The 72089-nt window shown below is 41.9% G+C and overlaps 1 protein-coding gene across 1 annotated transcript; it reads right to left on the reverse strand.

Annotated features, from left to right (window-relative positions):
• Nucleotides 1-19224: 19224 nt before the first annotated feature.
• PAXIP1 (PAX interacting protein 1) lies at nt 19225-54543 on the reverse strand (the record flags this gene model as incomplete). The annotated part of the gene is made up of 20 exons (XM_082479031.1): nt 19225-19355; nt 19894-19969; nt 20053-20187; nt 21389-21489; nt 23700-23868; nt 26166-26268; nt 26667-26734; nt 29310-29353; nt 29488-29672; nt 30240-30361; nt 32850-32987; nt 33321-33416; nt 34384-34478; nt 35298-36021; nt 38866-39510; nt 43183-43296; nt 44320-44383; nt 48594-48637; nt 50568-50702; nt 54457-54543. 20 exons carry the CDS (start codon nt 54541-54543, stop codon nt 19225-19227), a joined length of 3276 nt encoding a protein of 1091 aa, XP_082335157.1.
• Nucleotides 54544-72089: the final 17546 nt, after the last annotated feature.

The raw sequence follows: 72089 nt of genomic DNA on the forward strand, positions 1-72089 counted from the left end.
ACGTGAGGACAGCAGAAGTGACTCAGCCTGCCATTGCTGTCTGCACTTTGTAATTATAATATATAGCACTTTCCTCAAGGAGCTGCACACACATTAATGAAGCGAGTCTCACACCAGCCCTCCGTGGGAAGCCTTGGGAGCCCTGTGTGACCGTGGGGAAAACTCGCAGAGAGACACAGGCAGGCAAGAAGTCTCAGCTGAGGTCTGAGCAGGGGTTGTACAGCGGCGATGGGGACAGGCTCGGATCCCCCGGCTCCCGCTCCACAGCGCATCGTCAAAGGCAGCGGCTGTGCCAGCAGCTCTCAGAAGGTAGTTCAGCCTTCTCAACTGAAGGCTCAGCAGTTCAGCAGGGACCCTCTTCCAAAACACAGCTATTTCTCTGAGTGCAGCCCGGGCAAAATCGTAACTGGAAACAGCATCAGTTGGTGGAGGCATCAGCAGGAGTTGTTTGGGGTTTTTATTCAGCCTTAGAAGCGGCCTCTGCGTTCGTATTTCCTGATGAAGAAACGCCTCACGCTGTCCAAGTTCCCTTGGGGCTAGCAAAGTTAGGGCGAGGTGCCCTTTCTTACAGGATAGAGAGGCAGAGGTGGTCACTCCTGCAGGCAGGTGGCAGTACCACCTCTCAGCCCTCCCTCGGAAATGAAGTCCCTGGAAATAAACCCCTGGAAGCTGTGGCGGCTGGGATAGCATTGGAATAATAATTTTCCTCATTCTTATCAGAGGAAAAAAAGGGGGGAGTGGGGGGGCCGAGCCCCGAGCGCTGAGCGGCGCCAGGGCCGGGCGGCGGAGGGAGCGGACGGCAGGTGGCAGCAGAGGCCAAGCCGAGCGGCCGCCCGCGCCTCCCGCAGCGCTCCCGGCCCCGCCGCGCTCCCCTTGCCCGCCGCGCTTTTCCCGCTGAGGCGTTTCTGGCCTAGTAGGAGATGTTCCCCAGGGCAGGCACCAGGTGCAGCGGTCAGCAAACAGCTGGAGAGGACCTTGTCACTGGGGCTTGGGTTTGTTTGGTTTGGGTTTTTTTTTCCTTTTTCTAAACCCAGTCGTTATTTCTGGGATCTCACAGAGGTTTAGGGGATGCACGCCCAGAGCTCAGTGCTGCTCTCCTGCAGCCCATCTAGAAGGGGCAAAGACACAGGCTGTGAGAGCTGGGAGCAAGGAGGAGGGACATAGATCACTGCAAGTTCCTCCTGCAATATATGCCAGTTTAAATCTCCCCAGCAGTGAAATACATTCTGTGCTTTCACCTCTTTCTGCATTAAACAGTGTTACGCAGTGAAAGCTCCTTGCTGCAGTGTCCCCTGGCACCTTCACAGAGAAGGCCATTGGCCTTAGTTCAGCAGGCATCCATAAAGTCACTGCCCTTTCCAGCCCAGGCCCATAATAATTTTGAGACTCTGTAGGTCACCCTTGGTGAGGTCCAGGGATCTGGATCCAGGTACCGTCTCTGTGTGCTGTGATTTTCCACCCTTACTGCACAGCATTGTCTTTTGGGGACCTGAGGTCCAAACAAATTCCAGCTCTTCCTATTTCTGTGGCTCTTACAATTTCCTGTCATAAAAAAAAATAAATAAAACCCCCATCCCAGTCAAGGTAGGGGGGGAGAGAAGAGATGTTTTGCTGATATTTGTGATCTAAGCTTCAAATGCAGGGGCTGCTAAGCAGAAATCCAGGTATCTCCTCTAGTGGCATTTTCACAGAGGTGACCACAGACCTTAGTGACCGATGCAATGAAAAACAGTTGTCTTTATTATTTCTGTTACTGTTACCTTTCTTCCTGAGAAGCAGGTTTTAATTACATATTGAAGACACTGTTTAACCCAGCTCCATTTGCCTCATCGGTGCCAATTTTGGAGCACATTCCTTCCTCTTGTGGGCAAGCACCTCTAGCAGCCACTGTGCACATCTTGGTTCATCTGAGAGAGCGGCCCCATCTGTACTGCCTGCAGGGCTGCTGTGCTGTCGGTATTACAGAGTATACTTTGAGTACTAAAATACCGATGACTCCAGTTAACAAAACCAATTCTGGGTGACGCTGAAAACTGAAGAGTCTCCCTCCCTCTACAAACAGGAGGATTAATAAGGGGCAAGATGTTTGGCAGACAAGATTTTTCATTTTCCTTCTTAGGTTGAACAAGTACAATGAGCTTTTTAATTTATTTACACAGAAAGAAGCCAGCTGGGCCTGGATTTAGATTACCAGAAGTTTTGAGGAACCAAAACTGACTCTGAAACACAAATCAAAGCAAACGACTGCAGTGATTCAGATGCTGCTGTGCCTCAGAGGTACAGGGTGGGGTCTCACTTAGAGACTCCAGATGCGAAGCGATGCTCTGCAAAGATGTGCATAGACAGGATGAATCCACAACCTTCTGAAGACACAAGCGGCAGCCCTTCCCACCCCACTGGAAAGGTTCCCTTGTTGTCACTTCAAAGATGCTCATGCTTGTGAAAGTTGATCATCTTCTTGTCAGACTAAGCCTTATTTATGGCATAAGCTATAAATTGCAACTCCCTTTATTTCTGTTTTTTTTTCTGTCTTGTTTTCGTTTCATGGTTGAGTTTCGTTAGGTGACTCTGTCCTTGTGGCTCTCAACATCCTTACAGTCAGAAAACTGCTTCCGGAAGCAGAACTGGTTAAAGTTATGAAAACATCGCTCCAGAAAACCTTAACGTGACCTGCAGAATACAAGGCAACATCTTCATAAAAGACAGAGCAATCTGTCAAGCACCGCAGCAGTACATTTGTACGGGTAAAATTACATATGATTTTAATGTTTTTATCATAGCTGCATCACACTGGCAAATTGTAGGGTACAAACTGTGTGACAAGACATAATTAGGAGAACTATTTATTTTAATTAAGGTGTATTAATAGATGTAGTATTCCAGATCCCCAGAGGTTCAGCAGTAATTCTCTAAAGGAATGTATGCAAAACATCCTCTCATCGTATGGGAAATCTACTTCACGTGCTGTATCTCCTGTGCAAACGTACTCGCAGAGGAAAACAACTACCTCGTGTAAGTGCTTAGGAAATATTGCTGTGCTGGTGAACATGAGAAACAGAGTTTCAAGGGAAAATATTGCTGTAACTCAAGAGATTGGATACGTGGCAGAAGAGTCTCGCAGCTCCTGACCTAATCCATATTGATGGTGAACACGTTTTGCTGCTTGGTGGCCTGGGGACATCCCTTGCTGGCCACGGATGGTCTTACCTCGGGGCTGGCATGAGGCTGTGGTGAAGGGGCAATGCAGGGAAAGGTGAGCCCTGCCCAGTGGCATCAGCTCTGCCCACGCAAGGGACACGTGGACCTGGTCTAGAAGGGGAACGCTCCAGGGCAAAGCCACTCATGGCTCATCTGGCCACTGGGACATCTGTGTTTTGTCCTGTTGAATGCACGTTCCCTATAAATGAGTTTTCTAGTGTTTCTTTTCCAGGCTCAGAGAACACAGTTGTATCTGCACATCTTTCACCGGTGTCAAACACAACTTCTGCCTAATATGGGCTGAGCTCAGGGCCATCGCCTGAAGGGGGGAGACACCGCAAATGGTGCTTTTACTGTCTTCTGATGTCCCCAGCTGAACAGAAAAACAGATAAAGGAAAAATCTCGCACTCCAAAATCTGCCCAGCCACCTACATCTGGCTTTCCGCCTGCTGAGCCTACCCTGGACACTGCTCCCTGCGTCCTTGTCTGGATTGCAGCAGACATCCCTGGGGTTGGCAACTGCAGCCCTGCCCATGCCGTGGCCCCAGGTTGCCTCCCAGTGCCCAGGCTGCCCTCTGCAGCTCCTGGGACAGGAGCAGCCAAACCACCCAGCACAAGGCATCTCCTCAGGTAATACCGCTTTTGTATAAAATGATACTGCAAGACCAGCTTAGATAAAATGTCATTTATGGGGAGAGGCAGTAGCTAAAAATGGAGCAGTCGCACCAAAGTCTGAACTTGGACAATCTTTCACCCCACAACTCAGATGGCTAAATCCATGGCCAGAAACCCTAAGCCCAGAGAGCTCTAAAGCAGGGATCGGGAGAGCCTGGTGTTACGGCAAACAGGCTGAAAGACCCTGGGATGGAGCACCCTCCTTTCTGCTGTTTCTACAGAGGAGATGGATCTCACCATCCCGATTTATGCCCACAATCGGTAGCCTTGGAGATACCACACTAGGATGGTGAGATTTCTCCTGGAATGCCCTAGGACTTGAGGGTATTTTTAACAGTATTTCATAAGTTAGTCATTGTAAACCACTTCAGGAAACTTACAATACTTAATCACTACCATTTCCATGAGTGGCAAAAAATGACAAGAAGGTTCTCCAGAGAAAATCTTCATCCCTGAAGACCAGGAAAACTGATTCCTGTCTCTTTGCAAGCAAGATCAGAAGAAAGAACTCTGAATTTTAATACGTGCTTCTGCATGTGATTAAGCCAATGTGAGAAGATGGCAGTAGTGCTGCTTCCTTTCTGGAGAACCTAAGATTCACACTGGCAGGGGAAGGAGAGGACAGACAAAGGTCACAGCAGGATCTGGGGGTGTCCTTTACAGTATCTCCTTTGCTCTCAGCACACGTGGAAGCAGCAGGGACTGAGCTCCACTCTGGGTTATTGCAAGGACACACGGTGTCACGGTTTAGGCCAAATCAGCTACTGGGGACATGGGGGACCCCAGATGGGACCGGCAGATGCTCCCCTCTACCCCTCTTCAAAGAGAGAGGCAGAGGAGGAAAAAGAGACTTAGGAGTTTAGAAGGAACTAAACTACTTTAATGAAATATTAATAACAAAATAAAAGGAAATAATGAAATATATACAAAACCGTATCAAGCTCCCAGGACGACAATCACGACACCGCTGGCACTGGGGCAGTCCCAGGCTGGACTCAGTGACAGACGGGAACTGGATTCCAGATCTGCATTCAGGATCAGGATCAGAGGCAGATGAACAGACAGAGTCCTCCTCAGACATCGGCCATTGAAGGAAGAGCACTGACCCTTTGGTCCCTCAGTTTTTATACCGAGCATGAGGCAGATGGGATGGAATACCCCGTTGTTCAGTTTTGGGTCACCTGTCCTGTCCGCTCCTCCCTGCAGGTGGGACCCCACTGTGCTTTTCTGCTTCCGACCCTCCAACAGGGCCAATAACAAAGTCGGCTGCCCTTGGGGCTTACAGCAATGAGTATAAGCAGGAGCCTCTCCCCATCCCATGCCTGGGCATCAGCTATAAACACGGGTCTGATCACTCTGAGAGAGAACACTGTCTGCACAATATGCTGTTAATTTCAGTAGTTAGAAGAGGCCCAGCTAAGAAGCAAAGTTACTGAACAAAATTGGTCCTGTTTCACCTCAAACCAGGACACACAGCCAGTGCAATCCCACCCCAGCACCGCTGCACCAGCCCATTTGACATGGTCTTTGGTGTGAATTTATGAGTGGGGAAGAAGGAGCTGCCAAAAGCTGCCAGTGAGTTGTCATCTTTGTTGTGCTTTCATGTCTATAGTTATTGTTTTCTTGCAAAAATGGATCCTGAGGGGTCAGGCTAACCAGCCTAGCGTGAAGTCTCCCCACACCAGACACGTGATCTCATATTACCTCAACTCCCTCACCTTTAAAAGCTGATCTGATTAATTGGACTCAAAAACCACAGGTGCCTACCAGGTAGGTGCCAGTGTCTGGGAGGGAGCCTCGGCTGGATGCAGGTCGAGGCAAGGTGATCTTCGGAGTCATCCTCCAGTAAAATAAACAGCAAAAGAGAGCAGATGAGCTGTTCTCCAGGAGTGCAGCAGTAGCCCAGCTTGGGCAGCTTTTGATTGCGCGAGAGGTTGCAAAGGGTCAGCAACAAAGACTGTCAGGGCACAAGCAGATGGGAGCAGGGACTTGCCCCTGCGACCATCTGAAGGTGGGAATTAAAGCCAAAGAAAAGTGATCTGGTAAACAGGAATTATTTTTCCATGTTACGCTGCTGCCACATTTACCTGCAACTTTCAGCTCATCCCACCTTTATTAATGCTAAAACAGGAGTGAAAATGCTGAAGTGGCTTTGTTAAACTGCTGCCAAGAATATTACGAGCAGAGATGTAAAGCGTGAGTATCTGTCCCTGCTTTTCCCAGGAGGGTTTTTTAGGGCAAGGGGAGTCCCACAGGTGCCGTGAGAGGAGGCTGCTCCTCAGCTCCCCGACTCCCTGCACCTCTGTGAGCACACGGCGTTCCCCGTCTCCATCTCCTCCTCTAACGGAGGGACTAAAATCAAACGTATTGAAAAAAGCAAGCCAAATTAACCCAGTCCATATTAATGCTTATTAAACGGAGAGGAAAGCCTTTTCACAGCAACCTACGCAGACGCACACATCCGCAATTATCTTTTTAAATTCTAAATCAAAGCAAATTAGCAGTCTACCGCCAAGCAGTAAACATGATTTGATTAGGCATTTCATACCCGGGATACAACAGGATTTTTTTGAAGAACTCAATTACGATGGTGAATCCGGCTTTCTCTGCGTTATGAAGAGCTCACCACCAGCAATGACAGCTCAGCACACAGTGTCACATTTTCAAAGCTTTCCTTTCGGTCTGGCACACTGAGTAGATACTAAGATTGTAAGAGCTGGCATCTCCACAGCTCACTGTGCCTTGGGTGGCACTTTTATTGTCAACTAAAGCTCCAGCTCCTGGAGTTGCCAAGTGCAGGATCCTGCACCTGGATGGGGGCAATCCCCAGTATCTATACAGGCTTGGGGATAAAGGGACTGAGAGCAGTCCTGCAGAGGAGGACTGGGGGACATTGGTGGCTGAAAAGTTAGTTGATGATAAGCCAGCATGTGTGCTCACAACCCAGAAAGACAACCGTACCCTGGGCTGCATCAGAAGCATGGTCAGCAGGTCAAGGGAGGTGATTCTGTCCCTCTGCTCCACTCTGGTGAGACCCCACCTGGAGTACTGCATCCAGCTCTGGGGCCCTCAGCACAGGAATGACACGGACCTGTTGGATCGGGTCCAGAGGAGGGCTACAAAAATGTTCAGAGGGCTGGAGCATCTCTGCTGTGAAGAGGTGAAGAAATTTTTTACACTGAGGGTGGTGAGACACTGGAACAGGTTGCCGGGCAAAGTTGTAGATCCCCTATCCCTGGAAGCATTCAAGGCCAGGCTGGATGGGGCTTTGAGCAACCTGGTCTAGTGGGAGGTGTCCCTGCCTACGGCAGAGTGGGTGGAACTAGCTGGTCTTTAACGGTCCCTGCCAACCCAAACCATTCTATGATTCTAAGAATAACAAACTCCTTAGTTACCTAATCCCCTATTTTAAAAGCATGTTTCCAACAATGGGGCTAATGAGAAAAGCTTGAAGATATGCTTAAATATGTTTTAAATGTCATAAATCTCCAACCAGCCTCCGGATCCTAAGCCCTCTGGGGTGGCAATACTGACTGTTGGCGTTTATATCACTCAAGAGAACTACATAACGTCAGGCAGTCCTTGCACAGACAACCCCCTCTGCACGATGCTGCAAGACCAACAGAGAGAACAAGAGGCTCCACAGGAACTTTACAATGACTTTGCCCATCACTAAGGTCATGGCTTTGTGCTCAAGAGCTATATGGCAGATGAACTCAAACATGAGAGATAAGGATGTGTTTTTGGGAGACTCAGCATACAAATGTCTCAGCAGACCATTAGAGTTAAATATACAGCATTAAATAAAGGTTTAATGCTCACTAGCATTAGATATAGATAAATATATTCTTACAGGAGGGACATTTGTGTTCAGCAAACATCACACATTTAAAGTTGTTGTGATGGTGGATAAATAAACAATACATCTCAGTTAATAAACCTGTCTGTAAATGGCTCGTTTCTCACTAGCTTTTGATGTACTCTAAAGGCGAAGCAGGAAGCGAACATCAGGAACAGAGTGTTCTGCCAGGCTGCAGAGCCCAAGAAAATCAACAAACAAAATAAATCGGCGTTAACAGGCTCGTTACAGCTGCGCCAGAGCAACGCTCCACTACTCAATCTGGTCCTTCCAAGCAGTTTTTTCCACACTGTCCTAAAGAAAAACTCTCTTGTGTTCAACGCCACCTTTAAAGCTGAGGGTTTGTCCCTGCTTCTGCACAGGAGCACCAAGCCAAACATGAAGAGCACAGCTGGGAGGAGACATGGGGGCAGATTGCAGGCAGACATGCTGCAATCCCCTTCTCCCTTCCAGAAGGGAGCATCCCTGCCCTTGCAGTGACTGTGGAACCCAAAGGATCCTCTTTATCCTGTTAGAAGTCACAGGACCCTGAAACTACAGTCAGTTTTGCTGAGAAAGCAGCACACTGGTGTGCCTGTAACATGTACCCTGTGACACTGTCTTGCCTCTGTCTATTGTCACCTCCTGCCTGTTTCTAAAGGGGCCTGGCAGTGCCTATTTGTGTAGGAGGAGAAGCATGTTGAGGAGCTGCAAGTAATAATTATGATGGAAACCTCTGCTGCATGTGTTAACTGGTAATTTGTCACTCAAAGCAGCTGGAGTTGTGGGTGACAGATGACAGTGAAGAACTTTCCAGACACCAGAAATGTGTCTTGACCTATGGTCCAGAAGAGGACAGGCAGCAAACACTCAACCAGGACTGAAAGAACAGCACACGGCAACAGATCACACTGTAAAGACTATGAGAATCTTCCTCTATGCAGACACAATAACTAGCACTGTCACACAGATTCACTGTTGTATCAAAGCATGTCGCATGTTCAGTGCATTTTACGGGCAGAAGAAGCGAGACAGAGATTATTAATCTTTTTTAATGCTGCTGAGTTATTATTACAAGTTTTCACCCGTGTTGGAATTGGGAGTCACTGCAAACCGGCAGAGGACAGAATTGCAAGAGACAAGTCAGCAACACGACCGGAGGTCTGGCTCTGCGCGTTTGCAGCCACAAACAGCACCTTTTGGACAAAAACTGCCACGATGGGTAACGCTCATGGGGAGGACCGAGCAGCGTTAATGCAGGAGGGTGGGACCAGATGCCTGTGGTTCTGTCCGCGTTGCTCGTTGGTAGGCTGTCCACCTGGTACTTGGTTACCCTCAGCCTCACTGCTTTCGGTGTAGGTTTAAATTTGGCGATATTTGCGAAAGAGGTCAGTACAGCTACTTCCACACTTCATGTTAAACACGTTTTTTCGTTCCCCAGGGGCTGAAGTTACCTAGACTTTCTTCACTGGATTCAGCAGCTAAAGGGGAAAACCCAGGGAGAGCAATTCAGTCTTTGCTGACATATTAAATTCTCCTCTGATGACACAAAGGGGTATATTGCTTTGCTAAAAATCCAGGGAGCTCTATTCACCACAGCAAAGCAAAACAGACCATCTGCAGAAAGAAGCAAAGCAAAACCGCACTGAGCACAACAGCTCCTTCGACCTCCTTTGCCATTTCTGATTTGATAAGCAGAGAAGCCCAGTGCAAGTTGGGCTTTGGTAAAAGTATTTTTCAGAGAGGAAGAAATGGAATAAATTCTTTATAGGTAAAAAGACAGCTCAGTTTCTGCCTTCATATTTCCCACGCTGTGCTTTTTAGGATAGGATGGTGCTATCAAAGCTGTAATTTTCCTGACAGTCCTTTGAAGGACACACCTTTCCTTACTCTTCTGCCCTTCTTTTTTCTTAGCGCAGTCACGCAGAGGATGCTTAAGATGGAAACTTCACCTTCACTCGGTAGGGGCTACCACAGCTGTTTGCAGCTTTTACGTGGAGAGTGGGTGACGAATTTCTGGAGGTCTGTGTGAATGAAGGTTAAACAATTAATAACATCAGTTAGATCACCGAAATAAATGACAGAACTAGCCTGAAGTGCTGCATGATGTTGTGTGAGCAATTTCGTTAGAGGTGCTACAAAAAGTAGCTGGTAAGAATGGAGATATGCCCAGTGCGGTGCTTGAGGAAAAAATAAACTTGAAAAGTTTCTCTCTTTATGTGTTCAGTTTGGATAAACCGCAAACCTTCTGCAGCACTTCAGCAGTTATCAAGCAATGCTGCTGCAAAACTGGAAATGTGAATTCCCACTACATTTTCCCTGCAGTGAGCACATTTGATTACAGTGGTATAAAATGTTTTGTTTCTGCTTTGTTTTCTCAGTTAGTTTTACTCCAATTACTTTATTAGTTGATACTTTAATAATTCATTTTGCCGTCCTAGTCAAAAAGTCCCAAACCGGTTTAATCGAAATTGACAGTTTCTTGCACTAAACTTCAATTTAAACAGAGTAATTTACTAATTTGTCAGCTCCTAGAGGCTCCTAGACTCACAAAGTTACACACACACACCTTTTTTGGGAGGACGGTACATTTTCTTTCATTGCTTGTAGGCACTAGCATGCAGTTTTCACTCTTGCTCGGTATTACCACTACACCTCTTTCAAAGCAAGCACAGTAGTACTATGCACCCGAGAGTGCTGAGGGAGCTGGCAGAGGTCATTGCTTGGCCACTCTCCACCATCTTTGAAAGGTCCTGGAGAACAGGTGAGGTGCCTGAGGACTGGAGGAAAGCCAGTGTCACTCCGGTCTTCAAAAAGGGCAAGAAGGAGGACCTGGGAAACTACAGGCCGGTCAGCCTCACCTCCATCCCTGGAAAGATGATGGAACAGCTTGTTCTGGGTGTCATCTCAAGGCACGTGGAGGAAGAGAAGGCTATCAGAAGTACTCAGCATGGATTCACCAAGGGGAAATCATGCCTGACTAATCTGATAGCCTTCTATGATGGTGTGACTGGATGGATAGTGAGGGAAGGGCGGTAGATGTGGTCTACCTTGACTTCAGCAAGGCGTTCGACGGTCTCCCACAGCATCCTCATAGGGAAGCTTAGGAAGAGTGGGTTAGATGAATGGACAGTAAGGTGGATAGAAAACTGGTTGCAAGACAGAGCTCAGAGGGTTGTGGTTAGGGGCGCAGAGTCAAGTTGGAGGTCAGTGACGAGTGGTGTTCCCCAGGGATCAGTACTGGGTCCAGTCCTGTTCAATATATTCATCAACGACTTGGATGAGGGGATAGAGTGCACCCTCAGCAACTTTGCTGATGATACAAAGCTGGGAGGGGTGGCTGACACACCAGAAGGCTGTGCTGCCATACAGAGAGACCTGGACAGGCTGGAGAGTTGGGCGGAGAGGAATCTTATGAAATTCAATAAGAGCAAGTGTAGGGTGCTGCACCTGGGGAGGAATAACCCCATGCAGCAGTACAGGTTGGGGGCTGACTTGCTGGAGAGCAGCTCTGTAGAAAGAGACGTAGAAAGAGACCTGGGAGTCCTGGTGGACAACAGGATGACCATGAGCCAGCAATGTGCCCTTGTGGCCAAGAAGGCCAGTGGCATCCTGGGGTGCATCAAGAAGAGTGTGGCTAGCAGGTCAAGGGAGGTCATCCTTCCCCTCTACTCTGCCTTGCTGAGGCCGCACCTGGAGTACTCTGTCCAGTTCTGGGCTCCCCAGCTCAAGAAGGACAAGGAACTGCTGGAGAGGGTGCAGCATAGGGCTACCAAGATGATTAGGGGACTGGAACACCTCTCTTATGAAGAAAGACTGAGGGAATCGGGTCTCTTTAGTCTGGAAAAAAGACGGTTGAGGGGGGACCTGATCCATGCTTATAAATACTTAAAGGGTGGGTACCAGGAGGATGGGGCCAGGCTCTTTTTGGTGGTGCCCAGTGACAGGACAAGAGGTAACGGGCACAAACTTGAGTATAGGAAGTTCCACCTAAACATGAGGAGGAACTTCTTTACCTTGAGGGTGGCAGAGCACTGGAACCGGCTGCCCAGGGAGGTGGTTGAGTCTCTGTCTCTGACATTCAAAACCCGCCTGGACACGTTCCTGTGCAACCTGCTCTAAGGTGTCCCTGCTCTGGCAGGGGGGTTGGACTAGATGATCTCCAGAGGTCCCTTCCAACCCTATGATTCTATGCCTTCACAGGACGCTCAGCTGTTCCATCTTCAGGCTGACGACCAGCAACTCAGTTCTTTGGAGCCATCCCAGCACGTACCGTCACGTGTGTTGCATTCCCGCATTGTCCTCATTGACCCAACTATTGAGCTCAATATTTCATTTAGCCCTTAGACCTATCTTGGTTCATAGAAAGTCCCTGCATCTCACATCCATGCGAAAATAGGTTTTATAATGGCTCTGTAAACAGTTTATCATTTGAAATGATCTGCAGAGAGAAGCACCACATCTCCAGCCTGTGGGCAGGTTTTGTTCCCTTTCTGTCATAGTGCTCACGAGAGACTGATACTCCCAGGGGTTGACATAGCCCGGCTGACTGATGTAAGGGAGCAAGTGTGTTGGGAGGGATGATGTCTTTCACGTAATCAGATGATAGCACCAGATAAAATACAGGAGTTTTCAATCACAAAATTCTTTCTCCAGGCGCACACATGATGCAGAGCTTGGCCAGTTTGGTCATCCATATCAGCTACCCTCAGAAGAGATACTTGCTCTCCTTGTAAAGCTCTTCCTGGTATTTCTGGGTCATCACAGCTGTAACAGTGCTTCCACGGGTTTGTTAATATTGGCATTTCACCACAAATGTAAACGAATGGATATTTGATGGAGCTTGCATTTGATCAATGTGCATTTCTCTACCTTAACAGGAAAACACACCAGAGCAGTTTACAAATGTTGTTTTCTTCTACCTAACTTCTGTCTCCAAGATCCAGAGAGATACTTCTTTTAATAACTAGACTTTATTATATTGTCAGTTCCACGGAAGTAGAAATGCAGTTCACAATAAAAAACGTCTTGGCATGGTAGGAAAGGAAATGAAGCCATATCAGTCACTGCTGACGAAGAGGGAAGGGCTCTGTAAAACAGACAGGTTGGGACATTCATTGCAAAGAAACTCTGGGGAACTTGCTAGTGAGCAAACTGCATGATTTCCTCTCCGGAGCCAGGCTATGACCCCACGTTCATGTGAGGAACAGACAAGCCGAAGAGCACAGGCAGAAATGAGAGCTGCAGACACCATCCTGGAGGGTTTAGAGCCTGATCAGAGGCTGAGGACACAAAATATATTACTTTTAATGCCATTAGAAGCATTTTTAATATCCTGGATAGTTTATACACTGCACTAGGCGCTCTATCAGAAAGATGGTGGCATTTGCAAGGCCGGGTAAAGCAGTCTTCAACCGAAAAGAGCTAGCGAGTCTGGAAAATTAAATACACAGCTGTTGCAGTTTTCTCGGGACAGAGAGGGAAAAGAAGGAGCCATTGAGAATAGCATAATGAAATGGGAAGGTAAGAAGCACTGGACTAACCAACACACTGCACAAGAAGCAAAGATGCTGGTATTGCCAGGGAGATGGGAGTCTTTGATGTAGCTGCTTCATTTAAAGGTGTTTTAGTTGACATACTAGTAAAATTTGACCTCTGGAGCTTGAATTAGGGTTGTGTTTGTTTTGTTTTTTTTTCCCTTTTCTGCATACGTTTCTATGAGGAAACGTTCTAGGCAGGCCCACTCAAAGCTGTGTCCGGTGCCCCCTGACACCATGCTTTCTCCCTGGCAGACACAGCCTGGTCTCCTTCTGACAAAACACTGCTTGAGGATCAGAGATGCACCACATTGATAAGGGTGGGAATATTTTTCCAAGCATCACTTACTCTTCACAATTGTCTGCATATGTACTCTGTAGGTTAAAATTCCCTTGGCAGAGCTCCAAGCAGCTCCCAAGGGCTCAGACAGTTGCTCTCCATTTGGCTTCCTCTAGGGAAAGCTCCTATATCCCACCGAGAAAGCTTCTCAAGCATGCCTTTCCCTCGAGAGAGGGGCCTGTTGTATTTCAAAGACACTGAATTGCTTTTTTAAGAAAAAGAAGGCACTTTCCTAATCCACTTAGGTGCTGACGTAACCTCCTCTTCACTGAACTGCCAGTACGCAGATCATACCTCCTCTTCCAAAGAGCTTGGGTGGGCAGCAAGCTCCTGATGTTGACGCTTGAAAATATCATCATTAGCATCAGAATAAAATGGGCTGGCTGGGTACTGCTTGTGTCAGAACTGCTGGTCCGTGGTCTGTACGGGCCACAGCACTAACCAGGCTCAGAGACTTTGGGGAACTGTAACAGCTAGAAAGTACTTTTTCTTAAATACTAGCACAGACTCTGAATATTTAGAAAGCAACAAGAAGGAGGCACCTCTAGCCTACAGTGCTTCCTGCAGAATTTGCAGAATGAAAAAGGAATAATTTTGGAGACAGCCTCTCTCAATCTCACAGCCCTGCAGGTAAAGTGAAACACATCTGAAACTTCCTTACAAACATTTTGTTCTATTCATTACTGCTATTCCATAGAAATTCTAGGAAAACTTACCCCTATTAAACCCTGGAGTCATTTGTAAAAGTTTGTTCTCTGGAGGGGTCAGCCTGTCTCTACTTGTTTCATTGGTGTGTGCTCTCTTTTTTCTGTTGCTGTTCCTTGGCTCTGCTGCTTTGGTATTTCTTTATTCTGGCTGCGAGCAGCATAGGACCAGCAGAAGAAAGGGGAAAGGGAGCAGGCTTTGACTGGCTGTCAAGATGTTAACTTTGAATTTAGCTAACCTGAGTTTTATTCCCTGCTTCACATTCCCAGTGCAAATTTCTCTCCAAATCATAATTTCTGTCCATAAAAAAGATAACTCCTACCTAACATGTATTTGTCTATGTAATCTCCTAGCACCTTTTAAGGCATCACACTATTTAGATGTAAAATATGCAAACACCAACAGAGCTGTCTTCTCGTCTACCCTTTTGCCTTGAGGTAGGACAAACTAACTAAACTGCGCTTAGAAAATGTTTGATGAATTTTTAATTGTAGAGCTGCGTAAAGATTAAAGTTGCACAACCTTCCTAAACGCATCTGTTCTGGTGCTTATCTGCTCCACTCAGATGTTTTACACATCTTAAACAGCGCAGTTGATTTTTTATTCGGGAGTAGTTCAACCTGAGTTGAAACTAGCAAAAGATGTGAAAGGCAGCATGAAAGGCTTCTGTAAATACATCAGTGGTGAAAAGGAAAAGAAAGAAAAAGGAAAGTCTGCTGCTCAACATGGCAAGGGACCTAGTGATGAAAGACATGAAAAAGGCCAAGGTGCACAGCACTTTTTTCTCTTTTCACAGCTTTGGGCTCTCCCATACAGTAAGACAATGATCTAGTGGATCAAGTCCAGCAAAAGACCGTCAAGATGATGAGGGAGTGTTAAGAACCCAATGCACAAGGAAAGGCTGAGAGCTGAGTGTGCTCAGCCTTAAGAGCAGAAGGTCTTACTGCTGTTTACAAGTACCTACTAGGAAAGTAGAAAGGATACAAGAGCCAGACTCTTCTTGGAGGTGCAAGGGTGTGAAATCAGAGTCAATAGCCACTTGTGGAACAATGGACATTCTGATTAGACATGAGGATGGTTCATTTGTTACCTTGAGGGTAGCAAGAGGCTGTGGCATCTCCATCTTCGAGATTCTGAAAACCTGACTGGACCTCCACAGGTCTCTTCCAGCTGCACTTCTACAATTCCTACAGTTCTACTTTATGACTCAGGGCAAAGCACGCTGCAGGATAATGAGTGGAGACCATGTCTCCCTGACTTCCAGCAGATCCCTAACTGATGGAATGTCTCCGCTATCACAGACATGTTCTATATTTATCTCTAAGTAACTGCCATATCAGGACAGATTTTCTACAAAGAACATAAGCTTATATTATGGACCTAATGCTTCTGCAAGCAACTAAACATGAAAGGTATTTATTTTTTCCCAAGTACAGGAGACAAGATCAAATAGACACTTCAGTATTATAACCTTCCACTAAAGGAAAAGCATGTTTGTAACAGCAATCTAGTATCAGCATACTTCATCAAATCCTTTCTCTATCACTAATCACAGGCACAGTAACATCTGTGCAAGCCAGTTGGCTCTGGACAGCTCCTGTGGTTCTTGAAAGACTATTTCTTGGCAGGTTCTGTTTTTTACTCTAATTGAAAGGTTAATCAAATCAGTCATACTTGTATGTTGGCTAAATAAACATACTGTCTCCACTGATGATGAAACAGATGCATTACCACTCACGTTTCCCACGGGGTTCATTTGTTCCATGATTGCATTTGGTTTTCTTCAAGCTTCTCTATGCAGTATCTGACAGCATTTTGGATAGTTTCATACGGAAGTTTACCTTTCAGATGCTATTGCATTCCCATGTCTCTTAACTCCAGCAGTCTTTGGCAAAGGTGTTATATATCCTCAGTGCTGCTTCGTTGTGGAAAATGTGGAAGAAGTTAATCCTAAAAAAGGTGAGAACTCTTATTGAGGCATAAATGCATTATCGAGTCTAGCAGGTTATGTTGCTGAGGCAGAACCTGCTAACACATTCAAACCCGGTTTCTCTTTGCTTCTCCTCCCTCCGTGCTAAGTTTCATTCTGCAAAAAGCTGTTTTAGCAGGTCCTGTTAACTTCTAGAACCCAGTCCTGCAAATCCCTATGCCTGGTGTTTGATTTCATGCACAGTTAAACAGTGCCACTGACTCATTATGCGTGTGTACCTCTTTTTGAAACCAGCATTTACATTTGATATGGCAATTCATCATTTGTAAGGCATATAGAAGATGAATGCATGACAGGTAGAAAGTATTTATTCAAGGTAACAAGTTTTGCATATCACAACATTTCCAAAGTCCAAAAGCTACAACAGCTAATATTTGTTTTAAAGGAAAAGGCATCCAAAACTTTCTGCAACTTAGTAACTAGTATAATGAAGGAAGTCTCAAGCCTTACAGAGATTAACACAGATTTAGGTAATTTCAGCATTACACATTCTGAAGTGTACTTGAAAGGGAAAAAAAAAGGGTGTACTTTTTGTGGGATTCATCTCAACTATTTTCTGTATCCTAAAGGATGTGCATAACTAGACTTGTTTGCTAAACTGTTAAAAGATGCACTCTCTGCAGGGGCCTTTAACTAAGTCAGGTTTTAGAGATATTCTCTCCCTCCATTGACAGTATAGGGAGACCAGACTTGCCAGGTAGGTCTACATGTCTGAACAATTTAAGTCATTTGAACAACAACTGATCAGCCAACAATTAAATCCCACTGCATTCCCTCCTCCTTTTTTTACTATTTTTAAAAGTTAAAGCATAAAACCATGTCATCAGCTTCCAAACTTCAGTCTTGTTAAAGACTTTTTCTTAATCTGTCTCATAATGAAGAGGTAACTGTATTATGGACAGCTGAATATCACCCTAAGAAAAAGCACGTCACTGCTGTTACAAGTAAATGGCATTTGGGGAAATGTACCATTTTCTTCCACCCTGTACTGTACCTTTTTAACCTCCAATGCACTTAAAACCATCTTGAGCCAAAGTATAACATTCTCATTTACTACACTTTGTCACCTTACTGAAAGTCACACTGATGGAAATTATACCATTCCTGTTATCATCATGTAGCCCCTAACTGATTACAACAGAAACACCAAATACAGGAATAAATCAGGATAGCTGAGGAAGCCGGAGCCAGCAATAACAGGCAACAGGCACAGTACTGACCTCTGTGGGACTTCACTCATCTTGAAATTTACTCCCACTGTGTTCTTACAGCTTTAATTTGACATTCGCTTAAGCACTTTGTTGAACTGAGGCATGGGAAGAAAGGCAACAGAAACAGTGGTCAAGTATCAGGTGGATTTACCTTTTAAGACATAGCACAAAAGAGAGATTTGAAATTAATGATTTATCTGCAAAGCTTTGCATAAGCTAAAAATAGCAGCTTACCTCTGTTTAACGATACTGTATTTGCAAAAGCTTCGCTGTAAAATGGTTCTGTGTAGAAATACAAAATATTTGAAAAAAAATAGCATGATAAGCTATTGTTTGAAGTATTTTTTATCTTGTATTTTCAGTTGTTCTGCAAATGGTTCACAAGGTGCTGTAATACACTTGATGACATACAGACAAGTGGATATCTGCAATCCACAGCCAGAGTTTAATGGCTTGCTAATCAAAGAGTAAATGCTTTTAGGGTAACTTTTACATCTAATAGAATCTAAACTGATAAAATTGGCAAAGTCAGATTATTAGAACTGTGCGTCTATTAGTAAATACAACTGAATATAGATTTGGGAGTCTGGTTTTTAATATTTATTTGGTAAAACTCACTATACAAACAAAAGTTATCACAACAGCATAATAGGTGGGTTTATAGTTTCTCCTTCCTTCAAGCTATTTCTTTGTTGCAGTAAAAACACATATACACTTACAACGATTTCCCTTTAAAGCACTGGGATTCAATATATTAAAACATACCTGGTAAAATAAGCTTAAAACAATTTTACATTGCTTGAAAAAAGATTTGAGTAATTTACTCTTACCAGAGTGCCACTGTTGCACAGTATTCAAAAAAATGAACCACCACTAAAATATAGAGTAAAACATTTAAAAGTACATTTATTTAAAATGTGGGCAAAATATCAATATAAAAGAAAATAGAGTATAAGAAATAAAAATAAAGTACAAAACATTTTCATCTTCAACATCCATAATTTAATAGATAGCAAGCCCTTTTATTTTTACATCCAAATTACACTTTTGGCTGAAGTACCATCATTTACGTTAAAATGTTTAAAAACGGGCTAATCATGATAGCTAAAGTGGGCTCTTAAAATGGTAGTATAATACAAAACATAGTAAATTATGTTTCAGCATAATAAAATTACACATCCTAAAAAAGATGCAGTTTATTTTTGCTTTCCTGCTTTAAACTGCTCATCATCCCTAGGAAAACAGCTGGAAAACAGCATCCACAGGAAGTTTTAGTTGCTTTGTACAATGGCTGAACAGCTAGATTTAATGCTCCAAGGATTCCGAAGCAGTAAGGCATTTTACTATCCATCAAGTAAATTTATATGTATGTTTGTTAAGAAAGAACAACTTTAAGAAATGACTGCAAAATAGAACTTTTATAAAAAGCATACATAAAGACATAGAACCCTTACTGGTCCCTACACTGCATTTATTAAACGGGGTTTATCATCTTCAGTAAAAAGCTATGCAAGTAATTCATGACAAATATTTTCTGTAGTGATGTGTTTTTTTTCCTATTGTTTAACATCCTATTATTGTTACTTTCTGACAACCCTGCCTCCCACCTCCGCTTATGTATTTCCTATCAAAAAGTAATTCCCCTTTGAATTTAAGCTAGGTTTCTGGGTGCTATATCCTCCTATCAAGTAAACTTTAGACATCCTAAAACATTATAAATAATTAGTTTTCAATTAAGAAAACCTTCTAGTAAACGACACTTCCCTAAGCAGCAGACAGCCTTTACACAAAAAGGATATGATTCATAATCCAGTGTTTGAGTAAGTACTCCAGTCAGGACAAACTCAGCATTGTGGACATCTGGAAATATCAAAAACATGCACACGTTTTACACCCTACAAAGACATTCTGCCCCATTCTGCATGTCTGTCAGGAGGGGCCATTCTGTACCTTTCTGCTCTTCACACAAAGGCATAAGGGAATATTGTCCCACCACTACCAGGGCCCTACTGTTAGATCACACACTTCACTAGACTTCCAATGCATGTCCTCGTTTATTTACAGTACGGCATGTCTTGGGGTTCTACGCTGAAGTCAAAATAGATAAAATGAAAATCCCCAAATCTTTAACTAACTTGATGAATACTGAGACAGTAATCTTACCTCAGGCAGGACAGAAGCCTCAAGTTCAAGCCTACCCTTCCAGAGATTTATGCTGACCTGGCTATAAAATACCTACATTAGAAATACTCAGCAAACAGCTAGCTCAGATTTCTCTGTGATTTGCAGGACAGACCACATATTCCTCTATTATTACATGAAAGCTTCTACTTGTAAAATAATAAAAAAAAATCAAAACAGCTGTACTGTTCAAATTACATTCATAGGTTACACATACCTATGGCTCTTGCGAAATATTCTCGACATAAGTGAAGATCATTCTCACAGGAAATCAAGATTATCTCCGGCAAACTCTAAACAAAAGAAACTAATTGTAAGCTCAGAATAGCACAGTAAGATATTACCGATACAGTTTAGAAAGCAACACTGTACACACTTTATTCTGCTTATGCTCCATGAGTTTTCGAAATGAAGGTTGTTTAGATAATACTTTTCCTCCCGCACATTCCACAATAGCTTTCATGGTGGAAAGACTTGGACAAATTCCAGGTGTAATGTAAAAATATTTTCCCTAGAAAGAGAAGAGAAAGAATAAGTAAAAGCATTGTTTTGTTAACTGTTTTCTGCAAGACATCGTTTTATTATCATGTGACTATTCTCTTACACAATTATGGGGCAGGTTTTATGAGCTGGTGTTAGATACCACAGCTTAAGGCAACAAATTTATCAGCTGTTGAGTTGTTCTTAATTACCACTGATCTGTTTTCCCTGGAGGGGTAAACCCACAATTTTGATAAATTTGAACAGCTTAGGTGTGCCAATTTGACACCTTTAGAATAGCAACCAGGAAATGTTCAAATGACCATGGTTTAAACTATGGTTCAAAAAACACCACCCCAAAATATATATAGGACTAACAGCGTTCCTTGCTTCTTCAAGCACAGGGACATCTCAAGTGTTGCAAAAGAACTTTCAGCTTTTAATTAATGTATTACTTTCTGAAAAAAAATTATCCTACTGATTGACTGAGACTGATACAGGTGATCAGATCACAAACTAGATTATCTCTGTTTACCAGCTAGGAATAAAAAAACCCCACCAACCCTGCTATTTAGAATGGAAAACTGAGTGAAATCATTCAGACAATAAAAGACAGAGATTCTTATTCATTACAAGTTGTAAAAATACCCTTGTTAAGTGTTTTGCCTCAAGAAAAAGCCTCAAATTCAGCTACACTGAATAACCTCTAGCAACGTGGATCTTCAGATACCTCCCTGCACTGTAACGTAATTTTAACTGGAAGCATCAAAACCATCTTGCACCATCCCAGCTAACAGCCCGGTGGTGACTGCAGTCTTCAAGGATATCCCTGAGGCTGAAGTGCAAAGTCACTCTCAGACCCCCATTTTTATGGGCAAGTGCTGTCACTGGTATTAAAAAAAAAAAAAGTCCCTTCTGTAAGTGGCATTTTACAAATAATAGAGCAATGTTTTCAATTTTGTAAGGGAACAAATACTGTTAAGTATACTGAGCATATACCAAGCATGTTTTGTTCACATCTGCAGGATCCAGTCACTCAAGAGGGCTTAGATCCATCCCAACAATGCTTAGGCAGGAAATACGCATAAAATAAAAAGCAAAATTTAAAACAAACACTTCATGTTAAATGCTAGTCTGTTTTATTGTCCTCAACTACAAAAGCTGTAGTCCCAATGCTGAAATAATTAGGTTTAAAAGCCCCAAGTATTTAAATGTTCTTTTAAAGTGCATACCTTGAACAGTGGAGCTACCTGTGCTCTCTTTAGAGACTCCTCTAAACTAAAGCAGAATAGCACCTCAGCTTCAGCGTCTCTGAGCACAAAGTTCTGCTCATCTGAAAAAAAAAAAAAAAGACTGATGATGTAATGCATGAAAGACAAAAACATCCACGTAACCCAGGATCTAATACGATCAGAAAATGTAAATGGTAAACACTCACTAATTTTAACATGATTATAATACTGCCGTTTATTAGGCATCTTACAAGGATGACCCATGATTATTTGGAGAACAAAATTGTGTGTGTGTTCTACACAGAATCACAGAATTTTCAGAGTTGGAAGGGACCTCTAGAGATCATCTAGTCCAACTCCCCTGCCAAAGCAGGATTGCCCAGAGCACATCACTCAGGACTGCATCCAGGCGGGTCTTGAAGATCTCCAGAGAAGGGGACTCCACCACCTCCCTGGGCAGCCTGTGCCAGTGCTCTGTCACCCTCACCGTAAAGAAGTGTTTCCGTGTATTTGAACGGAACTTCCTGTGTTCTAACTTGTGCCCATTGCCCCTCGTCCTGTCACTTGGAACCACTGAAAAGAGCCTGGCTCCATCCTCCTTCAACCCACCCTTTAGATACTTGTACGCCATAATAAGGTCTCCCCTCAGCCTTCTCTTCTCCAGGCTAAAGAATCCCAGCTCTCGCAGCCTTTCCTCATAAGGGAGATGCTCCAAGCCCTTAATCATCATCACTTGTGTATCTAGCAACAACCACTGTCCTATAAAGTCCATTTTTCTAACTTATTGGAGGAACTTGCAAACTTTTATTTGTTGATTCTCTACAAACAGAGGAGAAGAAAGATTACATTTAAGTTCAAATCACTGTGACAACCAATGGGAGCCCAGAAACTGTCTTTAACTCTTCACGCAGCCTTAACAGAACAAACTTTCCATCTATTTCCCTTGTCTTATTATTCAGCTGATTTTTCTTTCCTTTTTTTTTTTTTTTTAAATTTTTTTTATTAGGGACAGAGTTTCAGTCTTATCTTTCCACAAAAAGCTATGTCAAACACATTTCCAAACCACATTTAATTCAAAACACTTAAGTTTAAACAAAAAAAAGAATTTATATGGAGAACAAATTGGTCTTTCCAAGGATAACTCTAACAACCTGTAAGAAATGGTATTAACACTCTTCCATAAGACAAAGAAAACCAGTAGGACGATTTCTCTAAACAATTGCCATGTTTTCCATCATTGTACTAGATACAAAAGTGAAGGCAGCCCATTAGCTACAAATTGACTAAATTTCAGTAGACAAGTACAGTACTTCATGTCCTAGATGAAAACGGTCATCCTTCTATATACCCAGACCTTCTTTATCTTCTAACAGCTTTCAAATGGATTGATTTCTTAGGTCACTGACGCTGAACCAAGCAAGTCACCTTCTCCAGATTTAGAAAAATGTTTGCTGGTTTATTGGTTAATTACCCATAGATTTAAGTCTTTGTGATGGTTAGGCAGCCATGTTTGTTCCTTTCAAGCAAATTATATAAAAAGCATAAAACAATCATAAAACAAATAATCAGACTTCTAAGATTTCTTCAGATCCAACATCCTTGTCAAGTAGACTCAAACCATCTATTTTTTTTCTTTTTGGCTGTCAACAGAAAAGCAGTGCAAACACAAAGTTGATATATTCCAATACAGTTATGGTACTAGACTAATTAAATTTAATTATTTAATGCATTTTTGTATGTATTTCCAAGAGTGGCTTAGTTCTTTACAACTAATATTTTAGAAAAATTATTGAAAACAAAAAAAGCATTTGGGGTTTAGAAAGTAATGTACCCAAATCTGCAATGGCTACACGAGAAAGAAATACAACGCTTAACAAGATCCAACTATTTAATCACTCTAAAGCCAACTTTTAAAGTATTTTTTACTTCATTTAATGGAAATAAACTGTATTAAATCAAACGAAAACTAAACAAAATGTTCGGCTGAAAGAGAACTTAATAAAAAAATACATCATTTCTTCTTATGACAGCATTATATAGAATGATACTGACATAACCTTCTACCTCAAGTGAAATATAAACTAGCTGCTAGTATAACTGTTTAAACATAACGAGTTATGAACTATGCCAGTCAGATTTGCTGTAGACCTAAAATCTCTGCTTCCAAAACTGAACTTTTTAGAAAACTGGCAAGAGAGACTAAAGTTAGAAGTCAAAGCAATCAAGTGTATTTAAATATGCATGCCTTCTTCGCATACTTAAATCAGCAAACCTTAAGCTTAGTATATAAGTTCATACTAGTTTAACTTACCAACAAACTTCTGGCATTTGAAACACTCTTCCAACCACTCTGGAGTTACTATGTGCTTGACTACAGAAATCGCTGTCAGGAACTTGACAGTTCGGGTGACTTTACTGGCAATTAGATGGGTACATTTCTGGGCAGATTCTGCTACTTCACCTCCAAGGATATATAGTTTCTGAAAGTTGTACAAAATACAAATCAGAATGGAATAGTCCTTTAAAAACTGGAGGAAAAAAATTAATCATAAAATCACCATCAAATAAAACTAAGTTTCTAATGAGACAATAAATATAGGAGAATTCTGTATTACAGTCATTCCTTTACTAAAGATGATTAAAGGACAGAATTTACAGCATTGAATATCCAGGTATTTCCAGCCATAAATTTCATCCGGCAAGACTGAAAGCTACATTCTGCTTCTGTAGGGTTTTTTGGTTTGGGGTTTGTTTTTGGCTTTTTTTAGCAAGGAAGTAACTATAAGATACAAATTAAAATCTTTAAGTGAAACATGCTATTAAATTCAAGTAAGCAGAAAATTTAATGATTTCGCTCTTTTCTATGGAAGCTGTAATATACTCTGTAGCTACAGTAAACTTAATTTTGCTATTTTGTTCTTTGAAGAGAAAAGCATCTCAAGAAAAACATGTATTCTTTAAATACAGTAGTTCCAGATGTATTTTTGATGATACTTAGTAACTATTCCATTTTCCTTGGTTTAAACTACCAAACCCAAACTAAGTCTTCACAGTTGCTAACTTGCCAGTTAAGATAAAAGTCATTATCTGAAGGGATTAGTAATACAACTAATCATCTGGTGAGGCATATCAAATTACCATAGGCGTTAGTTACAAATAGAGTGCTTCCTCTCACAAAAATTTAAAGAATTAAAAAATATTTGGACAGCTTCAGTATCTATGCACCATGGATTTCTGATTTTCTATGACAAGCATTTTGTGCAAAAAAATAAAAAAAAAACACCAATATCTTTAAGTATAAATATTTAACATACTGGGGTGATTTTATTACAACAGTCACCAGGAGTCACCCAAGCGAGAATGCCTCCTGAATTCTAAGAATCCCTGAAAGATCTCTGGCATCTCTGTACTGCTCTGATAATAATGAACAAGTAGGATAGAGAGGGACTATGTTTTAAGCTTTTCTTTACCATGCCGGCTTACTTTGATGGTTTGCATAAAGACGATACAGAAAAGTATTACTCAATGACACTGAATCTACTATTTATTTCCTTCAGGGTACGTATAAACATATTGTGAACAGTACACTTTTACACCTATGAAAGGCAAAGGCTGTTATTTCCATAGTTAATATACATTCACCTCAAACACTGTATATCTATGAGTGCAGATCTTGTAAGATTTCCATTTTTATGTTCATGGAACCCTTTGGGCATACCAGAAAAGACTACCCCTCCATCTCAAGAAGATAGGAAGTATCCAGCCTCATCTGGGTATCCAAACTCAGAAGGGTCTTGATGATATCTCTGCCAAGTTTAGATTCAACTTCACAAGCCTTGAGGCTGAAGTTCAATTTTGTATTTGTGAGCCATAGCTGTTACCAAAACAGATTCTCCATATAATTAGGCCAGTGCCAACATGACAGAAAATGAGGAGCTGACACTGGAACTTTATGTGATATACCTAAAAATATTTTAAGTTCCAAAATATTTAATACCTGTCTTCAACTGCAAGGGAAAAACTCCAAAGTTTTTACTACTTTAAAAACAAGTTTAGGTATAATAAAGTTGATATTAGATATTTTTGAGCATGCTGACAACGCCTCATTTACTTTTGATTAGCTGGAGTAGGCATCAGTGGCCAGACCTTCCATGCACGACTGAGGTCAGCAGTTAAGAAAACCCTGTGCCACAAACCTGAGCTAACATGTGATATAACATAAATGAAAAGTTATTTTGGAACAAATATTTAGTAGTTATTAAGATTCAAGGAGTGATTGGATTTTTACATCGTTAAAAGAATAAGTGATTTAGATTCAAGTTTTGGGACGGCATTATTAGGCAACAGAACAAAATCTCCATGGGAACTTATTATCTCACTTTGCCGTAGGCTTTGTCATCAGCTTTCTTTGAAGTATTTGGCATTACAGAAAGCAAGTAGATTAGAAGAGTCTCATCCAGTACAACCATCACTACTTTTCTCACCGAAATCTGATCATGAAGTTTGCCGATTTAAAAACAAATGTGGAAGGGGCCTTCTTGCTTTTAAAATAATCACATGGAAAGAAGAAAGTAGCACAGAAGCATGAAGTAGTTAACTAAAGCAGAACAGACACCGAATAAAACTAATTTCACATAAATCTACAGTCTAAGCTCAGCCCCAATTAAGTACCCACTAGATGTATCCTAATCAAGTCTTAGATAGCAAAAATTCAACATCAAGAAAAAAGCCAACAGATGTTTCAATGTAGCTGACAAGAGATAAGCATGAAAATCACCTTAATGTACTGTTGAACTTGCATAGGTTCAAATCCTGTGAAGAGCACCATTGGTGTCAATTCTGGGGTGAGTTTTTTAGTAGGTGGTGGTAGGTCTTCAATCCTACAAAATACATGAAATACACCAGAATGTGAAGTTTGGGCCCAAAGTTTTATTAGTATTATTATTTTAAAACTAGACAAGCACACTCTTGCACTTGCAACTTTTACCAATGGAAGTACTCTGATGAATGAGGATTAGCCAGGATCAATCTTCTGAAGAAAAAATTGCTATGCTGAGAACAGGAAATTTTCTCCTGCTTCTGTTCTCCCCAATTCTCTTGCTAATTCACTCTCTAGTTATGATTTTATTCTTACCAGTTGAGTAGCTGGCAATATGCAAAAACCATTGATAGTTACTTCAATCAGCAGGGCACAGGATGGAACCAGACTGATGGCCAGCTGACACTTCTGTGAAAAGTAAATTAAGGACTACTAGCACTGATTGCACACTATTCTTACCTTGCTCTTTTGGAAGATGGCTGAAGACTGGATTCATTTTGCTTTGGTTTCAAAGGCAACCTCACACCCTGAAATTAGAGCATCCACATGTTTATATCTGAATTGAGCAAGGAAACCAGCTTCTGAAAGAGGAAAACTGTACACCGATATTCTGAGGCTATATTAAAGAAAATAAAACACAAATGAAAAAGACACACTACTGGTGCACCTATTGCTTACAGAACTGACTCAAGAGCAAAGCTGTGCGTTAACCAAGGCTTCTCCACAAAGCTACGTAACCATTTAAGTGTATTCCAAATAAAATACTGTGGGACTTTTTTCCTTCTGATAATCATCAATGGAAAGCCCAAAGAATTAAATGAGAAAAAGACTGAAAAACCTGTTCATTTGTTAAATACATGAAGACTACAATATTCTTCCATGTGCTTAAACATCAACAGAAAATATTGGAACCTTCGTCTTAAGCACTCAAGTTCCCTAACTACGTAAACAGAAGCTCCAGTGGATGCTCAGGTACTCATGGGATAGACACTGCCGCCTCCCCAGTACCAGATCAGCCACTAGAGCATTTGCCCAGGAGCAGAGAAATGCAGCTTCTAGGCTCTCCTTGGCCTGAGTAACTTGAAACCACAGCTCTCGCTTGCAGGAGCCTTTAATAACTATTCCTTTTTAACCTTCAAATCTACACCTGAAATTTAATGAGGAATGCTAGAGGCACATGACCAGAAAGACAGGCAGCATTATTCCAGCGGCACTGTGAGGACGGTCCTTTGGGAGGAACAGGCCACGGGGTTTTGTTCCCTGCTCTCAGGGACATGTGTTTTTATGCTAGACAATCACTAGAGTAAGAGCAACTGGAAAGAAAAGCACACGCGCTCACTTTTTCATAGATATTTCAACTATGAAAATGCAAAAGGTAGATGGCATCAACACCAGCTGATAGAGAGCTGTCCTCAAAAGACAACCCCATACTTTAAATCCCAAGACAAATAGAAATGCCTATTGTGAGGGCAGTGAAGTATCTTGTCTGACACTTGCACATGTCCAGCACTTTTGATTACCAAATCATATCTTCATATGTGGGCATCCTGAGAGGAATCGGACAAGACTACCTCCAGGAGTCCCTTTCAATCTAGATTACAAGATACTCGTTTCACATGGGCAAGAAAGGTCCCCATGTAGTAAATACAGGAAGAGAGGCTTTCTGACCCCTAGGTCTCTCGATTTGCTACAAAAGACAAAACATGGACCAACACCTGGTCTGACTGAGTCACACGAAGGTGGCACATGCCCAATTTTAAGACGAGTTCAACTGCAGTGGGGACACAAAAGGTAGTGGGTAACAAACCCAAAACTGAGTTAGTTAAAAGCCATTCTAAATATGAATAGTGCATACTGAATCTCTTCAAGGATTTTTTATTTTACCACTATTTTGCCACACATCCTTCTTCAGGAAAATATGAAGTGCACAAATTTTTAAAGGCAGTTAATTGCCTAAAAGTTAGTTTCCTACGGACCCACAAAACAAGTTCATCGAAGAACGTTTCAAACTTATGTCCAGGAATACAGTAGTGACTATTCAAAAGCCCAAAGAAATTAAAACAACAAATAGCACCAAGACCCCATTTAAAGTATTAGCGCAAATTAAGTTATGACGGTTACTAAGCTTCTCTTTCCCGAACAGTACACAAAACAACTGAGATAAGAAGTGATCCAGAATACAAGAGGTATGGCAAAACATTTTTGTGCAATATCAAATGTTATCTGACAGTCATCTGCTGTGCAAATGAACTGAAAGCTCACTAGCTCAAATTGAGGTTTACCTACATCAAGATAGACACTGTGAAAACAGTTACCAAGTACAAATCTGAAATGGGAAGAGAATTTACAACACAAAAACTGAAACAGTTTTATACAGATTCAGAACAAGGAAACCGTTCAGAAGATAAGTTGCAGTTTCCACCTCAGATCTTACACCTGTCTCATGTTTTGCATGTTTCACAGTACTCACTACATGACAAAACCTAAATGTTTTTTATCTTTTGTAAGGTACATTCTTCATATCCTTACTGTTGTTAATTTACACTGCTGTCATTTCCAGGGTTATCAACTACCTTTTAAAAGCAAGCTATATTTTTAAATTATACAGTAGGTATACATGCCCGTGGTTTTAGTTCTTAGAATATTTCAAAGAGATGATAAAAGTAGTTCCACCCTTAATTTACATTATCTATTTAGTCAATATTCAAACACAATTCTTACCAATTTTTGGTGCTCTGCCTTAAAAATCCTTACGTGGCCTGATTTTCAGACAGTGTTAGGTACCGACTCAAAAAGTATTAAGCCCTTTCTAAAGATCTAATGTAAAAATTGAAGAGTGAAGCACTAGCCCAAGATGTCTCAATAGTAACTTGCTTTTGACATCATAGTGCAGGTTCTTAGTTCTGCAAAAGATTATTTCTCAGATTTCTCAAAATAAAATAGAGAGAACACTAGCAGGAAGTAAAGCCAGGAGGTTCAGTACGGGTCTGAGTACATCCCTCTGGCATGTTGCTCACACCACATAGACATATGCTCACACACTACAAACACTAAAGAGTAATCTCACAAAAATACCTGTACACATACAATAATTCAACGTACCATTAGAAGTTCTGGTGATACCTTTAATGGGACTCTCCAAGCATCTAGGAAACGAAGAACAAAACAAAAATGAAACCATTGCAAAGTTATTTATAACAGAAGACACATACTTCTATTGATTAAACAGGTACATATATAAATGCCACAGAACACAGGATTTTGGGACTGACACTCTTACCCAAAAGGTTTAGAACCAGATGTTGACTAGGAGAAAGTGGATCCTGAAGACTGAACACTGTATACCGACTGTGCTGTATCTGCCGTAAAGCTTCAAAATTTCCTAGCAGTATGTCACAGAGCCATTGTGCATTTACACATGGTATTCTCCACTCCTTAGCTTTCTCATACTTCAAGCCACTGGGCCTTATTGTTCAGAGATGAAGAAGAAAAAAATTACATTTCAATAAAATAGTTAAAATAGCAATTTCTAATAATAAACCTAAAATGCCAATATTTCTGTGTTAGCCTATTATCTATTTTAACTGTGACAAAGTAGATACTCTGAAAAAATACTTTTGCTTTATTTGCTAGAAGTCGTCAATTATGGGAGCATTTCTGCCCCAAAAGGAATCAAGTTAGACCCAGGTTTAACTTAATTTTCTACCCACAAGGTTTTAAAACAATTGTTTCAAAAACATATGTTTACTTATAGGTGATGTAACAGTCAGCATCACTTATAAAACATTGTAAAACAGTGAAATTAGAAATGACTTTTCTTTTGCCTGTCTTCAGAAGGCCAAACTTATCGTGCAACAGTGTGCAGTAATTTAGTTCACGAAACAACATCACTAATTTTATTGCGATCAAATCACAGAATTGATTAGAATTAACATTTTTATAATGAGATATAATTAGCACCTCCCGTTAAGAAAAGCACTAACTGGCAACAGGCAACCAAGAACATCAGTACTGCAGAGATAAACCACTTACTCTTTACAGATGAGAACTGTATTGCTGCGACACAGATAGCCTGTGTATTTGGCACCTGCTAGGTAGGCCATTAGTTTGAGGTCATCTCTGTCAGTATCAACAAATCCTGTCACAGAGATTATCTACAGACAGAAAGAGACAGTTACAAATAACTGCACATACACGGTACTTATAAAACAATCCTGTTGAAAGTATTTTTGTGTTACCAAGTTTTTTGCATTACTGTGAAAGACTATCACAATTATGGCATATAGGCACTTCACTAAAACGTGGCTTGTAGGATACAAAAAGTACAATTTAAAAGTGATTTGTTTATACGTAAACATTTCAGGGTTTCAGCACTAGTTCTGACTCAGGAAGAATCATTTTCATGTTGCTGGTCAGCTTTTTCTCATTTAAAGGCTACAAAGACTACAGTTTTACTGTAAAAGAGCTCACAGCTAATTTTTTACTCGCACATCTCGCCTATTTCATGGAATCATGGAGTTTTCAGAGTTGGAAGGGACCTCTAGAGATCATCTAGTCCAACTCCCCTGCTAAAGCAGGATTGCCCAGAGCACGTCACTCAGGACTGCATCCAGGCGGGTCTTGAAAATCTCCAGAGAAGGGGACTCCACCACCTCCCTGGGCAGCCTGTGCCAGTGCTCTGTCACCCGAACTGTAAAGAAGTCCTTCCGTGTATTTGAATGGAACTTCCTGTGTTCTAACTTGTGCCCATTGGCCCTCGTCCTGTCACTTGGAACCACTGAAATGAGCCTGGCTCCATCCTCCTTCAACCCACTCTTTAGACACCTGTACACCATAGTAAGGTCTCTCCTCAGCCTTCTCTTCTCCAGGCTAAAGAGTCCCAGCTCTCGCAGCCTTTCCTCATAAGGCAGATGCTCCAAGCCCTTAATCATCTTAGTCGCCCTTCGCTGGACTCGCTCCAGCAGATCCCTGTCCCTCTTGAACTGGGGAGCCCCAAACTGGACACAGTATTCCAGTTGTGGCCTCACCAGTGCAGAGTAGAGGGGGAAAATGACCTCCCTTGACCTACTGGCCACACTCTTCCCTGTGCAGCCCAGGATTCCATTGGCCTTTTTGGCAACAAGGGCACATTGCTGGGCCATGGATAATTTACTGTCTACCACAACCCCCAAATCCTTCTCCTCAGAGCTACTTCCCAGCAGGTCCGCCCCTAACCTATACTGGTGCCTAGCATTCTTCCTCCCCAGGTGCAGGACCTTGCACTTGCTTTTGTTGAACCTCATTAGGTTCTTCTCTGCCCAGCTCTCCAGTCTGTCCAGGTCACGCTGGATGGCAGCGCGACCCTCTGGGGTGTCAGCCACCCCTCCCAGTTTGGTATCATCAGCAAACTTGCTGAGGATACACTCTGTCCCCTCATCCAGGTCATTAATGAATATATTAAACAAAATTGGACCGAGTATTGACCCCTGGGGGACACCACTGGTTACAGGCCTCCAACTAGACTTTGTGCCGCTGATCACAACCCTCTGAGTTCTGTCCCGCAGCCAACTCTCAATCCACCTCACTGTCTCCTCATCTAGCCCGTACTTCCTCAGCTTCCTAATGAGGATGTTATGGGAGACAGTGTCAAAAGCCTTGCTAAAGTCAAGGTAGATTTCTTCCGCTGCTGTTTATATTCAGGAAGACAGAAACGCTTATGCTCGCTTGCCCTCCTCTACTTTTAAAAATCTCCTGAACGCTCTGCTCTACCCTGCCATGAAGCCGAACAAACTGTGCCAGCTGATCATAGGTGGTGAACTGTAATTCCACCTCTCCCATTCTTATCCCTAGTCTTGCCAAGTTTTCATTTTTGCCATTCTCTCCTTTTATTTAGGAAAAGGCAACAGCAATTTTGTTGTTGATAATAAATGACATTTATTACATATTACATTTACTACTAACCACTGTGTTCACATGCATATGGTTATATTCTAATTTCCCCAAACCTGTATTTCTTTTTATGCCTTTTAGAACAGGCTAGTAGCAAGGCCATCATCCTGTATGCCTGCATCTGGCACAAAGAAATCAAATGCCAAGACATACTTTGGCATCTTGTTTTATGTTGCACACTGTATTTCAAGATGCAACCAATTCAACTGCAAGTTTATGTTTCATTCCCACAAAATCCAACTTCCCCAGCGCTCCTCATTGCACAGGCTACTGGAACTGTGACCTCCTATTCTCTGATTAACAGAACAGGCTTCCTTTTCTGGCATTTACTAGGTATTGTCCCAGAAAAACCCTCAAAAAATCTCCTCAAAATATTGATTGATGGTAAAGGAAGCATATACTGTTAGACATGCTGTTAGTCAAAAACTATGCAGCTTAAATTCCTGCCATCTTGCTATGTAAAACTCATATAATCTTTGCACCTCAGTTTCTAAGAGAATAACTCACAAACAAAGGTGTTACTCCTCACCACTCAGAACTCAGTAAGACTTACAAAGCACTCTGAATCACCCGGTAGTATGCACCACATCAAGACAGGACCTTAAGATTAACAGAAGCTTTTCTTCAGAGACAAAAGAAATGTGTATTTTGATATATTTTAACTGCTCATGCAATGAACCAAGCATTTGTTATAAGCAAGCTTTTTCTTCTTACGTGTTGAGAGCATGGCTTTCCTCCTGGTGGAAATGCCACTGGAAAATGAAGGGCTCGATGAGGTGGTACCATTTTCTTCTTCTTCAAGATTGAGTTCAGCCAGTGTGCTGTAATACATCTCTTCCTTTCTCTTAAAGCCTATGAATGCACAAGCAGCTTTTAAAAAACAGAATACATCTTTATTTTGTTGTAAACTTTTCCTACAATACAGTTTCCATTTTAATCATTTGCTTTTCTCTACTTTTTCAGGTTCCCTCTTCTCATAGCATCTTCCTTAGTGTTCTCTGGGATAAATCTACTACACGCGTTATGAAAGTTTGTTGTACCATACACCACAAATCATAAAAAAGCAAATCACGAAAAACTTTAATTTTACACTTACAATCTAAGCATGAAGTACATACTGAAAAGCCCTACCTTTCCAGTAATAAAATTAAAGCATGCATGATTACACATTAGTAGTTTGCTTACCTGAGCATACATGTTACTGACTTGGCTTTCACAAAGAAGATGTGTACACCTGCTTGTAAGGGTAGGGTCCACTGTCCCACCGTGTGCTTGAATGATCTGGTAAGAGAACAAACCCAAAACTTCTAATATATATATATATAACTATTTTAAAATTACCCTAAGAAATAAACGGTCTTAAATTAATGTCTACTCTTTAGGACACTGCCACCGTTAGCACCATTTCACTGAAGAATTACCCCCCCCAAAAAAAAGGTTTGTTATCTAGCTTAAAAACATTTTAAAAAACAATAATGGAGAAAACAAAATTAAATATGCACCTTTTCACTGAGCTACAAAAGGTCTATTTTTTTAGAATCAATTAAAAAAACCCAGATATAAATAAAAATAACCCTTCTCATGTATCTTTAGTTTTGCAATATAACTTAAACAAATTTTCATGAACTATTCAATTCTATCTCAGCAATAAACACAAGTGCTGTTAAAAATGTCAACAGCTTACTTGATTATGCAAAATTGTAGGGAAAATTCAACTATAAAATCCATCAGAAGTTTCTGAAGAACATCAAAGTCCTCTCATTTAGGAAAGGATACAATCAGAATTTTCTGAAAAATAGAAGTTGGCAAAAAATAGAAACACTCTATTCCTCCATCTTATTCACTCAGGTGGATACCTGACAGGCTACTAAATGCCAAAATTATATGCAAAAAAAGGCTTTTTATACAATCAGATTAAAGAAAGAGAGCAATGCGATATTACATTTGCTGTACTACAGCTGCCTGATTAAAAGCATAAATAGTCAGGAAATAGTTAAGGCTGTAACTTATTTAGCCAATGTTCTGACTAAAGACCTAATTCAACCAGGCTTCACATCTACAGCATTTTTATTACTTTTTCTGGTCAGCTGCAGCTGAATAATTTTTTTAGGTTGTAACACAAACATTGCACAAGGGGATGCCTAAAGAAAAGTGAAAAGTGCTGAAATACTTCCAATGATTTCTTTTAGAATTTAGTTACTGTGACATTATGTTATGATAGTTTTTTTAAAATACAGCAGAATCTCACCCGTTTCCAGGTCGCTAACAGCTGTTTGTCAGACATCTGTTCTGGGTAATCAGCAATTGCAAAGACACAGCCCAGTAGGAAATAGTCTTCTGGAACTAGAATAGTTTGGCACAGAAAAGAACAAAAAATTAAATACTTACAAGTCTGAAGAGTTCATCTCAGAACATATTTGCTACACTAATCTTTCCTACTACCAGGTCATAAACTTATTTCAATTTTGAAGTAAATCTGTCTTGGAAAAAGCAGGATCCAAAATTTCAAAGCTGACAGCCACATCTAAAGGCACAGTTCAGCCCACAGTTTGTTTTTGTTCTGGGTGGGTGTTTTCCTGGATGAAGGGGTGCTAGAGGGGCAGAAGGAAGGGGCACCAAAAGGAAAATATATGACAACTTATTCTTTTATACAGATCAGCCAGGAATAGCCAAAACAATCAAAAAGCTTTCAGTTCTGCTAGCATGGACAGAATTCAAAGTAAGGTATGACAACTTTCTATCTACTACTGAATCCTCATTAATATACTAGTATTTCCAAAATTTAAGCTGCCTTTCCAGTTGTTATGCTGTTTGAAAGCTTCCCCCTTTCACTCTTCCAAAGGAAAAAAAAATTAAAAAAAAATATGGTATGCATAGACTAACACTGTTCTCACAGTGTAATTTATATGCTAGTGGCATAAAGTATATATTTGAAAAGAGAATGTCATCAGTGCTCTTACGCTTTTCAGATTTCTGGATCATCCTTAGTTATAATTTAAATCTGTTTGCCTAAAAATTAATAAACCAGGTCCTGAGGCACGAATGGCATTTATAATTGTTACAATCCCATACTGTAAACACAGCATTATTTTTCGACATTCTAACCCACATTATGTCGTCATTAGCCACTTTTTCCAGGATCAGAAGGCAATAATTACTAACTCTCTGCTGCTGGATCGTGCCCAAAAAGCGGCTGCTGTTGCAGTTGTTGCTGTTGCTGCTGGTGGTGTTGTGGCTGCTGGGGTGCAACTTGATGCTGTAGTGCTTGAGATGTCTGAGTTAGGTGTTGTGTTGCCTGGTTCTGCATTTGCTGTTGCTGATGCTGTTGGTGTAATCGCTGTAAGTGCTGCTGCTGCAATTGTTGCTGCTGTATCTGCTGCTGCTGATGTTGTAGCTGTTGCTGCTGCAGATTCTGTTGCTGTAGCTGCTGCAATTGTTGCTGCTGTAGCTGCTGCTGTTGCAACTGATGAAGTTGCTGTTGCAATGCATGCTGCTGTTGGAATTGGAGCTGTTGCTGAGGACGGTGTAGCTGCTGTTGCGCATGTAACTGCTGCTGTGGAAACTGAAGCTGCTGTTGTGCGAACTGGTGCTGCTGATGAACTTGCTGCTGCTGTTGCGAGAACTGATGAGGCTGTTGCTGTTGGAAAGACTGCTGGGAAATCTGGGGTTGTTGCTGCTGCTGCTGTTGTATCTGCATAAGTTGTTGAGGTTGAAGGTGTAAAAGAGGATGGTGCTGTTGCTGCTGTGCTTGATGTGACTGCTGCAATAAATGTGTCTCTGGTGTTAGTTTCACTTGACTAAACAGCACCGCATTTGGATGTCCCTGTTGGCTATGATTTACTTGTTGTTCTAAACTTTTTGTAGGTGCTGAAAGTGATTGTAATATCTAGAAAACAAAGATTAGTTTTGTGACCTTTTTGTTGTCATTCAGTTTTAAAATTATTTAAAGAACTACTGGGAAAACACAATTCTCAAAAGAAAAGAACCCTATGCTTAAATACATTGTGAGCTAAACAAAAATCTTTTAACTGTTAATAGCAAAATGAAAAGGCAGGACTTACATGTAGAAAAGCATGGAGCTACACATGGCTCCTAATATAAGGCAATGCACATCTTAGCAAAATTTAGGATTAACACCCATCCCGGTATTATTGATATCTCCAATGAATTATGACTATTAACACTATATTAATAATTCTATTGATCAACTCAATCAACTATAATATTCATTTTACAATCCTGTTGGGCCATTAAGTTCAAAGTTTAGTTCCACAGTCTTACTTTCTTTAACTTAAAAATTGCTGATGAAGCCTCTACTAATTAGTGCTGTTTGAAACATGGGAACTTAATACAACCTTGCTTTCTTTTGAACCAATTCAGGAATACCTAGGTCTATTTTTTAAACTGTATCTCAAAATACAAAGAAAGACATTGATCTGCTGAGCACTAATAGTTCCTTTGGGAAAAAAAAATAACCAACTCATACTTCAGAGTAATAGATTTTAGGTTTATACAGAGTGCTGAAGTAATATAGAGTTTAATTTTATTTTTAGATTTATAACTCAGTTAATAGAAAAATCATTTCACACTAAGCAGACACAAGTTTGCAAGAGAGCTTTTAAAGCACCAGAAAAGGGAAAATCAGGCCAATTCTGAATAGATTAGGATGACTTTTACATAGTTATTAAAATATTTTAATATAAACTGCCTATTAAAAATTAGAAGGAACAATAGGAAACTCTAGACTCACCATTCATAGTCTTTTAAACATTAAATCAGCTTTGGTGAATCCTGCAAAGCTTGTTTCCTTCACCCACATTATTTCATCACATGCAGTGTAAACTTTAGTGATGTGTGTGAGAGAGGGGAATCAAAGCACATCACTAAAACACAAAGCCAAATAACCGTATCCTTGCAATGAGAGGTCCATCTTCATTAGAGGTGGCTCAAGTGTTTTTTACAATGCACTTCAAAACAACTCAGGTTTCATCAAAGTAATTTTGATGTTGTTGGTATAGCATACACTTACAACCAGGATTATCAATGCATCACCCATCCCTAACATCTAGACAGCACCACAGTATAAACATTCAATAACTAAAAATAACATACACAAAAAGAATGTTTCCGTGGCTCCGTATGAGGAGAGATCTTCATGCTGCTCCCCACAAAAAGTCCCAAAAGTCAAAATTACAGAAGCTTCAGGACACATATTTAAAAATAAAGGGATAAAACTTTCAAAAGTATCCTAGGGCTCTGTTCAGAAAGTAACTTAGTATCTGCAAAATGCCTTATTATTACAGATCTTGCCATTTGGCAGAAATCTTAGGTTCAAATGAAACATTAACTTTCCAAGATTGTGCACCAAGACATGGAATCCACCCAAGACTGGTACCCAAGCTGGATACAAAGTACAATTTAACCTAGCCAGAGGGAAGTTACAAGGAAAAAGGTAGAATTGTTATTCCTTCCTCTAGGAAGCAGATTCACGACTCTAAGATGCAAAGCTTTTTTCCACGTGCTGGAACTAGCACGGCAATCTACACAGCAGCCTGATTCAGTAGTTGAGAAGAGTCCTTGCACACCATAGCCAAGTCCCTAGTCTAACAGACTTTCTAGCTGAAGCACGATACCATCAACTGCCCTACAGCCCTACAAATATTACTTACAGAAAAATACTTCCACAGGGACACCACTAAAGAGCATTTGATAAGTACAATGGGTTGTAGATGTGGCGTTCAGACATGAAAGCATCAGCCAACTTACCAGCACTGGCCAACCGGCCAGGACTTTGGAGATTCTGCTCAGTCCTTAAACAATTCAAGGCACTGAGAAAAGGAATCTAAGACTCAGTTTTAAAAGGAAGCCTGTATTTCCATTTCATACTCAGCAGTCACATAGACAACTAAGAACCAACATTTCTGAGTGACTCCACTTTTCGTGTTTAAGTACTAGCTGTAAGCTTCTATATTATTCAGGCACCTTTGAAAGTTTTACCTTCAGATGAACATCCAAATAAATGCACCAGTACAATTATTTAAGTAAAAGAAACGTCTAACATTTACCAGCACCTACTATTCCCTTCCCATGTACGTCTTAGAATTTCAATGCTGCCCGTTATTTCAGTGCATGCTCACTTGCTTTTTATTTTCTTCTAAAAATAAATTCAATACAAAAGCTGCAATTATTTCAACTATACAAGTGGCATAAGAACTTGTGAGTTAGGACTTCTGCATCATAATCCTGACTACACTATATAACAACTTAATGATGCCCAGCAGAACAACGAAGTATAGAACTGAACCTACTGTGAGAACAATCCATTTCACAGTTTTATGTGTTTATAGCACAAATAATTCCTTGCACTGAATAAAAAGTTTGAAGGGTATGAAATCAGGTTTCCTCAACTAGCCAAATAATTCTAAATTAATGATTATTTTTTTTGCTCTTACCAAGAAATCAATACTGAAACTCTAAACCACACAGTAGTTAAACACAGCTTTACCCTTCCAAAGATTTTTTCCAAATGCATTGTTACTTCTGTGAACCTGCTAGGAATGAAGTTACTTATTACGAGGAGGTTACTAATTTGACCACAACTTCTAAGTAACATGGAGAACTTTTAATCTTTTGTAGATTTAAAGAACAATAAAAGGAAACTGAAGTTCTTTGATATGATAGTTCCTAAGAAAAAGTCCAATATCTTATAAATTAAAAATCCAACACTTACATGTGCTACATTTGATGGTCTATTAATTTGCTGAATATCAGCACTATTAGTAATATTCCTTAATGTCCGCACGGCTGGACTCCACGTAGCCATCATTTCCTGTCGATCAGAACTTTGGGCACCTTGTACCGAAGCCATTAGATTGCCTCTCAAATCTGGTGGCAAAATATTACCTGGCACTGGTGGGACATTGGCACATAAATTAATTAACCCAGAGTCTTTCCCTTGAGGCAACCTACGCTTTGCTGTAGATGCGTGTGGGACTTCAGCTGGTGTCCAATTCAAATTCCTTTCTTGCTTTTCTGGGGAGGAATCTGAAGAATCATCAAACATCAGTTCCCCTTTTGCCTTGTCAGCAGTAGTAGATTTTGGTGAAAAAACTTGATCACCCAAAGGTGATCCTTCTCGAGAAGACGCTGGGCTTGATAATTTTTCATCAGTACTAGCTTCATTTTGAGAATCTTGTTCTTCATTTTCTGCTTCCTCCTCCTCTTCCTCTTCCTCTTCTTCTTCCTCCTCGTATATAATTAAACGAGGATGATAAGGAGTCTCTTCTTTTTTAGCCTTATCAGCTATAGAATCCAGTACCCAGTCTGGTGTCACAATTTTAATGCTGTCCCGTTTACAAGCACATTCATATTTTTCCTGGAAAAAAAAAAAAAGTAAAGATTTTATTCGAAGACAAAAAATCCCAAATAACTTTTTTGAGGGCAGGGCTAGAGCATGGAGAGGCAGATCCCAAGAAGCTGTCCCATAACAGAAAGTTGATCTCTCCCACAACCAATAGGACAAACTACACTGCAGTGCATAACCACAAGTTCCAAGAGATTAAAACAAAAACCTCCACATTTACAATATAAGGACTCAGAAGGCACAACTGCAGAAGATTAAGTCTTCCCTTGCAAAAACACCACTACCCAAATTCTTCTCAAACCCAATCGACAAAGGTTTTGAAAATCATGATATATGGTTCTGAAAAAGCCTTCAGAACTCCAGCAGCTAGGAATATCACAGTCAATACTAAGATGCAGATGATTTTTAAGTGAAAATTAAGGTGAATCTAAATACAGTTTATACTTACATTTTCTCCACTGAAAACAAAACAAAACAAAACAAATCCCCAAAAGCACCATGAAAAAGCATTTAGGGAAAAATCAGAATTTCACAATAAAGTAGAGACCAATGTTTACAAACTGATCACTGAAAAAAAAAGCATTTCAAAAGGAATACAAATCAGAAACTGCTCAGCTATGTCCCATACACCTTCTCAGAAGCTGGAAACTGTGATGTTGCCCTCAACGTAAAAGTTACACTTCTGTCCAAATATTAGCTGGATCCATTTTAATGAGAGGTTATGATGCTGACAAAGTAGAAAACTTTATCCCTTCCTCTTTATCAATTCATCATTTGAAGATACATACAAATAGTAAAACTTCACTGTTTCCTTCCCTAAGAAATAGACACAGGATCAGTGCCCTATTCAAAACATCCTCTCTGATGGAAACCACTCACAAATATCAAGACAGGGAAAAAAGAAAACTTTCTTTAGAAGATTTGAAACTAATTTCAGGATCTAATATTTAAAAGTGATTGAAATAGGATTTTCTTTGTATGTCAAACAATATAAATTAACAACCAGCACATTCAGAAGAAATTAATTTAATTTAATGATTCTCTAGAGTTATTTCCTACAATGAAACTGTCATTCATACACAATAAAGAGATTACAGATGAAACCAAGTTTATTTGCAGATATGAATTTTCATTCTTTCTTTGTGGTGAGAATTATTAAGAATCTTGTTTTATCATCTTGTGTCTAGTCAAAGCAATCATTTACGTTTTCACTAATGTCAAAACTCTTCTCATTACCAACTGCTGCAGATTCCCTTGAAGTGTGTCAGAGCAGCAGGACTAGAAGCATTTTAAGTAATCATCCTATAAAATTTTTCCCATTCAGTGATTACATAAATTAAACAAGTTATTTTATCCTACAGATATGAAATGCTAATGTGTTTTTTTCAGTTTCTTGACTGGCAAGCTCATGACAACATCCTTTGCTCTAAAAAGCTTATGATTTACAGCAATACTTCTTAAATGGATAAATCATCGCCTCTTAAAAACACCATTTTAAGTAGCAAAGTTCTTCATCCAAGCATTACATTTTGTTGTGATGGAGGGGACAACTAGGGCTGCATTCAGTACACCCTTCCAACTCTTCCACAGAAGAAAGATCATGCACTTAAAAAAAAAAAAAAAAAACACAACAAAAAGCCCCCCAAAAAAACAAAATCCACCCCACCCCAAAAAAAACAACCTACAAAGGTTCTTACAGTTTTAAATGAAACAGGGAAGAAAAAGCAGACATTTCCCATGTCCACTTTGTCTTCTCCCAATGCCAGCCCATGTTTTATTCTAAAGCACTTTCCCATGTATCACACTCATAAGTTAATTGTCATCCTGCTAGCCACGTGTTTTTCTCTACCTTAGTACTAGGTAATTTACATTAACTCCAAAATAGTAAAAGTTACAAAAGTTGCATACAAACAAAACCAAAAACTTGCTCCATACACCACATTAACCAAAAGCATCCAAGCAATCATTTTTAAGTGAACTTCCATTTGTTTTAATTATTTTCAGTCTCTGAACAAACACACTAAATCACTACAAATGTATTTCTTCTTCAGGAAGAGGAGTACCTGAACACTTCATCAAGTTTCAGCGAACTATTATAACCAAAACATTACCAGCATTATAGTAGAGAAGGCTATTCTGATGTGCTCAATGCTGCCTTTAGCCGGTTACCTAATCTTTGTGATTCAGTTTCTCAATCTGTACAAAGACAGCAACGTTTAACTTCCTACACAGGAGTGGGATGACACTAAATTAGGAGGAGCTGTGGACAGAGAGGCCTTACAGGGAAATCTGGATAGACTAGAGAGCTGGGCAATCACCAACCATATGAAATTTAACAAGAGCAAGTGCCCGATTCTGCACCTGGGATGGAGTAATCCTGGTTATATGTACAAATTGGGGATGAGAGGCTGGAGAGCAGCCCCACAAAAAGAGATCTGAGAGTCTGGGTTGACGGCAAGTTGACTATGAGCCAACAGTGCGCCCCTGCACCCAAAAGGGACAACCACGTCCTGGAGTTCATCAAGCACAGCATAGCCAGCCCGTCGAGGGAGGCAACTGTCCCACTTTATGCTGCAGGGGTGCAGCCCCCACCTCGAGTTCTGTGTGCAGTTTTGGGTGCCTCAATGTAAGAAGGACATCAAACTATTAGAGTGTGTCCAGAGGAGAGTGACTGAGATGGTGAAAGGTCTCAAGGGCAAGACTTAGGAGAAGCAGCTGAGGTCACTTGGCTTGTTCACCGTGGAGAAGTCTGAGGAGTGACCTCATTGCAGTCTACAACCTCCTCAAGGGAGGCAGCGGAGGGAAGGTGCTGATCTCCTCTCTCTGGTGACCAGTGGTAGGACACAAGGGAATGGAATGAAACTGCGTCAGGGGAAGTTCAGACTGGACATTAGGAAAAGGTGCTTCACTGAGACAGTGGTCGGTCACTGGAACAGGCTCCCCAGGGAAGTGGTCATGGCACCAAGCCTGTCAGAGTTCAGGGAGCATCTAGACGGTACTCTGAAGTCATACAGTTTAGTGGTTCAGTTTGAGTTAGCCCTGAGAGGAGCAGGGAGTTGGACTTAATGATCCTTACAGGTCGCTTCCAACTTAAGATATTTTATGATGGGAGTGATTTGAAGTATGACTACTTTATCAGCAGTTAGACAGGAATGCTGTGTACTGTTTATCCTACCATCTCTTTAAGAAGAATGACTTGAGGGATTTTCAGAGTTCTCTTTCAGATAAAAAACAGCAACAAAAAAGAAAATAACCTGCTCCTCCTTCTGCTCTCTTTGTTCCTCTCTACCTCGTATCATCAAAGGGCATTTTACACCATTTTTCAATTTTGTCTTTCATTCTTCTTCACTGATTCTGTATCTACAGATTTACAAATCACAATTGCTAATGATTATGAAATGTCAAAATTAGGTCAACACAAAGAGAGTAGAGAATAAAATGCTTTATTCAACCAGAAATACAAATACCAATATTAAATTGGACATCTTTTGAATTAATCAGGCCTATAGCCATGTAGAAAACAAATACAAACTGAAAAGCTGCAATGCAAAATTGTGTTGAGTTTAGCTGTTCAAGACTAACCACCAGTCTTAAGAATACTAACTTCAGGGAGATGGAAAATTTTTGATTATTCAAAAGCAAATGAGAGCTATAAGAAGACCTGAACATATAATAAACTCTTACCCCCTTTGGCTCAGGCACAATCAAATGAGTACACTTATTATTGAGGCTCAGCTGGCAATTCCCTCCATAAAAAGTAATCAAAGCCCACAGCGTACTTCGGTCTTCAGATGAAACCTAAAAGGAAGGTAAATAAGCCTTTTAGTTCTATGCAACCAGCTGCCTTCTGCTTGAAGAATTTTAGTACAATACATGACATACCATTTACAAGTCTGGCTAATGTATTACCTATCACTTTTAAATACCAAATTAACATGAAAGTTACGGAGAAAAAAGGGTGACGAAGAGACGCAACAAGAAAAGACATTAAACAATGATTTTTAACTTGCACGGAGAAAAATAAACCGTTCTTCACTCCTGTAAAACTCAAGACCAATATATCACCTTCCACAAGAGAAAAAAGTTGGTGATCAAGCAAACAAGAATTATTTATCTTAGACAACCTGTTCACATTCATTAAACAGAATTTTAACAAGTAGACCAAATTAATAGCCTGTGTAAACACATGAAATGTTTATTTCTAACAACTAATGTCACAGCGACGTCCCCCTCCCCTGAGAAGAAAGCCACATGTATTTAAGCCATTACCATTCAGAGTTAGTGACACTATTACAGGAATAATTTGTTAAAAACTCTAAAGCACATACACGTATATATTCCATTAGCACCTAGGGCCTTATCCTGTCCGTTTGCACACACAGACTGGTCACCCACAGGCTACTCACAGATCTATAGAGCTGGCTATGAACACAAGCCACTGAAGCACCACCTTCCCACTTACTTCACTCACTGGCACCCTTGTTAAGGTTTCAGTGCATAAGTAGGTAAAACATGTTGACTGAATATTGCATCAATGCAGAAACAGAAGAACAGGAGCAAAGACTTCATAGTCTTAGTGTATTCTGCACTTTAGAATCACCATACGGCTGAATACAAGATAAATTACTGGTTGAACGTCCGCAGTTTGAAATGTTCATGCCCTCATTTTCAGTGAAAAACTGGTTTAGGTGATAATTCAGCTAACGTACAGATCAAAAGTCATAATACAACAGAAAAACTGGTACCTCTCTTCAAAAAAAACCCAAAGCACTGCACACATATTGCACATTGGAGTAGACTGAAACACGGTTCACTTCTTACCTGAGACAGACAGGCAGTGACTCCAAAAAAGATCTGACACGATTCTGGAGAAAAGCCATTTACACTGGAAAGGATGTGTCAAGGATGCAAAATAATTTAAGTGAGAGTTTCCTGCTGGACATTAGAAGGAAATTAAACAGTATGCATAGTACTTCTCATATATTATCAAGTATTTGACCACTGAAAAACTTGTATCTTTAAAAGCATGTTGTCTGTTTCCAGTTCAAGTTGTATGCTACAGGAAAAAACTGAGGTGCAGAGTGGATCAGAACACCTCCAATATTACGACGGATTTTGGTAATGCTACAAACTTGCCTCTTGCCAGAATATCTCCCTCAGCCCACCTCAGGATGCTAAGCACAGGAAGTTTAGCTTATAGAAGTCAAGTCATTACCAAAGCTTCCTTTCATTATCAAGTGTTTATCTCCATGTTTAAAAATACAGGAGAAGATTCTAGGAGCTACTGTGAAAAACAAACTGAGAAAACATCACACTGGGATGTAAAAACAGAAACACGGCCTGAAACTAACATGAAGTTTTCCACCATGCTTCAAAATTCAACAAAACCTCTGGTAGCAATGCATATTTGTTTTCAGATGCATGAAAGAGACATAAATGAAACAGTATGCAAAAAAGAGCAGTGAGAATTTTTACAGACCTAGTAAATACGACTTACAAGAGGAAAGTGAAAGACCAGAATTGATGTGCTAAGAAGCGAAGACGACACATCTTCAAATCCTTTAAAGGCTGCCAAATGAAAAGAGAAGTAATTTGTTCTCCCTATTCAGAATGGCTCAGATAAATCAAAACAGGGTTAGACTGCAGCATGGTCACAAGGTTAAACTCTAACAACACAACAGTGAGGCACTGTAAGGTGACTGGGGAGACTATGAAATCTCCACTACAGGAGGTGCTTTGTGAAACAGGAGAGAACAGTTTGACAGAAGTGACCTGGAAAAGAGAGACAAACCAGCTGACTTCTGTAACTTCCCTCCCTTTTCTACTTTATTATGATTTTGTGTTTAAGATACATGCATACCTTGTTGTAAAAAAGGACTACAGAAACAGATGTGCATTGTGTTACAAATACACACTGAGATTTTTGTAATGAAGCAAAATTATTTTCCGCATGTGTTGGCAGATGCACCAGCAATACTTAAAATTTTGAGACCCAGAAGAGACAACACACAACAAGCTGACAACAAGCCCAGAGCTCTTTAAAACTTAAGAATAGATTACTGCTATTATCCAGAATACTCCAAGAAGTTCAAGTCTGGTGAATGTCTTAAATTTCACTGTGTTGCTCAGTGTATCTACGGTAGAGATTCAGGCCCGGATCTTTCAAAAGCATACAGTTGTCTACTCCCTGCCTTAACATCTGCTCCCAGCACATAAAGCAGCAGCAGCTCAGTATTTAACTTTTAGGAGGTCCATCAGTTTGACTACAGCTTGCGCTCTAAAGAAAAGGACTTAAATAGACCCTCTTAAAACAGTTACAAGCAGCACAACAATAAGCTTCCAAGAGGGTCTGGAAAACAAAAAAGAGGGAATGCAACAAAACTCACTTCTTTTTTTCCTCCCAGCAACAAACACTCAGAAGTGCTCTGACCTTCTTTCATCTGTACAAGACCATGAAAAAATACGCCTTCCTCATTCTTGCTTTTGCTGCTAGCAAGAGAATTAAGAAAGAAATCACCAGCCCTCTTTACGGCATTATAACTGAAGTTTTCACACAAAACTGTATTTCCTTCTTCAGGAAGGCTGCTTCCAGATTCATTTTTCTGTTACTTCCCTTCAACTGCAGGTCAGTCAGATTTTGCTATCAGTAGTTAGCAGTGAACAGAAGAACACTCCACCTTCTGAAGTTCCCCCTGATGAAAACAGCTTTCACAGTGGAATGTTAAAATGCATTTACAAGAAACAGGCAAAATTATTACGTTTCTATACTGCATTACATTTTTCTACAATAAACTTCGCTTTTAATAACTCACAGGAAAATGCCCATCAAATAAGTACCAGAATTGGTAAGCAAACATAAAACCTTTAAGGCTCTTATTAGATCCATACATCTAACTGACAAAAGATGTTTCTAGGACTTTCTTCTTCAGTAAATTCAATGACAACTTTTGAGTATTACATCTCCAAATCAAAACATAAACAAAAGACAAAAATGTAGAATCTCAAACCTCTGTCTAAACAGGCTCCAAACCCAATCAACTGGAAAAAGTAAGCTATTCCTATTAACTACATTTTTTTCATTATGGTAGTACCTAAAACCCTAATGAAAGGTGGGATGCCACTGCACTGGAAGTTGTAAAGAGACTGAAACAGGACAAAGTTAAGACTTAACAACCCATTTTAGCGAGCACTATAAGGCTCAGAATAAAATGTAAAAATACCAGATCCTAAGGACGTAAGTGCCAGAAAGAATAAAGTCAAAGATCCAAGGACACATTTACTGTTGACAGGTGTACAAAACTTCCTTCTTCCACACAACCCAAGAATATGATACTACTGAGACCTGGTCTTTTCATTTGGCCATTCCTGTATACCCACAATAAAGACTTCCTGAGCAATAGCCATTCAGGGCTACATTCACACATTTATTGCTACAGTTTAGTTATGGACGGCATCATTCAATGTTTATTATCTGTTGATTTCTCTTCTGGGTATGTAATAATGTCAGCTCTTAGAGCATCCTTTTAAAAAAAAATGGGTTCAGATAGAAGACCAATTTTCTAACAGTGCAACTTCTCCACGGGAAAGAATAACACTGATAATGCAATGCTCGATTACATAAGCCTGAAACTGTAGCTAATTCCAAGCCATTTTATTATTTTTTCAACCAGTCCTCAGGAACAGGGAGAAGGCCTACAGATGTGTGATGTAAACAACCGTACACTCCCATCCTGATGATGAAAGGATGATAAACACATTTTTTATTTCCAGATTCAAAACACAACAATCACCAGCCCAGATCACATCACAGTAAACAAATTATTTTTAATACAGGAGTAGCTCCGCTAGTTTGGGTTTTGCCATGTAATGTTTGGTACATTTTTTCCACTTGGAAGCCAAGTCATTAATGGAAAACTTTCTTCTGCTGAGGTCAGAAGACTATCCATGACTAACTGCTGAATCCTATCTGATATGTTGATTATTATGATCAAAACAGCTGCAAAGACCTCACTGTATCATTTTATGTGATGAATTCAATGCTTTCTCTTCCTACAGTTCACCCCCTGAGAAGAATTCTCTTGGGGAAGCAGAGAATATACAGGCTATTTCCAAAGTAGCTGAGACACAGCGAGATGCAAAGGCACAATACCTTGAAATACTGAGTATAAAACATGAATTCTGAATCATTTAAGCACATTAAGACCTGAATTTCTAATACGAACACCTGGATTCTTGTGTCTACCACCTCGTTTGCCATTATAAACACAAGCACCTGCTGACCTGATTTCAAAATGAGATCTCATGCCTGACAGCATACCTCCCTAGTCCTGGCATTGTTTGTTGCAATCATCCACTTGCATCTGTACTGAAATGTATTGCTCTGCTTCAGCTTCTCTGCATACAGAATCTTTACCATGAATGGTCTAAGAAAAAGATGCTTGATTTTTTTTCTATAATGATAGCCACTGTTACTATTCCTATGATCCAAAGAAAAAAATGAGGGGAACATAAAGATGAAATGGCACTGACAAGAAGACAAAGGAATACGCCATTCATACGCAAGAATATATGCTCCAAAGAAACACAAATCTAGCCAAATATGAACAACAAGGGTCTACCAAAGGCAAGGACAGACTATCCCAAAAATGGGAATACTAACACTACCTGTTAATAAAATATTTTTTATAATACAGTGTTGATATGAGTTATTGCGTATTTATCCCTTACTTAATTCTGCTTCGAGAAAAGGAAGAATAGGCCATTCTACTCTGAATCAACATTTGCCCATTTACTGCACTTCAGCATTTTTCCTGGATCCTCACAGTTAATTATCAACTTCCAGCTAAAATGTTTTGAGTCCATTTGATTACAGTTTTCTTGCAAGAGCCTATTAAGCATCCAAATGAGCCAAAGGGACACGAAAATTGAAGTAAGACAAAGAAGCTCCAAGCACACTGCAATCTTGGCAGGCAAAACACATCCTATCATTTTAAAAATTTAAACTGTACATACTTGAAGCAGTCTTTAATCCCTCGATGGTATCTATTTTAACATGTTTCCTATAGAATTGACTCAAATTTGAACTTAAAGGATACGGCAAAAGAGCTCCACAGCGAACAGACAAGATCACCCAGGAAGGCTGAAAAATAAAAACCACAAGACATTAAAAACCTTGGTCTGCATCTGTGAAATGTGAATTACCTTCCAAGTTCATACTATAGCTAGTTTCAGTATACATCTCCTAGGTTTAAGTGTTTCACAGACATTGTACATAGGCCTTTACAAAAAAGACTGTTCTGATTTCTTTGTAAGAGTTAATATAAAGACTGCTCAAAGGTTGTGCAGCAATATGGGAGCAAGACCCCTTTCTCTCATCCTTCTGTTGTGCCAGGAAAAACATTTACAGTATTTACTCATCCTGTCCCTTTTTTTCAGTTTTCCCTGCTCTAAGAGAAAAAAAAAAATCACCTACCTTACACTCATCACCAAAAAGTCAGGAACCATAACCTTATATAGAAAAAAGTTTCTCAACACACAGCAATGAGGGTTGCTAAGCACACAGGTGATGACCCCTAACTGAGTGTTCTGGGATAGTACTCCCCCCTCTGGGAGAGAGGGAGGTGGTGGAGAAGTGATGTAGGACAGTGGTCCCAATACAGCATGTAAGGAAGAAGGGGGAGAGTGGCATCATATTCAGTACGAAATGTTTTTTCGCAAACAAATATATTGTGGTAACTATGTATATGGTGTCCCAATTCTTGCTATTCTCTCTCCCTTAGAAAAAAGCATAAAAAATGAACTAAAACCAGCTAATTCATAACGCCTTAATCTTCTGGAAAAAAAAAAAAAAAAAAATCGGGAGATTTTCCTCTGTCAAACTTTTCTCTTTCTTATTGTCTATGCCTTTTCTCTCAATAACAAGCTACCTTTGCCTCTGACTTCCATTCCCTTAATACTTAGTCTAATCTTCTTGATTACAGATCATGCTGTGATGCTTTCAGGTCAAACTAAGTGACGTTACTGAGAGACTTGTTCTTGTTTGGCAAATGAAAAATTTTAGCTAGTATCAGTTATAAAGAAAATTAAATTATTTAAGTAAATGCCATTAGAAAGCAGAAAGCACTGTTGCAACATTGATGTCCTTCCTTCACATGACACTGGCAGCAGTCTTCTTGTTTATAAGATTAAAATTATGTCACAGAACACTTCACAAAAAGGAACTAAAAATTAATCAGCACACCCACTATAACAATAAGGTCTCTAGCTAAGCACCTTTTATTTTCTTAAATTAATTCATACTTCCACAATGTCAGGTGAACTCTCATGACATAAGCTATCAAAATTCTCTACTGCCACCTGCAACCACATGGAAAAAATAAACCAAAATCATGTACCCAAAGGTACTAGCAGTGAAATACTGGTGTTTTTTCTTCTAACCACTCTCATGACTTGCAGAGTGACAGGTTCACATTTTCAAGCATGAAGCCCAGAATCTTTTACTGGAAAAATAACCCAGTATTGCAAGATAGTAATAAAATACTGGTAATTCCAGTATGAGTAAGAAAAAAAACCCCAAACCTAAAATCAAGAGAAAAAAAAAATATTTTTCTGCAAGTTCCCATTGTTTAAAATTAGTGTAGCACACATATGCAGAATCAAAAAAATAATTTTGCACCTTGCCAATTACGTGTTTAAAAAAACCCTCAGCAGTCTACTGCTTATTCTAAATTGAGGTTTTCCATTGCCAGAAGCTTGCAAGAACCTTCCCACCAGAAACATTTCTAAAGTATAGCTAATAGGACACCATCTCACAGATGACTAAAGGAAGAATCTCGAAAAAAACAAAACAGAAAAAAAAAAACAACCAAAACCCAAACCCCTAATCGATACATGCAACAAAAATAGGAGAAAACAGGAGTCTATAGGTCAGGATAAAAGTTTGTGTAACAAGGATAAAAGATTTTTAAAGATATGTTTCATCTGGTCAACATCCAAACAGGAATATTTTATGTTTTCATAATGAAGTATTCACACCAGTACTTTGACAGTATCGTGGATGAGTCATTCACCTTTACTACAGGAAGATCAAAAACTTCACGAGATTCTCCAACTTCTGGATTGTCCCCATCTTCTGAAATAATATGTGAAGCCAGTGCATTGTAAGAAACTTCCTTTGCTTTCCCAGCTTTTAGAAGTTGAATAACCTAAACCCAAAAGAGAAAAGGAAGAAATCAACAATTTTCAGCACCTTTCAAGAAAAACGCTCATGCAAGAACATGCTAACACATGAGAAGAATGAATATGATCTTCTGTCTTGGTTGCCCTCCTGTAAGTGCATGGGTACTGATGTGAAGAGTGGTGTTCTTCAGGGGTCAGTACTGGGCCTGCTACTATTTAACATCTTTGTTGGCGACATGGATGTTGGGATTGAGTGCACCCTCAACAAGTCTGACGACGACAACAAGCTGTGTGGAGCAGTCGACACGCTGGAGGGAAGGGACACCATCCAGAGGGACCTGGACAGGCTTGAGAGGCAGGCCTGTGCAAACCTCTTGAAGTTCAACAAGGCCAAGTGCAAGATGTTGCACCTGGGCCAGGGCAATCCCATGCACAAATGCAGGCTGGGTGAAGAATGGATCGAGAGCTGTCCTGAGGAGAGGGATTTGGGGCTGTTGGTGGATGAGAAGCTCAACATGAGCCGGCAATGTGCACCTGCAGCCCAGAAGGCCAACCGTAGTTTGAAGTTTAAAAAAAGGAAACGCAACAGTTACCTTAGAAAAGGTAACTTCATGACTGTACATCATGGTCTTCATCGGAATTCTTCCAGGTTTGGCCAGTTCTGGCCACCCGCCTAATTTAGCTCACGTCAACTTCAAAACTCCTCTCAGAACACGACTTCTTCAGTTTAAGTAGTGCCAGGACTACTATTTTATTGGCACAATTAAAGAACTTCACTTATACTAGTATCAACCATATACCTGTAACTAGAAAATAAAATGCTTAAAGACCCTGATATGATCCTTGTAAAAGCCCCTGCACTTTAAGTGTTAGCTTAAACCCATTAAGTGAAATTTCCTTCCTTCTTGGCATCTAAATTTTATCTTTGTTCTCTCCCACTAAAGTCTGTTTTAGAAGAAACAAGAGCAATAGTTCAAAACTAAGAAGTAAGACAAAGGGCATTAAAAAAATTAAGATAATAATAAAACAAGAGATAACCAGAAACCAAATATCCTGCTCAAAGTCCTTATGCTGCATTGCATTACTTGTTATCTTTTTCTATATGAAATACTGATTTTAACTGGTGTTACCAAAGCATGATGGTTTGGGTTCACATCTTTTAGGAAGACAGGAAAATTATTTATTAAGAAAAATAATAGCTGACATGTACTCATCACCCCCTTTAAGGTGTGAGCAGCCAAGTGCACATCCCAATGGAATGGATTCAAAGTTGAGAGCCAGCAGCCTAATTCCCTCTCATTTGCCAAAAAACTTCTAGGCACAATTCCAGACTTTTGTTTCCCTTCTAGTTTATGCTGCATATGCTTTAGCAGGTAGTGGGTTTGCAGTTATTCACCTGAATATATTACTTTTTTTTCTTACTCTTGGATTTGTTTTGATTAGAGTGCTCACTTGTGCTAGGCTTGTTTTAAGATTAAGTTGTCTTATTAAGACAACTGGTCTTCCACAAAACTGTTTGGAAATTTAGGCTGATCAAAGTGTTCTCCTACCCAAAAGATGAAGGAGAAAATTTCTTTTCAAAAATCAAGCTTTTTGTATATATACACATATAATTTGTATATAAAGAAGTAAAAAACTTCAAATATATTTGTAAGTTTTATATCAGTAAAGGAAAAACATTTCACTATAAAAACTGTTTAAAAGCTATTTCTAGAGTTCAATTTAGAATTTCTCCTTTCTGCCTCGATTCAAAACAGAACTGGTAAATACTCCTCTTGTTCAGGTTGCTCCCACGGTACCAGAGAGGCCAGATGCAGAAGGGAGGACAAAGGCATACACGAAGAACTGTGCCGCAGCTCAGCACAGCACACTTACTTGCTTCCACTCAGCTCTGCAACCCAACCCAGGCAGGACCCTGCCCTCCCCGGCACCTTGTGCTCCCAAGGGTTCACCAGCGCAGACAGGAGCAAGCCCTGGCCTCCCTCTAATGCTGTGCCATGCCAGCAAGCCATCTCAGAAACCAGAGAACCGGAGGGAACAGTGTTTAAACAGGCCAGCTGGCCGCAGAAACAACTCAGATCCACAGGACTTCTCAGTTCGGGCATCACTCATGATGAGAAAGTGGCTCAACAGCTTCCAGCATGACCTGATCTCGGAAGCAGTGTGGCTACTTCTGTGCAGTGCTGCGCCTGACCTTAACTCCTCCAGAGCCTCCTCCGGTGTCTGCCTGCAACCCAGAGAAGCCATGCACAAATAGAGGAGAATTTAGCGTACCTAATTTAGAGAAAATCAAAGCTTTCAGACAATGGCATTAACCGCTAAGAAGAATAAAACTTAACATGAGAAAGAAAAGTAGCTTAACAGAATGGTTGTTTACCCACTCCATGGGAATATTGCTGATTGTCTTGCTATGTCAACACAAAGCTAACTACATGCCTTTCGGGACACCATTTATATGATAAATGATATACAAGAGTCCTACGGTTTTTTGCACTCATCTTCATACACATAATATTGCTGCTATAGGGTGCGTTTCTTTTAAATACAGGAATTGTTATTCAAGCTCTAACACATTGTCAAAAACTTTATGTCTAAAGACCTTAAGGGTTTTTTCCTGCTCTTTAACTATATTCCTAGACTGTGTTTCTTTTAGCATATAAACCTATTTCTATGAATAAAAAACATCTCAACAGGTCAGTGTGTGTATGTCTCAAGTTCACTTAAAGGCCTACAAGACTCAGTGAATGCCAGGACATGAGATTAAAGGAGCCCAAAGCTTAAGATTCGACTGCAGCAACTACCAAAGAAGCGAAGACTTTGATTTCAGTGTGAAGCATGCAGGAATCTGTTTGCACAAAGGTGCCGTCCTAAAGCTCGCTACGGTACGCTTCAAACACTTGTCTAATTGGACATGCCACAGAAACTTTTTTTAAAACCACCTTCACCCAACACGACCGGCTGTTATTAACTCTAAGGCCAACCTTGCCATCCAGGGTATGGCCCCCCAGGCCAGAGTAGGCCAACCTTGTCCTCCCGGGTATGGCCCTAGGCCAGAGGGCTGGATGGCCGTTTCTCAGCACCTTCTGCCCCTCGCCTCCGCTGGATCCGGGCAGGGAAAACCCGGAGATGGCACCTCCATCACCACATCAGCACCCCTGCGCACCCAAGGACTCTGAAAAGTCGCGGGGCGGCCACCACGGGGGTGCGGGGCTGTGCCCATCCCGCGGGGCGCGCAGGGCGGCGGGCAGGGAGCGGGCTGGCAGGCACGTCCGTGCAGGGAGGGGACAGCCAGCCCGGCCCCGCCGAAAGCGGCCTGTCCCCCTCCCCGTCCTGCATAAGGATACAGCGGCGGGGCGGGAGAGGCCGGGGCCGGTTCGGCGGGACGTTGTGAGGGGAGGCCGAGAGCCCCGCGGCCGGGCGGGAGGATCGGCGGGCAGAGCCGCTGCCCCCCGCCCGGCCCGGGCTGTGACAGGAAGTCCCTTCGCCCGCCCCTCCTCCGCTCAGGCGGCAACGGGGCCTGCGCGGCGGGGGCCGCGGGCTCCCATGGCGGGTGGCGGCGCGCTGCTCGCGGGCACCGCCGTTACCGGCCGTTACCCCGCACCTCCCCCCCCCCCCCCAACACCCCCCTCCCGTGAGGCGGCGCGTGAGCCCCGAACCCGCGCGGGGAAGTGTCCGGGGGAGGGGGGGGTTGAGGAGCTAAACGGACCCACAGTGCCCCCCCCCCGGGGGGGAGGCAGGAAGAAGCTGAGGGAAGAGGCGAGGGCGAGGGTGACCCGGTACCTTGGGGTCGATGTCTCCCACCACGAAGAACTTGACATCTTTGAACATCTCCTCCGGCACTTTCAGCTCCTCCTCGTCCGCCGACATGGTCCCGGCCGCCGGCACCGCGGCCCCCTCCCCGATCTCCCCCGCGCTCGCTGTGGAGAAACACCGGGGCCCGGGTCTCCCGTCCCCCTCCCCCCGCCGAGTCGCCGAACCGCGCGAGCAAGGCGCGCGCTGCGGGACACACCATCCCCCGCCGGGGCGCAGGGGGGGTGAAAGGGGGAGGGGAGAGCCGCCCGGGCAAAGCGGCTCCCCCCGCCCGATCAGCTACCCCCGCTGTCGCAGGACACCACCCGCTCCTGAACCACGGGTGCTATCTCTGCTCCTCCCTCCCTCTCCGAACCGGACCGGGAGCCAGCATCCGGCTCCGAAGCTCCCCCCCCGTACGGTACGCAATGGACTCGTCCCGACCGACAGAGGCGGGCAGCGGGGATACCCGGACCCGCCCATCGGCAAACAGGCGAGGGGAGGGGGGAGGGGAGCGCGCCGGCCTCCGGCCCCGCCCCTAAGCCGCGCCCCCGGCCCCGCCCCCGCGGTGGTTCCGGGTCGCCTCAGCCGCCCCGGCGGGCGGAGGGTCCCGGTAGGGCCGGGGGCGGCCCCTCCGGCGGCGGGTTTCGGTGTCCCGTCCCCGTCCCGTCCCCCCCCACCCCCCCCACCCCCGCCCATTCGCGGTCCCCGAGCTGGGCCTCGCAGGGCTCTGAGGGCCCGAGCGGGGCTGGCTCCGCGGCCGCAGGCGACAGCCGGGAGTGAAGGCCTGTGGCACCCCCGGTCCCCTCCCTGTGCCAGGCTCTCGCCTCTGCTCTTCGGGGGAAACCGAGCAACAGCCGGTGACTTAACCACTGCAAGCGGTGACACGGACAGTACACCACATGCACCATCAGTTACGACATTTTGCACTTTCCAGTTTCAGACCGTTCGCTCATCAAGAACCTTCCGAAATTCAACCCTCTCCCAAAACACCCAGCTGGGAGCCTCTGCAAATCCAAGAGGCGTAAAATGTATTCCAGCACCCAACCCGTTAATGAACACACTGACTACTTACTACCCAAATCAGGCATTTTCCCTCAAAAGCCTACTCAAAGCATCCTTCTGTGTTGATAGTAAACCATCCAAACCGAGAGGGGGATGTAGCTTGCCTCACTTCAGATAACTGATCAGAAAACTGAAATCATCTCTTTAAATTACCTTTATAATCAACAGAAATAAGCACTTTCAGAGCCTGATTCATCTGGCGTATTTTAAACATCGGCATAATGTCAGATAAATCTTGCCCCCGCAATATGCTTTCCAAGGGAATTTTGGACCCCTCATAATACTTTTAAGTGGACAATATTTCCCTCCCGTACATAAGAGTGATGCTACGAGTTGCCATTAAAAGGCTTATTGAAATAAAAACCAAGGACACTTACAGTTTGGCTCCTATCTACAAGGCCTTCATACTTTCCCAGGGAAAAAAAAATCAGGTTTGACATTCTTGAAACAGACCTGGTGGAAACAATTAATCTGTTTACAAGAAATGTATTACTTATCCAGTATTTTGGGGGGACTTAAGGGGAAATCTGTACTATCGAGGTTCCTAATTTCCTTTTCCTCCTTTTTCGAGGAAGGCATTTCATCCACCTTTCTTCTGGTCTCACGGATCTCCACATGACATCTACCTCTTTCTACTCCAGCTATGTAAGAAAAACCCAACCGATCGCCTGTTCTTTTCCTACGTGAGAAAGAGATCTCACTCTTTGGTTGCAGGTTTTATTGTATTGCCTTCCCAATTACAATTCACTTTTTTAGTGAAAACCAAAGTAATATGTCCTTAAACTTTTATATGATACACTTTTTTTCATAGTACAGGGCAAAAAGTAGAAATAACTATCTGTTTTTAAAGCTGTTTATCCCTTTCATCCAATAATTCATATTCTCATATCTTTTCTAATAACTCGTATTTAGGGTCATTTTCTTCTGCCCCATGTATTTCCTGGACTAACTTTTGAAAAACACTTCTCTGAGCCTTGCCTTCCTTCATAGTCACCGTCCAGGCCCCGAAGTCCAGCCTTGGCTTTCTTTGTTCCATAATTTTCACTCTTTTCAACTCCATTTTTGATCCATTTTGACTTCTTCTCGCTAAATTAGAACTACTTTGACCAAAATCTTCATTCACCTGCAGCGAAATATTTTTCTTATTCTTCTTGATCTATCAGATATCATTAACACTATTGCTTCCTGAGGCATTTCCTTTGGATTTCAGCGCCTCTGTAATCATCCGCATCTTTCAGCACTGGTAATTCTCACCTCTTTTCTTTCATAAGTACTGCTGTTTCTGTTCCACATTTTTTTCTGATTTTTTTTTTTCCTTCATGATGTCATTTATTACTTGGCTTCATCTTCTTTCTCAGTGTGATTGCTAAATTGCCCCTTCTCACAAGAGTACTTTCCTTATATCTAATTTCATATGCTATTGCATATTCCCACTCCACAGAAAGAAAACCAAAAAGCGATTTTTCCCTTCTCAGCCTATTTTCTTTGTTACTCTAATGAGTTCCCCTGGCCGCCTTATCCTTTGGATTTACCGTGGCCACATTATTTTTAGTTCTTCGTTCAACTCCAAGATTACAAGTATTTCAAATCAGGCATTATGCTAATACTGACAAAGAAGCACAATGCAAACAATCAGCACACTTTGAACGTGATTTTTAATAATAATGTCCCTTCCCAAACCTTCAGCTGAAATTGGGCTATTGCAGCATCAGGTTGGGCCACTTTGGATCTTGTGTTTGTTCAGCTAGTCAAATCGGAAGAATATGAAATAAATTCAGTATTTTAAATCCCAACAATTTGAAAATTCTCTACAATATATCATATATCAGCAATACAAGGTCAGATTACTGTGTTAAATCACTGAAATTCACTGCAAAAGCAATTTTCCACAAAAAGATGCCCATTAATAAGGTGTGAGCCTTAGCCAGAATTGTTCTTTTTAACTAATTATGACAAAAATCTAAGAATAAAGTTTAATTCTATGCACAGTATGTGTGCAGTAGTAATGTAATGTCAAAAAAAAAAAAAAAAGAGAGGTTAAGAATTGACTAAAATAGCTTTACCAGAAAACAAATTGTTTTATAAATTCAGTCCTGGAAAGCAAAGATAAACCAATCTATGTTTCTATGATTGTCAGAGCCCTGACCTGGGATGTGGGACAAGGAGACGTAGGTCTGTCCTTCTCTTTCTGAATGGAGTAAAAGTAACTTCACTGAGGCACAAGGTATGTATGGCCACTGGGTGCCTCCATCCTCTGTATGTTCTCTAGCCACAGGGCTTTTGATAGAAATGAGAAGAATGAGACCATCACATCCTCCTTCCACCAAACGAGTAAGCCCTGAAAGCAGCTCCTGGACAGAGCACTGTAGCTGTGCTTGGGAGAGGTTCTTCCTGGAAAATCTTGCCTGAGCTCAAAAAGATGTCAGGTCAGCAACCAGTTGTGCAGCACAAAAAGCAAAGGCAGTTCTGTGTGTGTCATGAGACAACGCACAGCAAGGTCTACAGAAAACTTGACTGGTAGAAGTTCAGACCCCTGACAGTTTTAGTGCGCCCCAAGAAGTAGTTTTGTAAACCTTAATATTGGATTTCGGGTCACATAGAGTGTCTATTAGCAATGACACTAATCTTCCTACACAGAAGTGGGGTTTTTTTCATCCACAGTTTTGTTGGCTTCAAGATGACCACTGCCAGAAGAAAAGACTACTCACATTAAGTCACAAATTCTTCCCCTTAATTATCTTCTAAATAAGCAGTAGAATTAAATTAATGAACCTATTTTTTACTTCTTTATGTATTTCATGAGTCACCTGTCAACAAGTTATTTAAATTCTAGTAATTAGACTATTTCTAACAAAAATTAATAGCTCCAATTTCTACATCCTGTGTGTGTTCTACTTTATGAACCATAAGAACAGAAAACTAGATTGAAAAAGTATGTTATCGAGCATGAAAAATATCCCCTGTATTTTCCAGAAATAAATTCTGGGTTCTGCTCACAGGTCAGCACACACAGAACCGAGTCAAACCAGTGGGCTGGTGCCGCTGCTTAGTCACAGCAAGGTGTAGAACAAAGTACTCACCTATACTTAGCCTCTGTATGGATTCGGTAGTTTATGAGACAGAGCTCATCTACATGATCTCAGAGCGGCAATGGCAGGAGGGAGACCCCAAAGAACACCCTGCCAGCCTGCTCCCAGGCCCACCCCAGGGGCCATTAAAGGCCCATCTGCACAAGCCAGAGGAGCACAGGGACACACTGGCAGGTGGGAACCCAAACCAAGGTACCACCACCTTGTCTGGACCCCTCCCAGGGCTGTCCCAGTAAAGCCGGCAGCCCCAGATAGGTCTGGACTAGGCGGTGAATAGGTGAAGTGGCCCAGGGGCAAAGCGGTGAGTGGGTCTCTAAGGGCCAGCTCTGGGTGCGAGAGCGCCTGTGTATCTCCAGGGCCAAGAGCACTGCAGGGTCACCGAGGGGACCTGAGAAGTCATTCAGATTCAGAAGGTGCAGATTCATTTCACCCTCTTCCAGAAGGGTCTGCAGATGTTCCCTGTCACATCGCTGGACGTGTGGACATCACATAGCATGGGATGCTCAGTCACGTGGTGGCGTCCTCGTGCGTCCAGCCCAGCCACTGTTGGATGCACGTAGGTCTGATCACCACATACAGGGATGAGACTAGTTCAAAGGAACTTGACTTATGCAGAGGTGCTGAACACATGGCAGAACCTTAATCTACCCGGGAAACATCCAAGATTGGACTCTTGCTTTAAGTACAGTCTCTGCTCTGATGCAGCCACAACAGTAATTGCACGGGAGCAACCACTCGCAGAGATCAATTATGCCTTAATACAAGTTCATTTCTGGGCTTAGTTACTCTAGTGAGGAGACTGAACAGAGATGGTGCACATTGCATAGTCCACAATGATCCGAACAGCACATTATCTCTACTGTAAACACACCAAGCACAGTATCTAATCTGTTTTGTCTGTGAGAGTTCTGTACGTAGAAGTTTATGACCACGTTTCCAGCAAAGCTGTAAAGCGATGTTTACTTTGCAATGGGCGTTGCTTGCGCATAGTGAAAACCCACTGAGTTGACAAGATTTGTGCAGACCATTAGTCTTTGCTTACATAAATGCCTAATTTGTGTGCACAAATGATTATATGAAAAATTCATACGCACCTACAATATCATATTTAGGCATAATTGCTTGTGAAAAAACAACAGTTTGATTTTTTTCCTTGCAGTTAATTAAAATCAGAGCTTGGATTAAATTGTATATTTGTTTTACTCCAATGAGCAGCAGGTTTTCCGAGCTCTTTGTTAATAATAGATACTCGTTTGGTAGCAGCTGGCTCTCTAGATGCTACTTTTCCGATAAAATATCTATCTTCACAAAATACCCAGTTTTTTACAGAAAGCTGATGTTAGTTTCAATGTGTCTGGAAAGTTGTTGAGAAGTCACAGAAGGCATGCTTCCTGCATCACCACCCTACCAATTTCTTAACCCAGGAATCTGGTTTTATAATCTGAACCAAAAAGTGCAAAACAGGTACATAGAGGGCTCTGCTACGGCTTGAACTGTCTTTGCATTTTTCCTCTTTCCTTTTCCTTTTCCTTCATTGCCTTTGCAATGGCAAATATGATTTACAATTAAAAACCTTCTTTCTTTCTGTACTGCAACACTGAATCCTAAAAGGCTCTCTTGGAACTGATCGTTTCATTTTCTATTATCTTCCAGTTCCAGAGCTGCACTGAGAATGCCTTTGCCATTTGCTTGACAGTTTTCTTTTTTAATGCAATAGTTACAAAATGCTTTGCAAGTGCCGAGTAACGAGGTGTGCCTTTACTATTACCGTGCATAAACGGGCAGGGGGGGAGAATGCTCTCGTGAGCACATCGAACATAAGGGCACTTTTATCAGAAGTGAGAGGCAGTATTAAAGGAGGAGATATAGTCCTTTCTATGACCTGCTAAGGAATGTGTCTGGCGTATTAGCCCACAGGGAAAGGTGAATGAGATGTTGTGTGTCACATTGCAAGGATAAAAAACCAGCCCGAAGCTGCAGCTGGGTATGCCTTTATCAAAATATAGCTAGAGGGATGGTACACGGTGTAATTGCACGGGTTACGCTTGTCTAAAGCCACTCCTGCCCCAAGATCTCCTCCAACAAGTGTAACACAGCATCACGCTGTTACTGGGCTTGCTTGCAGTAGGTCTACTGGGAGGGCTGCATCGTAGTTTTTAGCTAATAAGGGAATTAATTATGCAGACGGGAGCAGGGCTCTTCAAAACTGCAGAGCCTCCACATAAACAGCTGAAAGGAGCTGCCAGCACGGGTGGGGGAGAGCAGGAGGAACCCCTCTTTAATCCTTCTCCTTTACAACTTCCAGTGATAACATCTACGCAACCTTCCCCACACCCCGTTCTTGTCTTGTAAAAATTCCTTATGGTTAGGCTGTCTTCCCTAATATCTAATTTAAATCTTTTGTTCTCTAAATGAGGTTGATTCTTTCTTTCTATCTTTCCCTCAGAATACCAATAACTCTCTCTATATAAATTGTCTAGATATGTACATACTTTTTAATATATATATGCATATAAAAGTATGTAATGTTATGCTATAATACTTTCTTAATGAGTTCTGGACCTGATTGTAATACACCAGGAAAGAAGAATGAAAGTCCTCCCAGTGCTCTGGGTAAGAAAAAATAATTTGCCACAAATAAAATGTGATAATATAATCCGTACGCTCCATTCTTTGCATCTCAGGAGAAGTCTTTGCTTCTGCCCCTGCTAAGGTACCTACCAATTTCTGTTTATTTTCTGAGTTTGAGAAAAAATGTTTGTGAAACGTGGCGGGTAATTATCCCTATAGCCCTTCTTTATAGCTTGTCAAGATTTCCTTCATTTACAGGCTTTCCATTTAGGTAAATTAGTATCAGTCAAAAAATGGAGAATGGAATTTTCCTTTAAGCCTGGGCTTTCATTCAGTCATTGAAAAAAAAGTTAACGAAACCTGGAGTTATTAAAATGACTTTTTCAAGAAAGGAACAAACTTGACATTATTTGTGCCAAATCTTTACTATATGATTCAAAGGATGCTAACACTTGTATTTATTTTTACATTATTAATGCATAAATGCAGAGAAAGGCAACTGAAGTTGGTGGAATTCCAGAGCACGTTACAGAGCAGCGTGAAGAGCGAGTCTGGGTACTTCTCTGAGATGATCTCCGTTATTCATTTACCTCTTCGTGTTTATGAGTAGAGTAAAAACCCTCAATTCATGCTGATAAAACCTTTCCATCACATCACTTTCCTTCTGTATGTTTTCCAGAAAGCTAAGTATTTGTTTTACTCATCTGGAAAGAGGAATGGACAGAAGACGCTTGCCTGAGGATGCGGCATCACACCACAGCTGGGCTATCTGCTGGCTCGCTGACGCTGCCAAGAGGGGCAGGTTCCCTCCTTCCCTCCCTCCCTTCCATGGCAGCCTGGCTGGTTGGTTGGTTGGTTTTTGCCATACTTCTGTTGCCTCTCTTTGAACAGGATTGCGACTCTGATCTGACCAACATGGAGCCAAACTCACTGAAAGCGAACCATCTGCTTTAATTCCTTGAGCCAGCTCAGCCTGGATTGAGGTAAGGCCTGAAGCAGCATGAAGGAGAGGCCCATGCTGCTGAGACGGGAGGAGTTGTCTTCTGCTAACTTATATCCTCCAACCTGCAAGCTCACTTGAGTTGACTTGAACCACTCCAAAAGCTCCTCTGGTTCTGGTCACTTATTTTTTCAGTACTACGCTCACAAAGAAGTTTCAGTGCCTCAGGGGTGACCCACGCTGATCTTCCCGAGAACAGGCTATTAAAAATGGTTGATTTTTCCACAGGTCATTTTCCTGACCAGTCAGACCTCTCAGGCAGTGACTCAGGGTTTGCGGAGTTGGAGACAGAGGGCAGCAGCCTGTCTGGCCGCCTGTGCCGCCAGGGAAATTCGTACGTAGCCATGGGGTCTTAGTGCTAAAATCAATGAAAAATATTTCTGCCAGGAAACTTTCCCCAGTTGACGTAAATTCATAGCAAGTCCATCGTCTTCGGAGCAGTTCCTCCAACTTCCAGAGTGTAAGGCCAGAAGGTCACTTAGATTAACCTTTCACATGGAGCACTGGGAGCAGAATTGATCGCTCCGTTGTTTTTCTCTAAAAGCAGCCCCAGTCCGGGAGCACGTTTCTGCTTTACGACCTTCCCAAACGCTGAAGCTTAGAGCAGCATTTTCAGGGTAGCCGAGAGGCCTGTGCCTGCACGCCCTTACACACAGCCATGGAGGCGTCCGCGCTTCTCTGCCTGTGGTACGGCACAAACCGAGAAGCTGATTGCATTTGTCACACATTTGTGGTTGCAGCTTTGGGGGGCTCCCGGTACATCCCGTGGATGTTACTGTACTATGCAGACAAGTAGTTATTGCTGCCGGGTTGGACTATCACTTTCTTTTTCTGCAGAAGCAACCTGATTTCTATTTCTCACATATTTTCAAATGAAACGAAGGACTTGCATCGACATTCTTGAAGAATATGTTCTGACAGCATTCTGGTAACAGCCTTGTGGCTAGGAGAACCCAGTAGATCTTCTGGTCAGCCTTTCTTATAATTTGCCCCTAAATTTCATCCAAAATAGTCTTGCTCTGAGCTGAGTATCTGGAGTGACTGATTAGTCAAAGTGGAACTTCCTGAAGATATTGAGTCTTGAGCTGAAGACATCAGGAGATGAAGAATCCACTTCTGCTCTTAGTTGATCAATAATTTTAACATGACCTCGGAGCCAGCTTAATTAATTAGAGATTGATATCTAGAACCCTCTGCCTCTTTAGTATGCCAAGCAGAAAACATTATGAAGTAACACATTTGTTACCTAAGTCCCTAATTGCCTGCCACTCTCCAATGCAAAAAAAAAAAAAAAATTGAATTATTGATTTGGTATCTAAGGTAAGTCAGTTTTAATGATCTCAACTGCTCAGTACTAACCAGGAGTTGGGATTCAAGGGAGCAGGTCTCACTGCCAAGACTTCTCTCATTAGAGCTAAGTGCAGGATGAATACCGGCATACTGCTTACACTCTCTGGCCAGTCCTGGCTCTAACCCTCTTTTTTTGCTTCCAGGAGGCTTCCAGGGAAATAAAGGCTCTGTAAGTCCCTAAATGTTCTGGCAACTGGAAAGATTCACCAAAGCTCCCTCAGTATGAACAAATACTTCCCCGAACCAAGAAAGCCTACGATTGATGTATGTCTCAAGGTCCAATTCCTCCGTGAACTGGCTGAGGCCAAATAAAGTTTAAGATCACAGTGTGACTCCGTCAGTGTCTAATAAGGTCTTTCACCCCTACTGTATCCCTGGTGCCTCTACAGCCCAGTCAGATATGGTTGAAACTGCCCCAGAACTGGGGAAAAGAGGCAACTGACGTACCACAAGCAAGAAAACGGGATCACAGTGAACCTCTCCAAGACACCATGCCATGAAGAAGCCGTTTCTTTTGATTTCAGCATACTACAGCCTGAACTTGTTAGCTCTCCTATGTGCTTAAAGGACCATCGTCCCCCTTAAAGACCGTCCTCCTCCTTCGTCATGGCGGCTTTTGCCATATTCATGTCAACGGTGGTCATTTTTAATCTATGACAGCACAGTAACCACTCACAGATACAGGTTTAACCTTCAAAGAAGCCACTGAGAACTTCTCTGGGTTTATTTAGAGCTTGCTGAGTTCCCTCTATAAATTAGAGCAGCCTCGGGGTCCCAGGATTTGCCAAGTCTGAATTCTGGGTGTTGCAAATGGAAGAAATCGTGGCACGAGGCAGCAAGCACCAAAGCTGTAATGATCTTCCTTCGGGGTGCCAATTACATTTGCTGTTTGCCGCATGGCACACGTAGGTGATTACAGTGTGAAGGCCGGGATACGTTTGTTTAATGTATCCTTGGACTCTATTACATTTTCCACTCATCTTGCTAGAGCCTTATCTGCAATTACACTCCTCTCCATATGCCCCGAGCTGTTATTTGCTACAAGACCAACCTGACCCTCTTGTATCCAAAATGTCAGTGAATTAAATCAAATTTTTATACTTTTCAACTTGAACAGTTATCTCACGATGCACATAACAAACAGATAACGAGATCTGCATTTTATTAGACACAGTAGCGCTTACTGATGTTTAATGGCAGAACCATTTCGCTGCTCACAGTTACAGTTACCTTATTTTCCTCTGTGGCTGGATAGCCGTGAATTGATTTAACTCATTCTAAATGTGTAGTATAGCATTTTCCTTAGCATTGCTTGCACTCAGACAACTGGATACATTTCTATTCATTTTTCCTAAAAGGATAGGGACATTTCCATAGTTCAGTTTCTCTACAGTCTAAGCTTTTTGCCTCCTATATTTTGTGACAATTTTCCCAAGCGTTGCCTCAGAGTCAGGGATGCTCCAAAACCACGTTCTTAGCTTTAAGCATATCCTCAAACCCTGCTCATTTTGATAGGACTAAAGCACATACTTGAAATTGAATGCAGTCGTGAATGAGGATGCGTTCCTGTAATAAATCCATGTAAAGAATGACCCCCTGAGCACGTTCCAATGGCTGACGAATACACCAGCTAGTTGTAGTGCTCTACACATTTTGTGCTTTATATGTACACGCTTGTAATTTGTGATTCATACACTGCTCATAACGATTAAATGATAAAAGCACCAAACTGAGATCTAATCAATGCAAATATTTAGGTCCATCACAGGATCCACGAAGGTCCGCCCTCCCCAGAAGAGCCCAGCTACCACATGGCTCTCCTGCACGCCGGGAGCCGACTCACACATTCATAAATAATCCAGTTAGTAAATATCAAAAGGTTACATACCCTCCCTGCTTTTGTGTGCGTACTCCTGCTCTGGCTCAGGGCGAGGGAAGGGAGAGAGCCACGCAGGGAGGTAAATCTAACTCTCTTTACATTAAGCCAACAAGAACAGAAGTATATATGTCATCATTTACTGCATCTCAATTTGCGGCGGGTAATTTCTCACAACAGGCGAACTTGATTGCTTACTGAACATACCTTGGAGACTGTTTGGTCTTGCTTTTGTACCGCAAAAGCTCACCCACGTCTCTCTTGACTCTGAAAGGATAAAGGATATAAAAGCTACTATAGGAATATTATTATTCAGATAAAGAAAAGAAAGGTTGATTCAGATAGGGATGTCTTTTTGGAATTTACTAAGCGGTCCAGAGGATTTAGTACCTATGTTCTAGACATTTCAGTTTTACAAAAAAAATCTTATTACATTTTAAAATCAAAATCCTCCCTGAAATGAATGGAAGAGAGGCACCCAGAGCCATAGATTGCTTAAGAAAATCTATTTCCTCACCTGTTTCACTGATGCTCCCAGAAAGCAGCTGCCATTAATCCTTATAATAAATGCCAGGCATATTGATGGCTAACTCTGTTTACACAACACAAGCCCTTGCACTGAACCTCACCTGCGTAAGGTAGCCCAGCTGGGTGTTTATCAGGAATTGTTTGCAAGATGCACACTAATGAACTCCTTGTGGGTCTCCATGACCCACGGTGCTCTTCTGTAACACTTGTCATTAATCTGAAGCTGTAATACAGTGTTTAATGAGGCATGCCTCTCTCTGGGCAGGAGGGATTATCTGGGGCAAGGACATCGGGATTTATGGTTCCTTACAGTCACGGCTGTCATAAAAACAGAAAAGCTGTAAGAAAAGCTCCTTGAAACAGAGAAGATGCACTGTGGCAGAGACTATTTGTCTTGGTGCCTCTTCCTCACAACACATCACGCTTTGGACTCCACTGACAGACCCCCATCAAGGTGCAGCCGTGCTGCAGGAGGGATGATAGCAGGAGAAGGATGGAGCACTGGCAGCCAGACTGGCTGGAGCGCGACCAAACCAGGAGGGATGGGGAGTACGTGTGTGTGGGGGCAGCTCTGCAAGAGTGACAATAGTGCTAGGTGTCAAAGCTAAGGGACAGGAGATGTTGTATGTGTGAATGTTGGATGAAAGGCTTTAAAACATCAAAATGTTAAGTGTTTTTTTCTCACTTTTCTATTCAATTATTGGTCGTGGTTACAAAATGGCATTTATAACCCTACTGCCAAGTCAGTTGCTAGTGGGGATGGTTTAAAAGCTGACCATGTTAACTGCTCTGGCACTCAATAAAGCAAGGAAGAAAGGAGAGGCATTAGCATACAGTGAAGACGGGGAAGTGTGTGGAGGAGGAAGGACACTGACAGTCTGCTCAGAAAATTCTGAAGATGTATCAGGTCAGATGAGGAGTCCTTTTGAAAATATTGCAAGATTTCTGTGTTTCCAAAATGAGATTCAGCTTTTAAAGCAGTACATGAGCCATCTTCTGTGCAGATGGATAATACCTTCTTTAATGAAGACATCCCATGAACTGTGCCCATATGAGGCTCTGAAAGAATCCAGTGGTATCAAAACAGAAGATTTTGACTAAATTTATGCTGAAATTCTGACAGGGAAGTCACTTTTTGGTTCTTCTAGCAGCTGCATTCACTGTGATACAGTCCAAACCTGAAAGTAGAAAGTAACCACAGAAGAGGAGCAACTGAGGGAACTGGAGTTGTTCAGCCTGGAGAAAAGGAGGCTGAGGGGAGACCTTATCACCCTCTACAACTACCTGAAAGGAGGCTATAGAGAGGTGGGGGCTGACCTCTTCTCCCTGGTGACAAGCGATAGGACAAGAGGAAATGGGTTTAACTTATGTCAGGGCAGGTTTAGATTGAATATTAGGAAACACTTTTTCGCTGAAAGGGTTATTAAACATTGGAACAGGCTGCCCAGGGAGGTGGTGGATTCACCATCCCTGGAGGTGTTTAAAATAGGGTGATGTGGTACTCGGGGACATGGTTTAGAAGTGGTTTTTGTCAGGGTAGGGTAATGGTTGGACTTGATAATCTTAAAGGTCCCTTCCAACCTCAGCGATTCTATGATTCTAAGAGGGTCTGTGGTACTTACAGGTAGAAAAAGAACATACGGAAAATGCACTTACAGAAGCCATCAGCTTAACAAAGCCAATCAGGTCCCCTGCCTTTCAGGTCACATACTAAAATCTCTGCAGGGACAAGAATTACAAGACAGATTGCATCTACCTGGAGGCACCTGAATAAAGGTGGGGCTCCGAAAAGGAAGGAGAAACTCACTGGTGGCAGATGCCAGCAGATCCCCCCAAGCCTGGTGGCTTCCCTGCGGGACAGGGCACGGATGGGCACACGGCTGTATCCCAGGGTAACTCAGAGATGCTGGACTCAGCCGCTCTTACCGGATCGTTATTCCCACCGCCAGTTCTCGTGCGAGCATATTGCCACTGTCACACGTCACGTCCCCAGTGCGGGAGCTGAACGTGAACCGCAAGTGAGCTGCTGCAGCTCACAAACCACTGGGACACCACTTCTGAGTTACGGTCGACCAACCTTGACTCTCAGACCAGCAGACAGAAAAAAAAAAAATCATCTATTTTATAATAAAATGCATTGCTAGACAATTAAGAAAGGTCTGGCAACATTTTGCTGTCGAAGTAGTGAATACTGCTTGTCAAAAGTAATGATGCTACCAATAAAAATCCTTGTGAAAAATAGAGGCACATTTAGACACATTTATACAACCCCTTTCATCCCATGGGTTCAGAGAATTTTATAGCTGTAGCAAGAAGCCACTGCTTGATCAGGTGCCTGCTGCGGCAGAAGGAACCAAAATGAAATACTAGTCACATGATACTGCCAAATTCTGTGAGAGAAATGATGGTTTAGGTCCTTTAAAAACGGCTGTCTCTGTTCAAATAGCTGGAAAAGTTTGCTGCCTTGCCTGTGATCAAGAGGCAAGCTTTTTGTCAGCCTCCAGGAGACGTCTGCAGACACCTTCCTTGCACAGGCGTGTGAGCAGACTCCTTTTAGCTGCGGAAAGAAAATGTGCGGTATTATCCTACCAGTTGACTTTTTTCTAACTTGTAAATAATTCCTTTTATTTGTATGAGCCTCTCACTCGCCTAAATAGCAACGCGGATATGAAATATAAGTAAGTAAAATTCCACAGCTTTCCCATTTCCTCTAACGACCTGCCATGTTGCAGGGCTTGAAAATACTGGGAATTTACCTTACCTAAATGAATAGCAGTTGCGCTGATGTGGGTGACCTGGGCAGGCAGGAGCAGGGAAACATACAGATACGCCGAATGATCGGGGGGGGGGGGGGGGGGGGGGAATATTCCACAGCTGAAAGGAAATAGCGTGTGAACATGAATCTGAGACTCTCCTCAGCGATACCCAAGCTGAGAAAGCCACACAACTATGGCAATGGTTCCTTTGGCAGGTAGAGATGTGGCTGTGGCTGTTCAGAAACCTCCAGGGATGAAGGCAGCAACCAATGTACAAAGAAATTAGACTATTGGGGTGGAAGAAGAGAAAAGAATCTCCCACTGAAGACCTCATTTGATGATGGGCATCAGTGGTTTCATTTCTGTACATCCTACCAACTCGTTACAATTAGAAAACCAGTCTGGAATGCTAAAGTTAATGGTGGTTTGGGGATACGGTACTCCAACCAAGGGAGATGTGGGCATGGGAACACACTGCCCAGGAGCCAAAAGGAGCAGAACGGGGATGGAAGAAGGTATAAGAAAAAAAAGTTGAAGAACTGCTGGCCTGGAAAACTGTTTAGAGTGATTTCTCTCCTTACTATGGTAAACAGATCTTAAAACGTTTTGCCTCTGGAGTTCTGAAAGAACATTTCCAGACTACAGATGGATTTATGTAAATAAACGTTCAGAAACCTACCACCTGCAAGGAAGCAGAAAGGTAACCTGGAAAACAACACGCAGCAGAAAACCCGTGTTCAGCCTTACGCTATCGCAGCCTTCCCTATAGCTTCACACCTATGCAAATTATCTGCCAAAGCGCATAAAGCTCAAGATAAACAAATCTCTTCCACAACTTGGCATACGGAAAAAGGGTCTGAACTGAAATGATAATTGAGTTTTAGAGACCCATCCATTTGCTGTCATCATGCCATCTGTCTCCCTGGCAGAGTCCTGATAGTTTGCATTGGCAGCTTTGATTGCCAAAGCTCATGTATTAAGTTGGAGGTACCTAGTCTTCCCACACACAGTTTCTTATTATTTTTCTATAGGCCTGCTATTCTAGATGATTGACAGAACTGCAGGTTACTGTGTACTCCCAGAAGCGTAATATATTTTGACGTTTTTAAACTTTTTTTTTTTTCTTAATCAGAAATACGGATAATTTTCTATTGCAATTTGTAAGCTACCTGCAGAGACCAAGTCCATCAGAGTCCAGAGAAAGGTTTACATCTCAGAGACTGACGACAGGTAAAGAAAATCACAGGTGCCGGTGTATTTATGTGTTAAGTATTTGCTATCACCAGAGTAATAAATGGGAACTGTGGATGGCTTATGAGGGCAGTACCCCCTGAGGCTGGCTCCAAGTTATTGCATTACTGTCATAACCACTCACTGCAATATGACACCTAGCATCACTCTGCTGACTCCCCTGAAATTACACAGCTGATTAATGTTGTCCCTTAAGGTATGAAAGAAGTGATAAAATTATTTACATTTCATTTATTTACGCAGAGTGCAACTTTAACTGCGGCAGTGAATGATGCGGGAGGTGCCCTAAGACTTTATGAAGTTATATTCCATCTGGTCCTTTGACCACGACCATGTGTTTTTGCTATGCAAAACCAAAGGGTTTAATTCCAGTAGGAGTTAATTCACATTGGGCAGAAGACAGATAAACACTCCTGGCAGTTCATTTACTAAGACCTAAGACATACACAGTCGTGTGAGGCACCAGCGTCCATCCTCCCTTTAGGCTGGCTGTGTAATAGATTGTGGCCAAATTCAAGAGACGCAAGGACTGAAACACTTACCAGGGACTTTACATAAGAGAGGACTGTGCTTTCGGCAAGACGGATACACAAAGTGGCTGCTCTGTTGAACTGCTTTTGCTCTTGTTCTGCTTTGTTCCTATTGCAGAATTGAACAATACTTTAGTTATGTCACTGAAGTCATACAATTGGTGACAGTTCCTAAAAGAAAGTTTGCATGCCCTAAAGCGAATGAGATCTGCCATTAGAAGCGGGATGAGGAATAGCTTTCCAGCTATCCAAATAAAAAGACAACAGGATTTCAACTCATTGTTTTGATTCCTGAGCCAAGACAGACAGACTTTTCAAAGTTCCTCATAAGCATCTGGAGCAAGAGAACCCAGTTTGGCAAACAGGTCAGTCACTGGGGCACCCTGGGGACGTGGGGCATGCAGGTCCTTCTTGTTCCTGCTCCGACGTGCTCCTGCAGTCCTGCTGAGTGTCCTACTAACACACGGAAGGTTAATCACTGCTTCTCAGTCAGTAGGAATTGCTCCACTTTGCAGTAAGTAATTACATGTTACTGGGAAAGGGAGGCTGACTGCATCTTCCAGGTGCTGTGGCACTTGGCTGGGATGTTAGAAAACCTCAGGTAAGTCCATGCTCCAGTAAATAGGTGATTATTAAACACCTTCAACGTAAGAAACCTGAGAGATAGCTACCCAGAATTGGCAGCCACTTGGCAGTTAAAATGCTCACGTGGGAGACGAGGCATCATGATCCAAGCCCGTAGCCTGAGCTGGGACTCTTTGAACCTTGATTGCCTGTGCCCCAAATAAATGCTCTAACTTGTGGACCGTTGGAGAAGGTGGGTATCACTCAGTCTTCCTCCCAGTTAGAGCTACTACCCTGGACCTGAGACCGCTTTTATGGACTGAATTAGACAATATAGTGCATGTAAGGCATGTAGTGATAGGACAAGGGGGAAAGGCTTCAAACTGGAAGAAGGTAGATTTAGATTAGATATTAGCAAGCAATTTTTCCCTGTGAGGGTGGTGAGGCACTGGAACAGGTTGCCCAGAGTGGTTGTTGAGGCCCCATCCCTGGAGGTGCTCAAGGCCAGGCTGGATGGGCCTTTGAGCAACCTGGTCTGGTGGGAGGTGTCCCTGCCCATGGCGGGGGGTTCGAACTCGATGATCTTCAAGGTCCCTTCCAACCTAAACCATTCTATGATTCTGTGATTCTATGAAAGTTTCATAAAAGCTGGTGCGTATCCATGAAGAGCTCTGGGTCAGCATTCCCCCCTCCACTCCCAAAATGACATTCCTAACACCACAGGACACTCAAGCCAGAGGTGGGACATCATGAGAGTCTATCACAGCACAGATAGACTAGAGTGAGACTCAGAGGTGGGGATGGGCTCAGAGGGTGTGAGAACAACCTCACAGTCTGTGCATTTTAACTGTGTTCGTATTTGAATGTTTTGTTTTTGTAGGAGAGGAGTGGGAGGTCTGCGAGTGTGTTCAAAAAGCATGTCTGGATGTAAAAGGTGTGAGCTGGAGTTGGTGAATCTTAAAATAAATTTAAGCGATGATTACCTGAGTTTTAGAAATTGCCTGGAGAGGATGCACACTGACTGAGCAGCCTGGCTGGCAACTG

Source organism: Vanellus vanellus (assembly GCF_965231255.1).
Source record: "Vanellus vanellus genome assembly, chromosome: 2".
Lineage (NCBI taxonomy): Eukaryota > Metazoa > Chordata > Aves > Charadriiformes > Charadriidae > Vanellus > Vanellus vanellus.